This window comes from Mobula hypostoma, chromosome 6 (genome assembly GCF_963921235.1).
Source record: "Mobula hypostoma chromosome 6, sMobHyp1.1, whole genome shotgun sequence".
NCBI lineage: Eukaryota > Metazoa > Chordata > Chondrichthyes > Myliobatiformes > Myliobatidae > Mobula > Mobula hypostoma.
In genome coordinates this window covers 73,498,892-73,570,980 of record NC_086102.1, presented here as the reverse complement: position 1 = coordinate 73,570,980, position 72,089 = coordinate 73,498,892, and positions in this window count along the sequence as shown.

The window sequence follows — 72,089 nt, the reverse complement described above, 5'->3', positions numbered from 1 at the left end:
GTGAGAACTGGCTCATGGACCACCCGTTTCCTCCTCCTGAAGTCAATAATCAGCTCCTTGGTTTTGCTGACATTGAGTGAGAGGTTGTTGTTGTGGCATCACTCAGCCAGATTTTCAATCTCCCTCCGTCTGCTGACCCAGCACCACCTGTGATTCAACTCACAACTGTGGTGTCATTAGCAAACTTAAATATGTACTTAGCCTCACAGTCATAAGTATAAAGTGAGTAGATCAGGGGTCTAAGCAGAATCTTGTGGTGCACCTGTGCTGATGGAGATTATGGAGTTATCTTCTCCATTTTGTAAATGTCCATTGTAATTTCCATCCATACGTTTAAAGTTCAGCTCTCCTATGATAACAATTTCCTGGTAAGGGTCTTTTTACCAGCCACCAGCAGTATATTCATTAACTATTTATCTCTTTTCAACCATTCTTGAGGTACATACCCAAAATACATGGTCTTACTTTCTAAGGGTATTTCACATTTAAAGATGTCTTGTAGGCCATTGTGTATCCCACTCCAATAGTCTTTGATAACAGGGCAATCCCAGAAAATATGATAATGATTTGCGTTTTGATTTCCACAATTTCTCCAGGAAACAGGGAGGTTACTATCATAATGGGATATCTGACAGGGTGTAATAAAATATCTTATCAAGTTTTTCCATCCAAACTCCCTCCATTTCTGTGAACCGGTACACTTCCATTGATACCTCCATATTATTGTCCATTCTTCCTCAGCTATAATTATCCCTCCTTCCTTCTCCCATTTTGTTTTAATGTATGAAGTCAAATGTGTTTTAAGATTTGACAAACCCTTATACATGCTTGAAATGATTCTACTACCATTATCTGAATTATATGCTTTTCTAAATAGCTCTATCAAACATGTACTTGCCTTGGTTACATTTTTAACCCTCCTATTAACATACTGTCGCATCTGTAGATACCGATAAAAGTCTTGTTTTTCTATTAAGTGTTTCTCTTTAAGCATTTCAAAACTGAATAGTGTTCCTTCTTTCATTTATGAGAGGTGTGTATAGGATTCGTAGTCGGAATCTGTTCCTCAGGGTAAATACATCAAATAACAAAAGATATGCTTCTAAGGTGGGGAGAGGGAGGGGATGACTAAAGTCTTTGAAGATGAAGGGCAAATTTTCTATGTAAACAATGGTAGATGCCATGAATAGGTTATGAGGTATAATAGTACAAGCAGACAATTTGGTGGAATTTAAGAGGCTTTTAGATAAATTAAAGAGAATGGAAAGATGCACAGGAGGTAGACATTTAGTATAAATTGTTATTAAGAGCAGTACAACATTGCGGGCTGAATGGCCTGTGTTCTATGTTCAATGTTTACTTAGAATGCTTTCAGCTGTTTCTAAATAACTTTGATTAGCAGGGAGAGTTGGAAACATTGGGGAGGCCTGATGGCAGCATGAGCTGTCAGAAGGCTGCCAGGCATTTGCGGGCAGGGCCCCAGACTGCACTGCCTGAGGCCTAGAGTCACTGCTCACGACCCGCCTCCTTCATTAAACAGCCCTGGTGGCAAGGCTTCGAGTATGGTGGCCGTGCAAGGTTAGTGAAGCTGTGGAGCTAGCTTGGGGTGGTGTGGTGGGGGCGTGGGTGGAATGGTGTGGCAGCAAAGAGCAGATGGGTCCAGTCTGATCCAGACCAGTGTGTGAGCACAGTATCACTTCTCAGCCTAACAATGTATTCTTTAATTCTGCTCCTTCAAGCATTTTTTATCCTTGCTTTATCACGGCTGTGAAGAAAGTTAATAACAATTCAATGTGCACCTTTTGGTTATTATTTGCGGCTTTTATCTTTGAGAATCAATATTTATTGATATTATAGTTTCATTCTGAATTATCTATCTTTTCAAATGTAAGACTGGGGCGCTTCTCATAAGCAGGCCTGTCCCCACACCACAATTCTACATGAACTTCTAGGGTTTAGAAACACATAGCACACACAAATATGTCAATCTGCAAGGTGATGATTGCTGTGATTTGTTTAAACTGTCTCCATTCATATATCAGCTGACAAAAAGACAGCAACACATTCTCATTTCTGGAGTTACTGTTAAAATATGGAGCGCGGGAACTGGGCAGAGCCGATGACTGAAGATTTTTTTTAAACATCTGGAACAGGGCTTAAATCTAGCCTCATCTAGTACTTGGCATCGGTTTTATAAGGTTTGTGATGGCATGTTATTGTATTTCCCTGGAGACTGGGTTTACTGAGTAAAATTGTCTGCAGTTTGACACTAGGTGCCAATTGCGGCCAACATGTACAAGATGTGAAATATTGGATAATCACACCGAGTAAAGTGTGGGGCACACTTCTGTGAATTAGTGGTAAAGAGCAGATGTACTTCAGGCTGTGCTACCTAGTCTGGACACAGCGCGATGATTACAAGTTAATGTTACAGTGCAGTAGCTTAGGGTGTTAAACTGCAATACACATTCTGTCAGAGACTTTCCTCTTTGTGACACACCTCTCTCCTTAAGATCTTCTCACTGATCGCTGATGCAAGGCTTGCAATGTCCTCCTGGGTGTTCTGAAAGCCGTCACTCGGACTCTCACACCATACTCGACATTCTCCTGCTCTTGACACTTGCCCGGAGACTAGGGCCGTACGTCAGAATTGTGAATAATGTTATGACTCTCAGTCTGAGGCTCTCACCTGAAGAGATTCTGCAGACGCTGAGACATTGAACAACGCACAAATTAGCTGGCATCAATAGAATGGACCAAACAGTCAACATCTTCACACTGAGACCCTTCATCAGGACTGGAAAGGAAGGGGCAGAAGCCAGAATTATAAGGTGGGGGGAAGGGAAGGAGTACAGATTGACAGGTGATGGGTGAGGGGGTAAGTGGGAGGGGGAATAAAGTAAGAAACTGGGAAGGGATAAGTGAAAGCGTTAAAGGCTCTAAGTGGTGAGGTGAGGGCCTCTGTCGGTCAGAGTCGACCATGGATATTCCATCCCAGCTGTCTAGAAACTCAAGCCTGGGCAGTACGATATGGAGAGCAAGCTGTTGCCCATGTAGTAAGTTCCCCCTCTCCAACATATCTGATGAACTCAAAGGAATGGCAGAGCTGACACAGTTTGGTAGCAGAAACATCACAGGAGTTGGCCGTCAGCATTGAACTCAACGTAGGACTGCCTTTGGGACTACAATGCCGGATTTTATCCTCGGAGTTTACTCTTGAAGCCTTCCCCATGAGTGAGTATAGACTCAAGGCAGTGGAAGTTTGAGATAACACACATCAAAGTTGCTGGTGAACGCAGCAGGCCAAGCAGCATCTGTAGGAAGAGGTGCAGTCGACGTTTCAGGCCGAGACCCTTCGTCAGGACTAACTGAAGGAAGAGTGAGTAAGGGATTTGAAAGTTGGAGGGGGAGGGGGAGATCACCTGTCCAGCTCTTGGCTCCATCTGTCCCCTTCCTGTCTTCTCCTATCATTTTGGATCACCAGCAACTTTGATGTGTGTTGCTTGAATTTCCAGCATCTGCAGAATTCCTGTTGTTTGGAAGTTTGAGATCAGAGTTTCCTTCTCCATGATGATCTGCCAGCCACTCATGGGGTTGACGAGCCCCATCTGCCCAAAAAACGAATGTAAGACCATAAGACAAAGGAGCAGAATTAGGCCATTCAGCCCATTGAGTCTGCTTCATCATTCCATTATGGCTGATTTACTGTAATATCCATCTCAACCTATTCGCCTGCCTTTTCCTTGTAACCCTTGACTCCCTGACTAATCAAGAACCTATCAACCTCTACTTTAAACATATCTAATGACTTGGCCTCCAGAGCCATCTGTAACCATGACTTTCACAGCTTCACCACCCCCGGTTAAAGAAATTCCTCCTCATCTCTGTTCTAAAAGGGTGTCTTTCTAATACGAAGCTGTGCCCTCTGGTTTTTTCTCCCCCTCTATAGGAAGCATTCTCCCCACATAGGCCCTTCAAAATTTGATAGGTTCCTTTGAGGTTTTCCCTCATTTTCTAAACTCCAGTGAGTAAAGTCCCAGAGCCATTGAATGCTCCTCATACATTCATTCATTCGGTAGGTGCCGTGTTGTTTGATGTGGGCGATCAAGGTCTTTCCGTGACCATGATTGTTCTTGGCAATTTTTTCTGGTTTTGCCATTGCTTTCTGGGTAGTGTCTTTTCAAGATGGGTGACTCAAGCCATTATCAATACTTTTCAGGGATTGTCTGCCCAGTGTCATTGATCACATAACCAGACTTAATATAGATATGCAGTAGCTGCTCATACAACCATCCACCACCTGCTCTCATGGCTTCGTGTGACCCTGTTCAGGGGGTCTAACCACTTGTTGCACCTTGCCCAAGGGTGAGCTGCAGGCTAGCAGAGGGAAGGAGCACCTTACACTCTTTGGTAGAGATGTATCTCCACCCCACTAAACCCCCCTCGTACATTAACGCTTTCATATCTGGTATCATTCTCATGAACCTCCTCTGGACTCTCTCCATTGCCAGCACATCCTTTCTTAGATAATGGACCCAAAACCGCTCACCTTGTTCTGCGTGATCTAACCAGTGCCTTATAAAGGCTCAATATTACATTCTTGTTTTCATATTCTAGCCCCTCATAAAATGAATGCTGGCATTGCCTTCCTTACCACTGACTCAACCTGCAAGTTAGCCAATAGGAGAGGACAGTGAAAGGGAAAGAAGAGGAGAGCCAGCGAGAGGTGATGGATAGTTGAGCAAAAGAGAAGGGACGAAAGGGCAATTGGAATGGGGAATGGAAAAAAAGAGAGAAGGAGGGTGGTGAGAGAAAATGCCCAAATGTAGAAAAATCAATACTCATGCCATCTGGTTGGATGGAATATGAGGTGTTTATCGCCTACCTGAGTTTGGCCTCATCATGGCCATAGAGGTGACCATGGGCAAACATGTCCAAATGGGAATGGGAAGCAGTCATGAGATGCCTCCTCTTTGCGGCAGGCAGAGCAAAGAGTTCAACAGAGCAGTCCCCCAATCTGTGATGGCCTCACTGACGTAGAGGAGACCACACTGTGACCACTAGGTACAGCACAAGCCCTAGGCAGACTTGGAAGCTTACCGAAAATTGGATTGCATGACTGATACATTCTGGAAGATGAGAGTTTCTATTTTAGCAGCCACCAAGATGATAACAAGTTTCCAATAATAGAGCTTAAGACTACCAAAAAGAAAACCGAACATGCTCCGATTTTAATAGTAAACACAAGACATTCTGCTAATGCTGGAAATCTTGAGGAACAGATTTGAAATGCCAGAGGAACTCAGCAAATCAGGCAGCATCTGTGGAGGGAAAAAACAGTTGACACTTCAGTTCAAGACCCTTCATAATAAGAAGACTTGCAATCCGTAACTGTGACTGATTATTCCCCTCCACAGATGCTGCCTGACTTGTTGAGTTCCTCCAGCATTTTGTGTCTACTGTTCTTATCTAGTATTGTGAGAGTAGTCGTTTGTAAACGTATCCGTGTATTTCCTTGTTAATGGGTGTACGACCACATTTTAAATTTACAGAACAGGTTTACATTTTATTTTTCCTATCTATGGTGCCTTCTTCTCCTCGATATGTTGACTCATACTGAGTATACTTTCAGTAGGGTTAATGGGTTGTCAATCTATTGATAAGGATAAATGGTCAAATGTTCTCTAGGTACTGGATAAGCAAAGAGGTGAAGTTCAACCCTTCAGCAGGGATGTGAAATCGGAAAAGGGTAGAGCTGGATACATCACTGAAATGTGTACTTTAGCTTCAAATCAACAACCTGATCTCTGCCCCACTTTTCCTCCATTCCGTCTTCTATCGTTGAAAGCAAACACTCCATTTGTCTTCTTAACTGTTTGCTGTACTTTCTCACTTGCTTTCAGTGGCCGGTGTGCAATGACACCCAAGCCTTGCATCATTCATGACCTTAGGAGGATGATGGTGTCTAATGGTGACTTATTTGGTTGCATCTTTGGAAACAGCTCTATTTCTATCTTTGATACCTCTTTTTCTCCCTTTCAAGGTTCTTTTGAAGACCCTGACCTAGAGTTACACGCTGACTTCGGTTCTTCGCAGGAATGGAACCCGCGTTCAGGACCGGCCGCTTTTCGATATGCCAAGGACGTGGCCAGGAAGACTGGCATGCCTTCAGGGTGCCGTATTTTTGTGGCCCTGGAGGTGGGCTGATTCAAAACCGGTACTGCTGCTTGATGTGCCGTGGAAGTACAGGGAAGATCGAAAGCAGCGAGCAGGCTGCTGCCTGTGTGCACAGGGACACGAGTTCTTTGGGCACAGAGCTCAGAAAAAGTGACACAACAGACTTTTAACACCATAAATCAGCGAGTTGCTTTGTTATGTCTCCCCTCTCGCTGTGAAATGGGAAATCTGTTTATCCCTTATTAGGGAGAGAGAGAGACTGTGGTATGTCAAATACCGGGTGAACGAGTAGTCTTTGGGGTACTGCAAGTCTGTGTCTTCACTGATGCTTTGCTGCATTCTTGAGTGCTTGGTGGGCAGTGCCAATGCTTTTTTGCTGGTGGGGGGGTTGTTGCTTTGCTGCTACTTGTGCATGGGAGGGGGGAGTTGGGTGGGGGCTTTGGGGTTCTAATATTTAATTGTCATTCATTCCTTGGGATACTCCTCTGTCTTCATGGATGGTTGCGAAGGAAAAGAATTGTATATTGTATATATTTCTCTGACATTAAATGTACTTATTGAAACCAATTTTCTCATCTCCCAGTCTATCACTATTCAGGTGATAATTTGTCTATCAGCTGTTGGAGCCAAAGTGGATAAACACATATTTATTCACATTAACTGTACCTCCCATGCATATGCCAACATATTCAAGTTGCCATAATCGCGTTGGAGCTTCATTACATCCTGTCTGCCTCTTAAATTGCTTCTTACCTGCCTCTAATTACAAGGGCCATAAGGAACAGGTAATGATTGCTGACTCTGACAACAACCCCGCAACAATCAAAAAGATGCGATATGTCTGACATAGAGAATATGTGGCCTTAGGGACATCACTCCTCAACATCATCACACTAAGTTACCATACAACAAGCATCTTCCTGGCGGGGGGCGGGGGGAGAGAGAACATTCTGTTAAACTTGCTTAAATAAGTAGTCAAATGATTAAATCTGAACAAAATCAAAAGCAATTCAATTTTGCTGTTCAGTAAATGATCAGCCAAAGACAATGAACAATTCATTTGCTTTCATGCAAATATCCATCAATACTGAATTTGCCAGAAATAATTAAGACCATTTCATTGTCACTCTGATTTTACTCTCAATATATCAAGATAATTGACATTTCCAATGTACAAAATCCATCAAAATCCAATAACCCAAAACGAGACATTGCCTGCACATGCTGAGCAAAATTTTCTCAGGAAGTCCTGTTACTGGCTGAGAGCCTCTTGCTCAGCATAGATCACATATCTGACAGGTCAATAATGGATTTGGATTTTGTCTTCAATTCCTATTTATTGCCAAAATCAATTTTGATTTACACAGAATTCCTTTGGTTGCCTTGCATTATGCTTGCATAATATTTTATATCAAGTAAATCAGATGTGATATTTTCTATTCACATCAGACGCCACTGTTGACATATCTGTCGTGATCATATTTCAGCTCTTGCTCTGTCACCTTTCATTGGTCCCTCTTTCCAGCGATGACTGATTCTACAACTACAGTCCTGCAGTTACAAAGCACAAAGTAAATTTACTATCAAAGTACATACTGTCTATGTCATCATATACAACCCTGAGATTCTTTTTCTTGCAGGCATACACAGTAATTTCAAGAAACACTATAGAGTCAATGAAAGACAAACAACCAATGTGCTAAAGGACAACAAACTGTGCATGTAGGAAAGAGAGAAGAAAATGATAATAAATTGATAAGCAATAAGCAATAAATATTGAGAACATAAAAGGAAGAGTCCTCGAAAGTGAGTCCATAGGTTGTGAGAACAGTTCAGTGATGGGGCAAGTGAAGTTGAGTGATGTTATCCCATCTGGTTCAACAGCCTGATGGTTGAGGGATAATAACTGTTTCTGAACGTGGTGGTGTAGGTCCTGAGCTCCTGTGCCTTCTTCCTGATAGCAGTCCGAGGTGGTCGGGGTCCTTGATGATGGATACTGCTTTCATACAACGATCCGTGCAGATGTGCTCAATGGTGGGGAGGGCTTTATCTGCAATGGACTGGGCCGTATCCAGTATTTTTTGTAGGAGTTTCTATTCAAGAGCATTGATGTTTCCAAACCATACCAGTCCATGATCCAGCCAGTCAATAAACTCTCCTGTTGTGTTTTCTTTGTAATTGCAGTTATGTGCCGGGCCTTGGACAGAACCCCTGAAATGTTAACACCCAGGAATTTAAAGTTGCTGACCTTCTTTATCTCTGATCCCCCGATGAGGACTGGTCCATGGATCTCTGGTTTTCTCCTCTGGTAGTCAATGGTCAGCACTTTGATCTTGCTGACACTGAGTGAGAGGTTGTTGCTGTGGTACCGCTCAGCCAGATTTTCAATCTTCCTTCCGCCTTTGATTTAGCCAATGGCAGCGGTGCCTTCAGCAAGCTTGAATATGGCATTGGAGTTGTGCTTAGCCTCACAGTCATAAGAGTAAAGTGAGCAGAGCAGGGGACTAGGTACACAGCCTTCTGGTGCATCCGTGCTGATGGAGATTCTGGTGGATATTTTGTTATTAATCTGAACTGACTGGTGTCTACAAGTGAGGAAATCAAGGATCCAATTGCACAAATAGGCACCAAGACTAAGGTCTTTAAGCTTATTAATCATTAGTTTTGAGAGGATGATAGTGTTGAACATAGAACTGTAGTTGATGAAGAGCATCCTGATTTACGCATCTTTGTTGTCCAGGTGTTCCAGGGTTGAGCGATGAGCCAATGAAATGGCATCTGCCATTGACCTGTTCTGCTTGCAGGCAAATCAGAGCGGATCCAAGTCACTTCTCAGGCTGGAGTTTATATCCTTCATATCAACTCCTACCTGAGAAGCAACCTGAATTATTTTGAAGGTCCAAGATGGTGCGGGTGAACCACGGAGACTCGTTGCGGGCTGCTTACAAAACCTGTAAATATACTCTTTCTGAATTACATCCACTGCCATCTGCAGGCTGTAATTTCCCTCTAAGCAGTGCACTTTTGCTGTTACTTTCTCAGTCTCTGCTATTCTATCAAAAATGCTAATGTCTTGTTCCAATCTTCATCTATGCTCATATACTTCAGAAACGATGGAGTCCAACAATCTGCTGTCGGAGCCCAAATCAGCTCTGTTCAGTCCTTGACTTTGATCAGGGTTTATTCATCCAAGAACTTGCTCCCTCTGGAGTCAACTCTCTGTTACTCTCCTGCCCAGTTCTTGTTGACATCCTGATTCGCACAAAGGCCAATCCATCTATTATCCCTGTAATCAATATCTATGTTGTCTCTCAAATACCAACGCCTTGTAGTTATAATACGTACTGAACTCCACTGGTCTCACCCCTGCAACACCTTTGCCCCATACACAGTCTTTCAGATATCCAGAAACTCTTTATTCCAGTAATTCACTTTTCATGTACATCACCACCTTCCTTCATGTCTCCATTGACAGCTGCTTTTCCTAGAACTGTGGTCCACTCTTCAAATGTGAGACCATAAGACCATAAGGCATAGGAGCAGAATTAGGCCATTCAGCCTATTGAGTCTCCCCTGCCATTCCATCATGGCTGATCCCGGATCCTACTTAACCCCATCCTTTGACCTCTGTTCCTAGAGTCTTTCTCTTTTTTAGCCTACAATCTATGCATGATCACAAACCTGGCTTGGTTCTTCTAGCATATTAAAACTATATAAATATCTGGAATTTCCCAGTGACAAGGAAGAACAGGGAAGTGTTTGCCACATTCTTTTCTCTTTCAATATTTTTATTACTTTGTACATATAAGAATACAGAGTACAGGAAAAAAAATGTCAATATATTGAGCTAAATCGCGTATAAGGACTCCTATATTCGTACAAGTCAATTCGTTCGTCACATTGAAAAATTATAATTTTATTATATAAAAAGATCTAATCCATTACCAAGACTGAAGCTGATTAGTAGAAAAAGAAGAAAAAAGATTGTTAGTCATCATCTGTGCTTTAACAGCAAATCAAAGGTTTTTAAAATAATTCAGAAAAGGTCCCCACAATGTTTGAAAGTCTTGACTAGATTCAAAAATTGAACATCGAATCTTCTCTAAATTTAAACATGATATCACATCACGTAACCATTGGGTGTGAATAGGAAGGGTCACATCTTTCCATTTAAGCAAAAACAACCTTCTGGCCATTAGAGACATAAAAGCCAAAATGTGCAAATCAAATGGCTCAAAATAATATCCTTTCCTCCAACAATACCAAATAAAGCAATCAAAGGATTAGGCTTGAAATTTACTTTAAAAAGTATTGAAAAGGTTTGAAATATTTCTTTCCAATGTTTTCCAAGACTCAGACATGTCCAAAACATATGAGTGAGTGAAGCTTCTCCATTATTACATTTATCACAATATGGAGGTATATCTAAATAAAAACAAGACAACTTATCCTTAGTAATATGAGCCCTAGGAACCACTTTCAATTGAAGGAGAGAGTGACAGGCACATAACGATGGAGTGTTGACCAATTTAAAAATTTGATTCCAAGTTTCCTCAGAAATTGAAGTCTGTAAATCTTTTTCCCAAAGATTTTTAATTTTACCTAAAGGAACACTTCTCATTCCCAACAGCATATTATAAATATTAGATATAGATCCATTATAAAAAGGTTTCAGATTAAAAATTACATCTAGTAGATTTTTATCAGGACTTTTAGGAAATGTACTTATTTCAGACCGTAAAAAATCTCTGATTTGTAGATATTGAAAAAAATGAGTTTTGGGTAAACTATATTTATTTGACAATTGTTCAAATGAAAAAAGACTTCCCTCTATAAACAAGTCCTGAAAGCATTTAATACCTAATCTATCCTATTCTTTAAAAGCCACATCTATCAGAGAGGGTTTAAAAAATAATTAGAAGAAATGGGACTCAAAAGAGAAAATCTCAATAAGCCAAAATATTTTCGGAATTGTATCCAAATCCTCATAGTATGTTTAACTACCAGATTATCAGTTAACTTACTCAAAGACAAAGGAAGTAAGGATACAAGAAGAGAAATAATAGAGAAGTTATTAACAGAATTAGCTTCTAAGAAAGCCCGCATCGGGCAATCCTCATGATTTATATAATATAACCAAAATGTAAAATTTCTTATATTAACTGCCCAATAATAAAATCTAAAATTTGGTAAGGCTAATCCTCCATTCTTCTTATCTTTCTGAAGATGAATTTTATTTAATCTAGAATGCATATTCTTCCATATATAAGAAGATGTAATAGAGTCAAGAGAATCAAAATAGGATTTAGGAATGAAAACCAGCAATGCCCGTAAAAGATATATAAATTTAGGTAATATATTTATTTTAATAGAGTTAATTCGGCCAATTCATGATAACGAAAGAGGCAACCAATTTAATAGTATTCTTTTTACATGATTCAATATAGTAAGAACATTTACTTTAAATAGACACTTATAATTTTTAGTAATTGTTACACCTAAATAAGTAAATTGGTTTCTTACAATTTTAAAAGCAAGGTTAGAATTTGTTGGTATCAAATTGTTCAAAGGGAAAAGTTCACTTTTGTATAGGTTTAATTTATAACCTGAAAACTGGCTAAAACAGGAGAGTAAAGAAAGCACATGGGGTAATGAAGTCTCAGCATTAGAAATAAATAGCAGTGAATCATCAGCATACAACGAGACTTTATGAATAGTGTCTCTCCTTAAAATACCAGTGATATCATTAGATTCTCGATAAGCAATGGCTAAGGGGTCTAAGGCCAGACCAAAAAGCAAAAGGCTCAACGGACAACCTTGTCTAGTGCCATGTTGAAGCTTAAATGGTTTGGAGTTATGAAAATTATTGATAACTCTAGCAGAAGGGGCTAAATAACGTAATTTAATCCATTGAATGAAAACAGGTCCAAAATTAATTTTTTCTAAAGTTTTAAATAAATAATTCCATTCAACTCTGTCGAAAGCTTTCTCAGCAACTAGGGATACCACACATTCCGATACCATGTTAGAAGGAGAATAAATAACATTTAATAACTGGCGAATATTAAAGTGAGAATATCGATTTTTGATTAATCCGGTTTGGTTATCAGAAATGACAGATGGAAAAATATTTTCAATCCTATGGGCCAAAACTTTAGATAAGATCTTAGCATCAACATTAAGTAAAGAAATTGGTCTATAAGTAGAGCATTCAGTTGGATCCTTATTCCTCTTAAGAATGAGCAAAACTTCCTTTTCTTAAAGTTCATGGAAGCAATTGATTCTTTCAAGTCACTAGAGGATGCATGTATCTTTGCTGTCCAGATGTTCCAGGGTTGAGTGAAGAGCCAATGAAATGGCATCTGTTATTGACCTGTTCTGCCGGTAGGCAAATTGGAGTGGGTCCAAGTCACTTCTCAGGCAGGAGTTTATATACTTCGTATCAACTCCTACCTGAGAAGCAACTTGAATCATTTTGAAGGTCCAGGATGGTGCGGGTCAACCACGGAGACTTGTTGTTGGTTGTTCTCAAAACTTGTAAACATACCTCGTCTGAATTACACCCACTGCCACTTGTGGTAATGTGAGATTTAAGCCCTCTAACAGACATCATTCTGAAGAATCCATATCCACCACATCTGCTGCCAAGAATTTCTTTCTCATTTTTCAGGATGTCGGTTTCTCTGGAACAGCAGCATTTGTTAATTTGTTAATTGAAAAGCCGGTGCTGATCCATCTTTGTGAGTCACTTCAGTCCAGTTGGTGAAGGCATCCTCACAGTGATGTTGAGCAAGGAAGTCCAGAATTCAGACCCTACAACAGTGAGGGACCAGTGACATGTCTCCAAGTCAGGATGGTGCTTAACTTGTAACGGAACCTCGCTATGATCTTGCACCTTACCGCTTACCATAGCTGCACTCTCTCTGTAGCTGTTACACTTTATTCCCCATTGTTATTGTTTTACCTTGTTCCTCCTCGATGCCCTGTGTGAACAGTATGCACGAGGAGCTTTTCACTGTACCTTGGTACACATTATGACAATAAGCCAGTTCCAATTCCCTTTCCTAGGTAATGGTGTTCCCGGTTAACTGCTGACCTTATCCTCCATGGCATCCGAGCAGGTTTAGGAAGTGCCACTGGAATATCGGGTAAGTCACTTCTGTAGATGTTGCACAGTGCGGCCACTGTATCCTCATCATGGGCAGAATGAATATTCAGCGTTAGAACACCACAGCACAGAAACAGGCCCTTCAGCCCATCTAGTCTATGCCGAGCTGCTATTCTCCCAAATCCCATTGACCTACACCTGGACCATAGCCCTCCATACCCCTCCCATCCATGTACTTATCTCAACTTCTCTTAAACGTTGAAGTTGAACCCATAACCACCATTTCCGCTGGTAGTTCATTCCACACTCTCCTGACCCCTGAGTTAAACAATTCACGATTCACCCTTAACCCATGACCTCTAGTTTCACCCTTAATCCATGACCTCTAGTTTCACCCTTAACCTATGATGTCTAGTTCTGGTCTCAACCAAGCTCAGTGGAAAAAGCCTGCTTGCAGTTCCCCTGCCACTACCACTCACTATTTTATCTACTGCTCTCAAATCACCCCTCATGTTCCTAAACTCCTAAAGTCCAAACCGATTTAAGCTTTCCCTATAACTCAGGTCCTCAAGTCCAGGCAACATGAGGGGTCCCGGCCAGTCGAACAGGCTATTTTGTCCTTGTCGGTGTCCAACAACTGGAGACTTGTTGGTTCAGCACTTATCCAGGTACCTGGGCATTATTACATCATTATAGATGATGGAAGGGGTTGGGTGCCAGGTGGTGAGTGATTTACCTCAGGAACTCCAGCACTCAGCTTCGCTTTTTGACCCAGTATTTGTGGTTGATTCAACTGAGTCTCTAGTCAGTGGAGACCCTCAGGATGGTAATGGTGGGGTCTCTGTAGGCAATGACATTGGGTGACAAGGTAGGTGATTAGACCTTTTCTTATCGGAGATGTACGTGGTATTCCCCTATTACGCAAGAAAATAATCTAAACTTCTACAATATAGGTCTCAAATTAAACAGCTCAGAAAAAGAAAAAAGTGCTGTTGAGTTACAAGCGAAAAGGTGAAAAACTAAATTAGGATGGTACTTCTGCAGATTATCTATCACATGTTCTTGAAAGACCCTGACTGTCTAAGCATCCTTGGGGATTCAGCAACCTGACAAAGTATCAGTAATGGGACTTGGTAAAAACCACTTACTGCTAAAGTGCTGACACAGGAGAAATACTAATTTGACCTTCAACCTGAATTTATTACTCTAAAATATAATTGAAAGGATTCCAAGTTTTCATTCACCTAACAAACAATTGTGAAAACATGGGGTCCAATGGCACATGGGCAATCATCTTCTGTGTCAGACGTTAATTTATTAAACCACACACTGTATAATGTGAGTGACAAATGTAAAACTCAAAGCTAGAGAATGGAAATTGTCTGATGGTAAAAGATGATAGTTGTTTGTTTATGCAGCCAGCACATTGAGAATTATAAAGGCTATTTTAAATATGCTAGGAATTAAGACCATAAGACATAGGAGCAGAATTAGGCCATTCGGCCCAATGAGTCTGCTCCACTATTCGATCACGGCTGTTTTATTATCCCTCTCAAACCCATTCTCCTGCCTTGTCCCCATAACCTTGGATGCCCCAATTAATCAGGAATCTATCAACCTCTACTTTAAATATACCCAATGAACTGGTCTGCACAGCTGTCTGTGGCAATGAATTGCACAGATTCAGCACCCTCTGGCTGAAGAATTTTTTTCGCATCTCTGTTCTGAATAAATGTCCCTTAATTCTGAGGCTATGCCCTCTGGTCCTAGACCCCCACACTATTGGAAACATCCTCTCCGTTTCCACTCTATCTAGACCTTTCAATATTCAATAGGTTTCAATGAGATCCTCCCTCATTCTTCTAAACTCCAGTGAGAACAGGCCCAGAGCCATCAAACTCTCTTCATAGATCAACCCTTTCATTCCTAGGATCATTCTCATAAACCTCCTCTAGACCCTCTCCAATGTCAGCACATCGTTTCTTAGATAAGGAGCCCATTGCTGCTCACAATACTCCAAGTGAGGCCTCACCAGTGCCTTAGCATTACACCCCTGCTTTTGTATTCTAGTCCTCTTGAAATAAATGCTAACATCGCATTTTGCCTTCCTTATCACTAACTCAGCAGGCAAATTGACCTATAGGGAATCCAGCATGAGGACTCCCATGTCCCTTTGCACTTCGGATTTTTGAATTTTCTCCCTATCTGGTAAAAACACAGTTTCATTACTTCTGACAAAGAGCATGATCAAGCATTTCTCTAGCTTACCTTCATATTTCATCTTTTCTCTCTTTATGGCTTTTTAAGTTGCTTTTGGTTGGTTTTTAAAAGCTTCCCAATCCTTTACCTTCTTATCAATGCTCCCTCTAATTTTTTTTTACAGCTGCGTGTATGAAACGGTGCTCTGGGCATGAAATAATTATATAGGCAGTGTAATGGTTGATCTGCACAGCTGTAAAAGAAATGAAAACAACTGAAAAAACCATAAAGAGAGAAAAGTTGAAATATGAAGGTAAGCTAGTCTATAATATAAAAGAGAATACAATTCTTTTCCAGATATATAAAGAATAAATGAGATGAGAGTGGATATCAGGCCGCTGGAGAATGACACTGGAGAGGTAGTAATGGGGGACAAGGAAACGGTAGACAAACTGAATAAATATTTTGCATCATTCTTCACTGTGGAAGACACTAGCAATATGACAGAAATTCGAGGCTGTCAGGGGGCAGAAGTGAGTGTGGATTCTATTACTAAGGAGAAGATGATTGGGAAGCTGAAAGCTCTGAAGTAGATAAGTCCCCTTGACCATATGGACTATACACCAGGGTTTTGAAACTGGTGGCTGAAAAGATTGTGGAGGCATAGGTAATGACCTTTCAAGACTCATTAGATTCAGGAATGGATCTGTGGACTAGAATTTTTCACATTAAACAAACACAAACCACAACTTACAATACACCACAAGTAAACAATGTTAGGCTGTCTAAACAACAGGCAGGCACAGTGGCAAAAATAAAGTGTTTTGACTCAGTGGCATTTGCATTTAGTGGGCCAGTGGTTTATTAACAATGAGCTACTGACCATTCTGTGTTTATTGTTACAATTTGTAACAGTGTGGAAACTTGAAACACTGACAATTTAAATGCATTGAAAATCTAAAATGTTTTAAAGTAAAGGATGTGGTATGCTTACTATTTAGAAGATTTATTTAGAATAATTATTTAACACATAAATAATTACAGTATATTTCACAATTCTATTGACATAGATTTCAAAATTATCTTAACATTATAGAAAAGAAAATTCCAGATGCACAACAACAAAGGCTATGTGTGTGGGAGCATTTCAGATACTGGGTACTCACGCACCTGCACAGTTTACAGGGAACAGTGCTTCCTATGAACTTTTACAATATTATATGCCATCTCTTTTGATTTTATGCTGTCTTTGACTTCCTTTCTCAGCCACAGTTGTCTCATCCTCCCTTTAGATTACTTCTTCATCTTTGGGATGTATCTATCCTGTACCTTCCGAATTTCCCCCAGAAGCACTGGCCTTTGCTGTTCTGCTATCATCCCTGATAGTGTTCACTTCCAATTACTTTGGCCAGCTCCTTTCTCATGCCTCTGTAATTTTCTTCACTTCACTGTGATACTGATGCAATACACCTGAATTTAGCTTTTCCTTGTCAAACTGAAGGTTTACTTCTATCATATTATGATCACTGTCTCCTAAAAGTTCCATTACCTTAAGCTCCTTAATCAAAGCTGGTTCATTGCAGAACACCCAATCCAGATTTCCCTTTCCCTTAGTGGACTCAACCGCAAGCTGCTTGAGAAAGTCATCTCATGGGCACTCTACAAATTCCCTCTCTTGGGATCCCACACCAACCTGATTTTCAATATCTACTTGCAAATTGAAATCCTCCATGACTGTCACAATATTGCCCTTCTTTCATGTCTGTACTGTCTCCCATCATATATTATAGCCCACATCCTGGCTACTGTTGGGAGGCCTATATATTTCTCCCATTAGAGTCTTTTTATTCTTGCAGTTACTTAACTCTACCCACAAGGATTCAACATCTCCTGATCCTATATCACCTCTTTCTAAGGATTTGAGTTCATTCTTTACCAACAGAGCCATGCCATGCCATGCCTTCTGCCTAACTGCCTGTCTTTTTGATACAATGTATATCTTTTGATAGGAACATAAAAAATTAGAAAACCTATAGCACGGGGTTCCAGTGACATCATCATCTAGAATGGCAGCTTAAATCAACAGCTCCTCCGGAAAAACACATATTTTCCCCATTAATCCATGAAGTACAAGATCTTCCGAAAATATCTGAATTGATAAGGGGGACAAGAATGGAGAAAAAGATGGAGATAAAAAAAGCATCACTGCGGAGCCTATGGAAGAGAGAGATGCAACACGTGGCTCTCCTACTCGTGCACGTGGTGGCGAAGCTGACGCTGGGCCTCGTTCAGGCGAAGCGGCAAATATGATAAGGATTTTGGAAGAAGTAAGGGAAGTCCAAAAAGATATAAAATAGCATCTCAATGATATCAATCCAGAGCTCAGCAACGTCAATCAGAAAATAGCGATGGCAGAGACTTGAATTTAGAAGGTGGAAGATCTTGTGCAAAACGTGGAACAGATACTAAGTAAGACAATAAAAATATTAAATCAACAGGAAGGTAAATCGCTTGACCAGGAGGGAAGACGTGACGGAAAAATACCAGGATTTATAATGTTCCCGAAGGAGCAGAGGGATTGTCAATGACGGAATTTGTAGAAAAGTTGCTGCGGCACGTGCTGGAGATTCTCCCCCCGACTAGATTAGATTAGATTATGAGGACACTCAGTCCCCATTTATTGTCATTTAGAAATGCATGCATGCATTAAGAAATGATACAATGTTCCTCTAGAGTGACAGCACAGAAAAAAAGGACAAACCAAGGACTAGCCCTGACAAGACCACATAATTATAACATATAGTTACAGCAGTGCGAAGCAATACCATAAATTGATAAAGAACAGACCATGGGAATGGTAAAAAAAGTCTCAAAGTTCCGATCGACTCCCGATAGCAGGCAGCAGAAGGGAGAAACTCTCTCTGCCATAAACCTCCAGGCACTGACAACTGTCGATGTATTGGAAGCACTCAACCCCAGCTGACTCTGAGTCCGTCCGAAAACTTCGAACCTCCGACCAGCCCTTTGATACCGAGCACCGAGTACTATCTCTGCCAAGCGCCTCGACCCCGTCCCAGCCGCCGAGCAACAAGCAAAGTCAAGGATTCGGGGCCTTCCCCTCCAGAGATTCAGAATCACACAGTAACAGCAGCGGCGAAAAAGGCATCTCAGAAGTTTCCCCAGATGTTCCTCCGTTCTCTCACGTCTGTCTCCATCAAATCAGGATCGTGCACGGCACCCTACTTGACAAATAACAGATATCATTCACCGGAGTGGCCGCTGCAAGCTGCGTCGCGCCACCATCTTCTCCTCCTCCTCTATGGAGATTGAAATTGAAAGGGCGCATCGTGCTCTCATCCTGAGGCCTCCCGGAGACAGGGAAAGTAAGCCGTGCTCAATAGTACTTAGGTTCCTTCAATTCAAGAGCAAGGCGGAGATTCTACGAAGGGCCTGGGATAAGAAGAGGGTGTTTTGGAATGGAAAGTTAATATGCTTCGATCATGATTAATCCCCAGCGATCCTACAGAAATGGAAGGAATATTCCAAAGTGAAACAAATATTAAAGCAAGAAAAGATTGAATTCCAAACACCGTACCCTGCTAAACTGAGAGTATTTTACAAAGGAGAGATACAACTATATTAGACAGTGGAAGAGGCGACTACAGACATGAACAACAGAGGATTGCCCATTAGCGTGGTCAAACCAAGGAAAAGTCTAGCTGATCAGTTATCCCGATCTGCTTGAGAAATAGTAAGAGAACCGAGAAGGCAGGGGCCGGGAGGAGAACGAGAGAAGGATATTAGAAAGAGACTGTGAGTTCTCTGAAGACAGCCCTCACCTCCTCCAGAAGAGCCATAATGTTCGGCTAACTTTAAAAGTGCTGATAAACTAAACGGAAGCAAAAATAGACAATGATATACCTATCTCAAGTAATACGTATTATAATGTGGATTTTATAATACTCAATTTTTTTTGTTCATTCATTCACTCCTTTTTCCCCACCTAAATGAGAATATATATATGGGAGGAATACACAGGGAAATCATTTCTGTGTAATGGACATAGACTTTTTTACTTACTTTCATAGGTACTGCAGCGGGGGCCCTCAGGTAGGAGGGGTTATTCCCCACAGTTAGATGTTTCCTCTAACTCAACCCAGGGTTATCTAGAAACACCAGCCTTGGAATCACACCTTCATTAACTTTTTTTTTATTTTTCACATTTCTTGGTTCTTAGTTGTTCAGGGAGTAGAATGATTCAGTTATATTCTGCAAATTTCAATTATATACTACTAGATAAATACACATGGCTGAGGACAAAGTAAAACTAATTTCTTTTAATGTCAATGGGCTGTTAAATCCAATCAAACTAAGTAAAATTCTATCAAAAATGAAAAAAGAACAAGCCCATGTAGTATATTTACAGGAAACTCACTTAAGTGATAATGAGCATGGAAAATTAAAGAGAATGGGCTTCACCATTTGTTTTTCTCCTCATACAAATCAGGACATAGAAAAGGAGTTGCTATTCTCATCTCAAGCAAGCTAAATTTTGAAAAAGTATTCGAAATGGGAGATAAGGAGGGCAGATATATTCTGGTAAGGGGGAATATAGACAGAAATCCAGTTTCTTTATTGAATATATTCGCACCCTCAGGAAGTGATATTAATTTCTTCCAGAAAATTGCTAATATTATGGCAACAGAAACAGAAGGTCTCTTGATATATGGGGGAAACTTAAATTTACGATTACGACCAAAGTTAGACTCTTCCGATAGATAAACTTATGAAACAAAGTCCTTACATAAGAAGGTTAATACTCTTTTTGAGGATGTTTGTCTAATTGATATATGGAGGGAACTTTTCCCCGATAGAAGGGATTACACTCATTATTCTGCCCCCCATTCTGTATATACAAGAATAGACTATTTCATAACATTTGGAAAAGACAAAGACAAAATAAACATCTGTGGAATTGGGACAATAGATGTAAGTGACCATGCACCTATATATTTATCTGTTGATTTTGACCTACAACCAAAGAATACTATTTGGAAACTAAATTCAAGTCTACTCAATGATTCCTATTTTAAGGAACAAATTAAAAAAGAAATTGGTCTTTACTTAGAATTCAATGATAATGGAGAGGTTGCAACTCCCATTCTATAGGATACTATGAAGACTGTCTTAAGAGGGAAAATTATAGTGATATCTTCATTTAAGAAAAAAATAAGGAATAAAACATTAGAGAAATTGCAAAATAAGCTGAAGGAACTAAAAAAAAACACAAATTGAGTTTGGCACAAGATACACTAGAGGAAATTTTAAAAAAGTGGAAATGAAATTAATAGCTTGGCTACACAAGAAATTAGAAATAATTTAATGTTTCTGAAACAGAGACACTATGAAAGTGGATCTAAATCTATGAAAAACTGGCGTGGAAACTGAAAAAAAAATAGCAGAAAATACAATTCATAGAATTAGGGATCCAAGAACAAAAGGGATAAAAAATAAGCTAAGTGAAATTCAAGAAGCTTTTGAAATGTTTTACAAAACTCTATATTCCAAAGCTCCAGGGGGAAGCATTACCCAAATTGACACCTTCCTGAATTCTTTAGAGTTACCCACTTTAAGCAAAGAACAAAATAGAACGATGACTGCTGACATAACTGAAGCTGAACTAAAAACTACAATTAGTAGGCTTAAATTAAGCAAGTCACCAGGATCAGATGGATATACAGCAGAGTGGTATAAGAAATTTAGAAATGAGTTAATTCCTGTTTTGCTCCCCACACTGAACTGGGCTCTAAGAAAGGCTCAAATGCCACCCAGCTGGAAGGAGGCGATAATCTCAGCCATACCAGAAGAAAGCAAGGATAAAATGGAATGTGGGTCATTTAGACCAATATCTGTTCTTAATGTGGATTATACATTATTTACCTCCATCATGGCTAAACGATTAGAAGAGTTTCTACCCACACTGATACACAATGATCAGACAGGTTTTATACAACAATGCCAAACATAAGACAATATATGAAGGACACTTCACATTATGGATCACATAAAAAAATGGAATTGAAGCAATAGTGATAAGTGTGGACGCTGAAAAGGCATTTGATTTGGTTAGTTGGAATTTTCTATACAGAGCTTTACATAGATTTGATCTACATGACACAATTATTAAAACTATACCTGCACTATACGACAATCCTACTGCCAGGATTAAAATCAATGGATATTTATCTAATAGTTTTACCCTAGAAAGGGGCACGAGACAGGTTGTGCATGGTCACCGCTACTCTTCGCAATATATCTGGAACCATTAGCTCAATACATCAGACAAAATGAAGATATCAGGGGAATTACTATGAAAGGGACAGAGCATAAATTGGCCTGGTACGCCGATGACATTTTGATCTATCTTGGGCAACCAACATACTCTTTACCTAAATTGATGCAATCCTTTGAACGATGTGGCCAGTTATCAGGATACAAGATCAACATAGATAAAACCCAACTACTTTCATATAGCTATAGCCTACCAAGAGAAATTGAAAGTAGATATCCTTGGACATGGCAATCAGAGTCTTTCAAATATTTGGTCATCATTATGCCAAAAGATTTGGCAAAATTATCAGAATGCAATTATCAGCCTAAATAGAAAAAAAATAAGTAAGATATAACAAGATGGAACCTAATTGCTTTTCTTGGTCTCAGTTCAAGGATTATATCTATTAAAATGAATATACTGCCCAGACTACTATATCTCTTTCAGACCCTACCAATAGAGATTAACCAAATTCAATTCAATGAATGGAACAAGATGCTATTAAGATATATATGGCAAGGTAAAAGGCCTAGAGTTTGTCTCGAAACTTTGCAATTAGCCAAGAAAAAGGGGGGATGGGGCCTACCTTCTCTTAGAGATTACTATTTTGCCGCACAGTTGAGAGCTGTGATATGCTGGTGCAATCCATCATATGACGCTCAGTGGAAAAACATTGAGGAGAGGATACTTTCCATCCCCATAAAGGCAATTTTGGCTGATAACAACCTACAAAGTTACATAAATACTATTGATAACCCATGGGTGAAATGGACTCTTAAAATATGGAAAACTATTATAAAAGAATATAAACTAGAGAGAGACATTGCAATTCTTAAATGGTGTGCATATGACTCGGATTTTACGCCGAACAAACTGGATGCTAGATTTAAGGACTGGACAGCTAAAGGAATAACAGCTATTTGCAATATAATGAAAGAAGGAAAACTGTTCAGTTTTGAAATGCTCAAAGAGAAACACTTATTAGAAAACCAAGACTTTATCGATATTTACAGATGCGACAGTATGTTAATAGGACGGTTAAAAGACCCTTACCAGGAAATGATTATCACAGGAGAGCCCAACTTTAAGTGTATGGATGGAAATTACAATGAACATTTACAAATTGGACAAGATAACAGCATCTGTTAATTATAAGTTGGAACAATTTGATTCATACTGGGAAAAATGGTTGAACGACATAACACCTCACAGGCCTGATTTTATTCTCACAGGTCAGTGAATATGTTGTAAAAAAAAGATCACTCCCTACTTTGTACATAGTTTACTTCTTCTGATTGTTCTATCTTTCATCTCCTTTCTGTAAGTGTATACCTCAGATAAATATTATGTGGAGATTTGTGACAAATATGACTATATGATATATATGTACAATATCTGAAATACATCTTATGGAAAGTTCCGTTTGATGATGAACTTCAATAAAAAATAAATTACAAAAAAAAACCTACAGCACAATACAGGCTTTTTGGCCCACAAAGCTGTGCCGAACATGTCCCTACCTTAGAAATTATCTAGGCTTACCCATAGCCCTCTATTTTTCTGAGTTCCAAGTACCTGTCCAGGAGTCTCTGAAAAGGCCCTATCTAATCCGCCTCCACTACCGTCGCCGGCAGCCCATTCCACGCACTCACCACTCTCTGCGTAAAAAAACCTATCCCTGACATCTCCTCTGTACCTACTTCCAAGCACCTTAAAACTATGCACTCTCGTGCTAGCTATTTCAGCCCTGGGGAAAAGCTTCTGATTATCTACACGATCAATGCCTCTCATTATCTTATACACCTCTATCAGGTCACCTCTCATCCTCCATTGCTCCAAGGAGAAAAGGCCGAGTTCACTCAACCTATTCTCATAAGGCATGCTCCCCAATCTAGGCAAAATACTTGTAAATCTCCTCTGCATCCTTTCTATGGTTTCCACATCCTTCCTATAGTGTGGCGACCAGAACTGAGCACAGTACTCCAAGTGGGGTCTGACCAGGGACCTCTCGGCTCCTAAACTCAATCTCACGATTGATGAAGGCCAATACTCCGTATGCCTTCTTAACCACAGAGTCAACCTGCATAGCTGCTTTGATTGTCCTATGGACTCGGACCCCAAAGTCTCTCTGATCCTCCACGTTGCCAAGAGTCTTACCAGTAATACTATATTCTGTCATCATATTTGACTTACCAAAATGAACCACCTCACACTTATCTGGGTTGAACTCCATCTGCAACTTTTCAGCCCAGTGTTGCATCCTATCGATATCCCGCTGTAACCTCTGACAGCCCTCCACACTATCCACAGCACACCCAAACTTTGTGTCATGAGCAAATTTACTAACCCATCCCTCCACTTCTACATCCAGGTCATTTATAAAAATCACGAAGAGTATGGGTCTCAGAACAGATCTCTGAGGTACACCACTGGTTACTGACCTGTATACAGAATATGACCCGTCTACAACCACCCTTTGCCTTCTGTGGACAAATCAATCTGGATCCACAAAGCAATGTCCCCTTGGATCCCATGCCACCTGACTTTCTCAATAAGACTTGCATGTGCTACTTTATCAAATGCCTTGCCAAAATCCATATACACTATATCTACTGCTCTACCTTCATCTATGTGTTTAGTCACATCCTCAAAAAATTCAATTAGGCTCATAAGGCACAACCTGCCTTTGCCAAAGCCCTGATGACTATTCCTAATCATATTATGCCTCTCCAAATGTTCATAAATCCTGCGTCTCAGGGTCTTCTCCATCAACTTACCAATCACAGAAGTAAGATGTTACACTCCCAATTATAATCTTTTTTCAGCCACGTCTTAGAGATGCCCACAACATCATACCTGCCAGTCTCTAACTGTACTACAAGATCATCCACCTTATTTCATACACTGCTTGCATTCAAATATAATGCCTTCACTCCTGTATCTCTCACCTTTTCTGCTTTTGACCTCTTTTCACATTAACTCATCCCCTGGCAGCAATTTTACCCTATCACCTGCTGTCCACACCACACACTGCATCTAGCTGTATACCAATGTCCCCATAGTCAACCTTATCCTTCTTCCAAATTCGTTTAAACACTCCTCCACAGCTGTAGCAAACCTGCCTGGAAGGATATCGGTTCCCCTTCATGTCAGGTGTAACCCATCCCTTTTGTACAGGTCAGACCTTCCTCAGAATGATCCCAATGATGCAGAAATCTGAACCCCTGCCCCCTGCACCAATTCTTCAGCCACACATTCACCTGCCAAGTCATCCTATTCTTACCAGCACTGGCATGTGGCACAGGCAGCAATCCAGAGATTACCACCCAGGAGGTCCTGCTTTTCAACTTTCTGCCTAACTCCCTACATTTTCTCTTCAGGACCTCCTCCCTTTTCCTACTTATGTCTTTGGTGCCAACACGTACCATGACTTCCAGCTGATCACCCACCCCCTTTGGAATGCCATGGCCCCAATCCTTCACCCCAGCACCTGGGAACCAACACACATTTGGGGTGTTTCTTTCATGTTCACAGAATCTGTTTTCTGCTTCTCTAACTAGGGAATCCCCTATTATTACTGCACTACTCTTCTTCCCCTTTACCTTCTGAGCCACAGATCTGCTCACTGAGGCTTCTCCGTGATGAATCATCTCCCACAACAGAATCCAAAGTGCTATACATTATTGAGGGGAACAGCCAGAGGGAAATTCTGCACTGACTGCCTATCCCCTTTCCCTTTCCTTACAGTCTCCCAGGTACCCACCTCCTGCAACTTAATGATGACCACCTCCCTGTAGCTCCCATCTATTACCTCCTTATTCTCCCGAATGAGTCAAAGGTCATCCAGCTGCAGCTCCAGTTCCTTAACTTGGTCTCTGAGGAGCTGCAACTCAGTGCACTTCATGCGGATGCAGCTACCACGGAAACTGGAAGTCCCCCTGAGTTATTACATCTCACACAAAGAGCATACCACTAACTCTGAACATTCTCAGGGCACCAGCTATGTACTAAAAGAAAAAGAAAATTTACTAGGAACTTACTCACTTACTTAGAACCTCTGCCTGTGCTTGCTGACTGCTGCTCTCACCAAAGTCTGCTGAGCCCAAGGCTGACCACTCTAACACTGGATCTCTCCCACAATGGCCGCTCTGCTTATGCCTCCCTTCTTTTTATGGGCCCCACACTGATTGCAGCTCACAGAAAGCACAAGAGATCTTTTTAAACTTTGCACTGTATCGCCAACGAGCGACCTCTCGTGTTGATTGCAGCCCACTGAAAAAATATTCATTTTGGAGCAGTGAAACTTACTTTAAGTCTGTGTGTGTTTTACATAATCCCCAACCTGCAACAGTTGACAAGATTCTGGAAGTTATTGCAAATTGGAAGATGCTAAATTGTGGCAATCCCTTTCAATAATAATGTCAGCTTCTCTATTACGGAGAAATCCAATTTGGTAATGTACAACACAATCTATAACAAATATCAAATACCTGTTGAGGTTTCCATGGACTGAAGTTAAATCTTTAATTTAAATTGCTTGTTCTCTCACTTTGCTTACTTTCTCACTTAAGACTTTAAAACCAGTAGTCAAGGGGGTTAAAGAATTATATAACCAAAATGCATCGCATAACAGTGATAAGATGGAATGGAGCCCTGCTGAAGGGAAGCACAAACTACAAATGCTCTTGCACTATGCTACCTTCCCAGCTTTACACATTGGAAACCAATCCACACACAGAATTATCCAAGTTATGACATTCCGGAAGTGAGACTGGACACTTCCTATTACGATTTGTACATAGGACACATTTTCCAAGTAGGATGCATACATAACAATGTCAATTCTCACTGGGAACTCTGCCAGGAACAATTAGGTTATGTTGATCTAAATTGGATCAGTTGTTAGACAGTCACAGGAGAAGGAGATATTCATAGCACTATTTGCTTTGCCGTGTGATTTAAAGGGACATTTGCACCTATTATTCCAACTTCTGGAGGGTAGTCCGGAAGCTGATTGCTGATTCTTAAGTGTGGTCCTATCAACCACAGACAATTTAAGTGTGGTACCTCTCCATTTCAACATTAATGTGTGTTTCTGTAGCAGTCCCAAGCTGTTTGAGTTACAGCTGCAGCCGAGGCCTTGGAGAGAACAGTTTTGCTAGGATAGAAATGGTTCAGTTAAAAATCACAAATTAAGACCTAGCAAATAGGAATTTTTTTTTTAAAGAAGTTTTTTTTTTAACCACCAATGTTGCTGGAGATAGCCTGTGGATAAAAGCTGAAGGGATGTTCTTTCTCCTGTAAGTAAATACTGTTTTCCTCTTTTTCAACTATCAGGCCCTTGCCCTATACAATTCATCATTGAAAAATCAAAAGTTATAAACCACATCACTATGATTTGGATAGAATTCATTTTCCGACAAATAATTGCAATTCCCTTCCTTCCACAGATGCTGCTCAAACTGGTGAGTTCTTCCAGCAAATTGTTTATTATTGCAGGTCACTGTACATGTGACAGTAGTAAACTAATTGCCAATTACCAGTCCCCCAGTTACACAGTTTTTGCCACTCTCCGCTCTCCTACTTGTTCCATCTGCCAATCGTCCCTCTCTTTCCAGCTTTCTTTCTCGCCTTCCTTGCTTGTCAGATTCCCGCATCTGCACCTTTCCTGTCCCCACTTATCACTTCGAAGCCTCTGTTTACCTCCAGCCTCCCCTGCCCCCAGCTGGCGTCCTTTGCCCCCCTATCTGCTTCCTGTTATCACCCACCTGCATTTCTCTCCAAACTCCACCCCCCTCATTATCTGGCTCCCTTTGGCCCTCCTCACCTGGATCTGAACATCACCTGCCTGCCCGTACCTCAACCTCCTCACGCATATTCTCATAGTGATTATTTCTCCTCAAAACTCTTAGTTCTGATGCCAGGCCCTTGATCCAAAACCTTAATCTTCTTTCTTTCTCTACAGATGCTGCCTGATTAGCCGAGTTCCTCCTGCAGTTTGTTCATTGCTTCAAAGTGCAATATCGGCAGTCTCTTGTGTTTCTAGCCTCAGCTCTCAGCTATTTTGTGCACGTTGGCATTACTTCAGCCTTGATAGCATACTTAAATCTTCACAACAGCATTACTATCTATAATAAGGTTTAAATAATTTGAAATTCTGTTTGAGGACAACTAATTCAGAATGGCACAAAATAGTTAAAATAAATGCATATTTTCAATTTTAGATACCTCCTTCTCTGCAACTTAAAAAATGGCTGATTTTGAAACCTGCCCAATACTGACCAATCGTCATGGATCTGAAAGACTGTCCCTCTGTGATCTCTGCTGCCGTCTGACTTTACAACCATATGCTCTCCCAGACTCACTGCCATGGCCACATAGCCTTCTTGGCTTCACCGATCACCTTCCAGTGACCTCCTTCACCCTTCCCCCCACCTTCTCATTCTGGCATCTTCCCCCTTCCTTTCCAGTCCTGATGAAGAGTGTCGGCCCGAAACGTGGACTGTTTACTCACTTCCGTAGATGCTGCCTGACCTGCGGAGTTCACCCAGTACCTTGTGCGTGTTACTCTTGTTCAACTGATCTGAGTATTTACAGCAGTTTGTTTTCATCCAAATTTTTAAAACTTATTAGTTTAACCAATCATACTTTAATCATTTTACTTGGTACAACACCTGATGATAGATTGAATTATATTATATAAATCTATAAGATGAGAGTAGCTATTGTAAATTATTGGGCATTTATGAGCTCTGTAATTAAAATTTCAGTCTGATGACGAGCAGGGGGATAGTTATCCATAATTATGTAGGCCCAGCTGATTACAGCTATTGTACCGATGGTCATATAGTTTATACCATTATACACGTCAATTATTAACTTGCTATTCCTTCTAGATTTGATTCCGGGGGATATCGAATTGTCTAAGTAGACAAGTTATATCCTCTTGAGACACAATATAGAACCAAGAGCCACTGTTCAAAACAGAAGGGGTTATATATTTAAGGTAAAAATGAGGTGGTTCTTTTTCTCTGTCTCTTAGAAGACCATGAGTCTTTGGAACTTTTTTCCTTAAGAGGCAATTGAACAAAAAGTTTTTGAATACTGTTTAAGGTAGGAGTAAATAGATTTGTTATGAACAAGGGGATGAAAAAACAGGAGTGTAGACTGGAAGATAAAGCTGAGATTATAGTCAGATGACCTATGATTTTGCTGAATGGTAGAACTAATTTAAAGGGCCGAATGGTCTACTTCTACTCCAAATTTGCTTTTAAATACTGATAAGATTATATTGCTTAACAAAGAAACATATTCTATTAAATCGCTTCTTGAAAAGAGAGATACTTTCTGATATCCCAATTGATCCATTGTCATGTATGATACTTTACAATTGCTTCTTGAGTCTGTGGGGTTTATAATGTCATTGCAATAGACTCTGCTCAGAATTTAACACTTACACTCCAGTGCAAAGTTTTCTCAAAGCAACAGTTTAAAGAATGAAATTATAGTTATACTTTTCAAGAGGATAAAGTGAGGGAAGGAATCACATTCTGGATTTGCAAATTTAGATATGTCATAAAAATAAAGAATGGAGTCTTAATAATATGACTGATTCAAATTTGCTTGTTTCAGTCATAAAGATGCAAATTAGAACATAGAACATAGAACAGTATGGCACAGAAACAGGCCTTTCAGCCCACAATGTTGTGCTGAACCAACTAAAAAGCAAATCAAAACACCCAAACACTAATCTTTCCTACCTCCACCATGTCTGCATCCTTCCATCTTCCTTACATCCATGTGCTTATCCAAACATCTCTTAGAAGCCTCTAATGTATTTGTCTCTACCGCCAGTGCATTCCAGACATTCAAGACTCTCTGAGTTAAACACTTATCCCTCACATTCCCCTTGAACCTACCCCCTCCCACCTTCAATGCATGCTCTCTGGTCTTAGACGTGTCAACCCTGGGAAACAGATACTCTCTGTCCACTCTAATTACACCTCTCATAATCTTGTAAACCTCTATCAGATCTCCCCTCAGCCTCCGACATTCCAGAGAAAACAACCCAATCTTACCCAGCCTCTCCTGATAGCACGATAGGCAGAGGCTGATAGATTCTCGATTTGTCAGGACATGAAGGGACACGGGGAGAAGGCAGGAGATTGGGGCTGAGAGGAAATTTGGATCAACAAGATGAAATGGCAGGCCACGATGGGCCAAATGACCTAAGTCTGCTACTATATCTTATAGTCTTATGCCCGATATACTACGCAACATCCTGGTAAACCCCAAACATGAGGAAATCTGCAGATGCTGGAAATTCAAACAAAACACACAAAATGCTGGTGGAACGCAGCAGGCCAGGCAGCATCTATAGGAAGAAGTACTGTTGACGTTTTGGGACGAAGGGTCTTGAAAGGGCCAGAGACATTGACTGTGCTTCTTCCTATAGATGCTGCCTGGCCTGCTACGTTCCACCAGCATTTTGTGTGTGTTCCTGGTAAACCTCTTCTGCACCATCTCCAAACCCTCGGCATCCTTCCAGAACTGTACTCAATACTCCAGATGTGGCCTAACCAGAGTTTTATAAAGTTGCAACATAACCTCCTGATTTTTGAACTCAATGCCTCGACTAATAGGAGCAAGCATTCCATAACCCTTCTTAACCACCTTATCGACCTGTGTAGCCACTTTCAAGGAGCTATGAACTTGGATCCCAAAATCTCCTTGCTCAGCAACACTGTTAATGATCTTGCCCTTAACAGTGTACTGTCTGCTTCCATTTTCCCTACCAAAGTGCAACACCTCACATTTATCTGGGTTAAACTCCATCTGCCATTTCTCAGCCCATATCTGCCACTGATCTATATCGTGCTGTATTCTTTACCAGTCTTTTACACTATCCACAACTCCACCAACCTTGGTATCATCCGCAAATTTACCCATCTACATTTTCACCCAGGTCATTTATATACATCACAAATAGCAGAGGACCCAGCACCGGTCCCTGCAGACACCACTAATTACAGACCTCCAGCTCGAGTAAGTCCCTTCAACCACTACCCTCTGACTTCCATGCTGAAGCCAGTTTTGAATCCCAACGGCCAAGCTGTTCAATTTCTGAGAAACTTCTGACTTACCAAACCACGTGCAAAATAATTCTTTGCATTGTTAATTTGCACTCAACATATATGCACATTGATATCTTGGTATATATACAAATAAGTTAAATGAAGATTGTTTTTAGATTTTGGCCTCCGTATTAATCTTCACACTGAGTGCCCTCTTTGCATTGCTTTGGGAAGCATTAGTCATTACATGGGCGAAACCTTTCACCAATTTGGAGCAACTCAGAACAAATGTCTGGTCCGCATGTTTACAATTTGCAGGTCCTGTTTACGGTTACTGTTCTATAGATTTGGTAAGGATGTCTGCAGAAAAAGAACCTCAGGGTTGTATGTGGTGACATATACCTATTCTGATAATAAATTTTACTTTGAACTTTGAACTTCAACTGGAGCCAAAGCTACATTTAGAGCCTTGCTTCCTGTCAAAGTCTGTGAGGTTTTATGAGAAATTTTCAAATATCTTTGTATAGACAAATTTTAAGAACTCTTAAAATTCTAAGTAAATAATGATAATTATTTTGACATAACTAAAATGAAGTATGTAGATTTTGATATTTATTGGTGTCTTGGAATAGCTAAACGTGTTCTTCACCGAGTCTGCATTACCCATCCAACTGAATGGGGTCTGCTTGATTTTGGATTATAGATGCAGATTCTCAAGAATAATTTTTGAGATTCCCAATAATGACTATTGATTATTGGCTGCCTCAATGACTATCGCCCAGTAACACTCACATCTACAGTGATGAAATGCTTTGAGAGGTTGGTCATGACTAGACTGAAATCCTGCCTCAGCAAGGACCTGGACCCATTGCAATTTTCCTATCGCCACAATAGGTCAAAGGCAGATGCAATCTAGATGGCTCTTCACATGGCTTTAAACTACCTGGGCAACATAAACACCTATATCAGGATGTTGTTCATCAACTATAGCTCAGCATTTAACACCATTATTCCCACAATATTGATTGAAAGTTGCAGAACCTGGGCCTCTGTACCTCCCTCTGCAATTGGATCTTCGACTTCCTAACAGGAAGACCACAATCTGTGCAGATCGGTGATAACATATCTTCCTCACTGACAATCAACACTGGTGCACCTCAGGGGTGTGTGCTTAACCCACTACTCTACTCTGTCTATACCCATGAATGCGTGGCTAGGCATAGCTCAAATACCAAATATAAGTTTGCTGACGATACAACCATTGTTAGTAGAATCTCAGGTGGTGACGAGAGGGCGTACAGGAGTGAGATATGCCAACTAGTGGAATGGTACCTCAGCAACAACCTGGCACTCAACTTCAGTAGGGCGAAAGAGCTGATTGTGGACTTCAGTAAGGGTAAGATGAAGGAATACATACCAATCCTCATAAAGGGATCAGAAGTGGAGAGAGTGAGCAGCTTCAAGTTCCTGGGTGTCAAGATCTCTGAGGATCTAACCTGGTCCCAGCATATCGATGCAGTTATTAAGAAGGCAAGACAGCAACTATACTTCATTAGGAGTTTGAAGAGATTTGACATGTCAAAAAAAGCACTCAAAAAATTCTATATTTGTACTGTGGAGATCATTCTGACAGGATGCATCACTATCTGGTATGGAGGGGACTACTGCACAGGACGGGAAGAAGCTGCAGAGGGTCATAAATTTAGTCAGCTCCATCTTGGGTAGTAGCCTACAAAGTACCCAGGACATCTTCAGGGAGTGATGCCTCAGAAAGGCAGCGTCCATTATCAAGGACCTCTAGCACCCAGGGCATGCCCTTTTCTCACTGTTACCATCAGGTAGGAGATACCGAAGCCTGAAGGCACAAACTCAGCGATTCAGGAACAGCTTCTTCCCCTCTGCCTAAATGGACATTGAACCCATGAACACTACCTCACTTTCTAAAACATGTATTATTTCTATTTTTGAATGATTTTTAATCTATTCAATATACATATACTGTAATTGACTTACTTATTTAATTATTACTATTATTTTCTTCTTCTTTATTATGTATTGCATTGAACTGCTGCTGCTACATTAACAAATTACACAACACATGCAGGTGATAATAAACCAGATTCTGATTCCCAATATGATCAGACTCTACCAATGGAGTCCATCTGGGATTACAGTCAAGTGACAGATGTGCCACCACTTATGATGGTTGCATAATTCTGGAATGAAAATAGTCTGATACCAGCAGTTCCTTTTGAAACAACCAACCACACCAAGTTTTTTTTATAAGCAAAGGCATTGTGAGAGTAAACAGAACCTATTAAGGAGGATATTCTTCACTTTAAAAGTTTTCAGATGTGCTAACGTTTAGCCAATAACATGCCTCTGGTCACCAATGCCCTTAAAATATTGGGATCTGTAAAATAAAAAAGTAAAGATTTCCAGAATTAGTTCCTCACAGTGGATGTTAAAAATATTTTTTCACATCAGCATGTTTCTTATTTTCAAATATCTTGAGCATAAAGACTTCCATGGATATTTTTCTTTTGTTAAATTCCAAAGATAGAACATCTTAGCATGTAAAAAGAACTAATTTCCATTCCATGGGTGGAGAGCACAAAAGGATGACAATCAGAGAAGTTGTTTGGTATTAAAGACCAAACAACTCCTGGAATTCAAGATAAACTGCTGGAGGAGAGTGAGCTGAGAGGTACTGGGTAGAATACAGATGAGAGGATTTTTGTCCGTGAATACTGCTGGAGAGGTTAATTGATAAAATACTAATATGTTGCATTAATCCAGAGAGATAGATTATGCATGACGTTACAATACAGAGAGACAATTCACACATGAATATTAGGGGAAATAAACATAAATCATTTCATGAAGTTAGTATACTGTTTCAACCAGCAAAAGACACTGATATACAACATCAAATTGAACACAAGCTTACCTAGAGTCAACATTTTGATTGTTTATAAATTGCATTGAGCTTTTCAGTATTCAGAACATAACCAGAACTTCACCCACAGTGCCGTGCCTGGTTTCTATACTGACAAATAATCCACTGTTAGGTGTCATTATTTTAACATGCACCACAGGCAAATTTTCAGAAGAACAGATTAGAATCAGAATCAGGCTTAATATCACCAGCATATATTATGAAATGTCTTGTTATGTGGCAGCAGTACATTGCAATACGTAATAAACATTGTGAATTATATACAGTCAAGTTAAATAAGTAATAGCAGAGAGGTAGTGAGGCTCATGGGTTCAATATCCATTCAGAAATCTGATGGCTGAGGGGAAGAAGTTGATCCTGAATCGCTAAGTTTACGCCTTCAGCCTCCTGTACATCCCCTCTGCTGATACCAATGAGAAGAGGGCATGGCCTGGGTGATGGGGCTCCTTAATGATGGATGCCAACTTTTTGAGGCATCTCACCTTGAAGATGTCCTGGATGCTGGGGAGGCTGGTGCCCGTGATGGGGCTAACTGAATTTACAGCTTTCTGCAGCTTACTTTGATCCTGTGCAGTGACCTGCACGCACCCCTCTCCTCATATCAGATGGTGATGCAGCCGTTTAGAATTTGCATAGAAGAAGAAGAAGAATAGCCCTTAACTCAGCAGTGGAGTTATCGGGGCACTGTCATGATGGTGTTTCTGTAGCAAGCTATTCTTGTTTTTATGAGGCCGAGTTGCTAGCTCAGCGCTCAACCCAACTTGGATTCGAACTCAGGAACCTTTGCTCCGGAGTCCGGCGCTGATATTATTGCACCACCAAGTAGGACAATTTGCATAGCAATGTTCTATTTGCATAGAAATTTTAGCATAAAATGTAAAGAAAATGATTACAGTCCTCTTCCTAGATGTTTTAATATCTGAGAGAGACTACATTATATTCTGGGTGGTCCAGAGTTCCCTCTGAACTGAAACTAGAGAGGATGCAGGATCATTGAGACTCACCATTAATAAACTTTAACCTTTTGCTGTTGCTATTGAATTTTGTACAGGCTTTCACTTCATCACGTTTAACTCCAGTTATTACAACCTCATGGACATTGTTTTTGCAACAACCTTTATCTAACAATAGTTAATTAATGAAACAAGGAGGATAGGCAAGGTATTAAATGATAAAATATTGCCAAAGATCTGGTGAGGGGAGTATCTGAATGAACTGATTTTGCAAGAATCTTTTCAATTCCTCCCAGAGACATTGAGATGAAAGTGGTATGTACTGGTATTCTGCTTTTAGATAAAGTGATCAGTAACTGATGGGGAATTGATGGAATTACACACTGATTTTACTATTTTAATTGCATCCTGATCCAGCTACATCACACAAGATATTCTGAGTCCTCTGAAAGGCTGTTTGCAGGGAATGTGTATATTCAGCAAAATGGTTCTCCTCAGCATTTTATTGCTCAAAGTGTAGCCTTTTAACTAGATGATTATGAACTCTGAACATCTGAAATTTATTGCTTATTAATACAGAAGACATAGCTTTCCTAGAGTGGAAGCTACACACAAACTCAGCCAGTATGCCCACATAAATGCTTCCTGAAATTATGCTGTTTGGTGACAACGTAAGCAGAAGTTGTTAATCTGGCTCCACAGACTCGCTGTGCACCTCTGTCAATACTCTCAACAGACTTTCCAGTCTCATGCCCTCCCCTCCCCTCCCTGACTAAAGAATCTCAGCACAATCCAGATTAGTCTTTCTAAAGTGGACAAGGTACAATGGTAAAGTGCAAAGACAGTTGCTCCTTTCCAGAACATTGTCATCATAGGCCAGTATCACCCTGACATGCAAACAGATTTGGAGACCAATAAGTGAATCATCTTGCAAACACGAGGAAATCTGCAGATGCTGGAATTTCAAGCAACACACATAAGAGTTGCTGGTGAACGCAGCAGACCAGGCAGCATCTCTAGGAAGAGGTACAGTCGACGTTTCAGGCCGAGACCCTTCGTCAGGACTAACTGAAGGAAGAGTTAGTAAGTGAATCATCTTGCTTGACTTGCAAAGTATATACACACAGCTTTTCTTTTAGCTAGATTTATTTATCAGTTAATGTTTTGCTATTTCTACATCTTCAGTAGAGAAAGCTTACTGGGCAACTTGTTTGTCCATTTCCACAGAACTATCTATGGCTACGGATGTGATCTCCAGTTAATTAGCACAGATCAATTAATTCTTACTGTCTTGAAACATTCGGGCGATTCAAATGTGTGGTCAGTCAGGGTAATAGCCAACTGTATAGTGTCAAAATGATAATATATCCATTCCAAACAAACTACAGACTGCCCAAGATTACAAATACCTGATCTTTGTACATAAGAACGATTATTGGGAGATGCCTGGGATGGTTTTGCAAGTTGCTGTAGGGCTGCAAACATCTTCTGCAGTTCACTGGGATCTCAATTCACTGAATGGTGGAGTTAAATGTCCTGTTTAACTACACATTATCTTCGATTGACCAATGCTTTTATTTAAATATATTGCTGGGCGGCCACGTTACCAACGTGAGCACATCGGGAATGGAACTGTGTGGTAACCTGTATTGCGCAGCACTTACTCTAAAAACAATCCAAAAGCAGAGGACACAAAGTAGATTTCCAACTTTTTAAAACATTTATTTTAGAAAATAAAGTTTAACGAGGACAGGTTTGCCCCCCGCCCCAACCTGCAATTTTAAAGGAGATGTGCTGGGCAAGATTTTGTTTTACGCAGAGTGGTGCTAGAACATGCAGTGAGGGGTAGTGGTGGAAGCAGATACGACAGTGGTGCTCAAGACACTTCTCGACACATACCAAATCCTCATAGAGGGATCAGAAGTGGAAAGAGTGAGCAGCTTCAAGCTCCTTGGTGAATGCTGAAGCAAAGTGTTCATTAAGGACTTCCCCTACCTCCTCTGACTCCAGGCACGTTTCCTCTTCTGTCCCTGATTGGTTCTCCCTCACTTTAGTCATGCTCCTGTTTTTCACATATGTGTAGAATGCCTTGTGGGTTTCCATAATCCTGCTTGCCAAAGCTATCTCATGCCCCTTTCTAGCTCTGCGTTAAAATCCATTCTTCAGCTCCTTCCAGGCTACCTTATAACTGTCTAGAGCCCTGTCTGATCCTTGCTTCCTAAACCTTAAGTAAGTTTCTTTCTTCCTCTTGATTAGATATTCCACATCTCTTGCCAACCACAGTTCCTTCAGCCTACCACCCTTTCCCTGCCTCGGTAGAAAAAACCCATCTTGAACTCATACAAGTGCTCCCTACACAATCTCTATACTACCAGTGTGCATTTCCCTGAGTTCACCTGTTCCCAATTTATGCTTGCTAGTTCAGAATCAGAATCAGGTTTAATATCACTGACGATCAACACTGGTGCACCTCAGGGGTGTGTGCTTAGCCCACTGATCTACTCTCTGTATATGCATGACTGTGTGGCTAGACATAGCCCAAACCCATCTACAAATTTGCTGATGATACAACCATTGTTGGTAGAATCTCAGGTGGTGACGAGAGGGTGTACAGGAGTGAGATATGCCAACTAGTGGAATGGTGCCACAGCAACAACCTGGCACTTAATGTCAGTAAGACGAAAGAGCTGATTGTGGACTTCAGGAAGGGTAAGATGAAGGAACACATACCAATCCTCATAGACGGATCAGAAGTGGAGAGAGTGAGCAGCTTCAAGTTCCTGGGTGTCAAGATCTCTGAGGATCTAACCTGGTCCCAGCATATCGATGCAGTTATTAAGAAGGCAAGACAGCAACTATACTTCATTAGGAGTCTGAAGAGATTTGGCATGTCAACAAATACACTCAAAAACTTCTATAGTTGTATGGTGGAGAACATTCTGACAGGCTGCATCACTGTCTGGTATGGAGGGGCTACTGCACAGCACCAGAAGAAGCTGCAGAACTTTGTAAATCTAGTCAGCTCCATCTTGGGCACTAGTCTACTAAGTATCCAGGACCTCAGAAAGGAAGTGTCCATTATTAAGCACCTCCAGCACCCAGAACATGCACTTTTCTCACTGTTACCATCAGGTAGGAGATACAGAAGCCTGAAGGCACACACTCAGCAATTCAGGAACAGCTTCTTCCCCTCTGCCATCCAATTCCTAAATGGACATTGAATCTTCCGACACTACCTCACTTTTTTAAACATATATTATTTCTATTTTTGCATGTTTTAAAAAATCTATTCAATATATGCAATTGATTTACTTGTTTATTTATTTTTTTAATTTTATTATTTTTTCTCTCTGTTAGATTATGTATTGCATTGAACTGCTGCTGCTAAGTTAACAAATTTCATGTCACGTGCTGGTGATGATAAGCCTGATTCTCATTCTGATTCTGTATATGCAGGGAACAGAGGAATAGCGATCGTGTACAGCAGATGAGATTTAGTTTAATTTGGCATCATGTTCAATGCAGACATTATGGTCCAAAAGGCTTGTTCCTATGCTGCAACATTCTGCGTTCGAAAACAGAATCTACGTAAACTTCTCCCAGTGGAAGGGTAAAAAGTGTTGAATGGAGGATGGTTACATATAAATCAGATGCAGAAAGCCTCAGTCACCTACAGTTGTATGGCCAACAAACATGTCTGATAGGCGAATTGCCCAAACTCCCATTTGCCCTTTGCAATCTTTCAAGTGATTCTTTTTCAAAATCTGGTCGATGAATAGCCAAGATCACCCTAATTATGATACAAATAAGTTTTGGAGCAAAGAGTGCAGGTGCACAAAAGTTGAAAATCCACCTAATTAAGGAAGCAGCACACACAAAATGCTGGAGGAACTTGGCAGGTCAGGCAGCATCTATGGAGGGGAATAAGCAGTTGATGGCTCAGACTGAGGCCCTTCACAGGACTGGAAAGGAAGGGGACAGCAGCCAGAGTAAGATGGTGGAGAGAGGAGAAGGAGTATAAACTGGCAGGAGATACTGTAAGTTGGACCAGGAGAAGGGGAAGGTACGAGGGTGGGGAATGGGGATAAAGTAAGGATGTGGGGCAGGGAGGTGATAACTGGAAGAGGTAAAGGACTGAAGAAGGAATCTAATAGGAGAGGACAGTGGACCTTGGAAGTAAAGGAAAGAGGAACAGAGCTAGAGGGAGGTGATGAGCATGTGAGAAGAGAAGGGGTAAGAGAGAGCCAGAATGGGGAATGGAGAAAGAGAGGAGGGGGTGGGAGAAATTACGGGAATTTGGAGAAACAATGTTCTAGCCACCAGGTTGGAAGCTACCTAGATGGAACATGAGGTATTGCTCCTCCAACCTGAGTTTGGCCTCATCATGGCATTAGAAGAGGCTATGGACAAATATGTCAGAATGTGAATGGGAAGTCGAATTGAAATGGGCATAATGTGCTTGACAATATGATTCCTCAATCTGCATCGGGTCTCATTGATGTAGAGGAGGCTGTGCCAAGAGCATCAGATACAAAGGATGACTCTGATAGACTCACAAGTAAAGCGTTATCTCACATGGAAGTACTGTTTAGGGCCAAGGATGGTGGTGAGGGAGGAAGTGTAGCAGCAGGTATAGCACTTGTCCCTGTTAAAGAGGCTGCCCAGAATCTTCAGATATTTTACAAGCTGCGGAAGAGCAGAGAGAATGTTTATGATTGGGTGCTGGTCAAATTTGTCAAGGCAACAATTACTTTAAAGCCAGCAGTTGGTGACAGAAAAAATGAAACAAATCCTTCTTATTTAATTCTTTTTTTCCTATTAATTTTAACCTTGGCAAGCTTGCTTTCTCGGTTTTCCTGTTCTGATGAAAGTTCCTTAAATGAAACATTGACCCCTTTTTCTGAAATCTGATTTGTTCTTTGCCTTGGTAAATGCTTCCAGTATTTTCTGTTTTTATTCCTAATTTCCAAAATTTTTTGTTTTCTTTTTCTATTTCTATTCAGTTCAGTGGCATTTCTCTTTCAGGAATGCTCATCTTGAAGAAAATTTTCTCTCGACTAAGCCTTCAATTTGTCTCTTTTATAATACTTACCCTTGAGGATTTCTGACTTTCCTTTCTTTGATAATGTGTTGACGAAAATTAGGTTCATAGTCACGTCTCTTTCCATTACAAGTGCCTCCTGCTCCTATTTGTATCACGTGGATTCCATCTGAAATTTCACCTTCATATTTCAGATTCAATCAAGATCATAAGTATGTTCAAAAAGTCATGTTTAATCCCACACATGCTCTCAATTTCTCTCTATTTCTGCATGAACTTATTTCTTCAAAGCTGTCCATGTCTAGTCTTCCAGTGTTTCAGCCAAAAAGAACTCTCCTCCTTTCTTTCAGTTAAAGTTTGCAAACTTCAGCAGAACTTGAATTCAAAAATAATATAGCCTGGATCCATCTTTCCTTTTCTTTCCTCTGCCTTCATCTCCCTCACCAGATCTACCTCTTTTCTTGATTTCTCTATCCCTCTTGATCGTCCCCTTGCCAATCCCAAATGATTCATCCTCAGAAGCATCACCTTCACCACACCTCACTCCCATGCACACCCCCTTGTTGGAGAATTCTGAGTCTTGCTGTGACAAAAGACCTAGGCGAGGATGGTCAGGACCCAAGTGTCTGAGTATCTGAGACTAGAATCGAGACACGATACAAGACTGAAATCAAGGCAGAGTTCTAAACTAGATGCTAGACAAGTATCCAAAGTTGAGCTGATGATTGAGCACCGAAACTCAGGTGAGCTGCTCTTTAAATATTGAAATGATGGGACCAAAACATGGCTGGCGTTAGTGGGGCGAGCCTGAATCTTTAAAGGAGACGCACCAGCTATCCATATTTTGGAGAGTTAGAGCGTCAAATCTCTGGTGGCTGGCGTGGTTGGGTGCGTGTCATAACAGGATCCTATCCCCTACAGCCGACTCCTAATGGCCTTGGCTGCTTGGAGACGATGATGGTAGCCATGGATGAGAGCTGGAACAAGATGTCCCCTTCAGGAACGTGGCATCATTCCTTGGGTCTGAATCCCTCCCAGTCCATGAGGAACTGCTGAACACCCCAAACAGTTTGTGAATCTAGAATTCTTTTTACAGTAAAGACCTGTTCTCCATCGACAAACCTGGGTGACAGTGGGATTTGGGGTGCAGGGGCTGAAGGATTGGTGTTTACAGGTTTTAATTTGGAAATGTGGAAGGTGGGATTGATATTGAGGGTCTGGGGAGCTGGTTTACTTTCTTGAGAACCTTGAAGTGTCCAATGAACTTGGGTGCCAACTTCCCAGTACCACCCAGGGAGGCAAATCATAAGTAGACAGCCAGACCTGTTGCCCAGGCTGCAAAGATGGCCCCTGTCTTCTCTTGCGGTTAGCCCTTATTTCAGCCTTCTGGGTAGAGGCCAACAAAATCTCCCTTTCCCTTGTCTATTTTTTGGACGAGGTCTTCAGCCCCAGGAACGCCAACCTTGAACTTCTGATCAGGGACGAGTCCTAGAGAATACTCAAATTGACATTTGAATGGGGACATCCCACACACAGAATGCTGTAACGTGTTCTGGACGACCCCTGTCCACATCAAACGGTTGCACCACTTGTCTGGTTTTTCTGAGGCCGGGCACGTTAGAGTTTGTTCCATATCCTGGTTCACCCGCTCTGTCTGCCCGTTGGATTGTGGGTGAAACCCAGAGGAAAGACCCGCTGTAGCCCTGATCAGTGTACAGAATGACCTCTAAAAACCTGATGCGATTTGTGGACCCCAATCTGACACAATGTCCACTGGAAATCCATGGATCCTGAAGACTTGATGCAGAACAATCCCAACCATCTCCACTGCTGATGGTAGTTTGTCCAATCCAATGAATTTGCAGGCTTTTGAAAAATGATCAACAATTACCATGATGACAGTCTTCTCCTTGGAAGGAGGAAGTCCCTGGAGATGTGAGCTTATGGTCTGTCCAGAACAGGTAAAGTGTGAAGGAACCTTGAGGTTTGGTGTGGGGCTCCTTGTTCCGATAGCACACCTTGCATGCCTGCAGGTATTGTCAGATATCTCTTACCATTCCAGGCCACCAGTATCTTCTCTTTGTGAACTCGAGGGTCCTGGCAATCACTGGGTGAGTACTCACCTTTGATGTGTGTCTCCATTGAAGTACCTGAGGCCTGACGGAATTTGAGATGAATAAACGACCCAGAGGACTATTCCTGGGAATCTCCCCTTGTGCCTGGGCCTTGCAAACAAGAGCGTCGATTCCCCAACGAATTGGCGCTACCACCTTAGTTTGGGGCAAAATGGTGGTAGGCTGTTTCTCTCTTTTGGGTTCATCAAACTAACAGAACAAGGCATCCAGTTTCTGATTCTTTAACCCCGGTTGATAGGTTAGGATGAAATTGAAGCGGTTAAAGAAAACAGACTATCTGGCATGCCTGGAATTGAGTCTTTTGGCTTCCTGAAAACAAGCTGGGTTCTTAAGGTCCGTCCATTCAATAAAATGGTTCTTGGCTCCCTCCAGCCAGAGATGTCATTCCTCCAAAGACTACTTGACTGTGATCAGCTTTCTATTTCCAATGTTGCAGTTCACCTCTGCCAGGGATAGCCATCTGGAGAGGACGCACACGGGTGCAGTTTATTGTCTAAAGGTGTCCATTGAGACAAAATTGCACCCACTCCAACGTCCAAGGCATCCAGCTCCATGATGATGGGAAGGTAAGGAGAAACCAAATTGGGAACTGTCGTGAACTACTGTTTAAGTTCTGCAAAAGCAGCCTCTGCTTCAGAAGTCCAAACAAAAGAGACTGTGGATCTTTTAGCTAGTGTTTTCAGCAGAGCCATCTCTGAGCTGAAGTTCCTGGTGAACTTTCTGTGAAAGTTGGCAGATCCCAGGAATCATTGGATTTGTTTCACATTGGATGGTTGTGGCCAATCTTCGAATGCATGGCTCTTGGTAGGGACCATCTTGAGATTGCCGTTAACATAGAACATAGAACAGTACAGCACAGTACAGGCTGTTCGGCCCAAAATGTTTTGCCGACCCTTTAAACCCTGCCTCCCATATAACCCCCACCTTAAATTCCTCTGTATACCCGTCTAGTAGTCTCTTAAATTTCACTAGTGTATCTGCCTCCACCACTGACTCAGGCAGTGCATTCCACGCACCAACCACTTTCTGAGTAAAAAACCTTCCTCTAATATCCCCCTTGAAATTCCCACCCCTTACCTTAAAGCCATGTCCTCTTGTATTGAGTGGTGGTGCCCTGGGGAAGAGGTGCTGGCTATCCACTCTATCTATTCCTCTTATTATCTTGTACACCTCTATCATGTCTCCTCTCATCCCCCTTCTCTCCAAAGAGTAAAGCCCTAGCTCCCTTAGTCTCTGATCATAATGCATATTCTCTAAACCAGGCAGCATCCTGGTAAATCTCCTCTGTACCCTTTCCAATGCTTCCACATCCTTCCTATAGTGAGGCAACCAGAACTGAATACAGTACTCCAAGTGTGGCCTAACCAGAGTTTTATAGAGCTGCATCATTACATCGCGACTCTTAAACTCTATCCCTCGACTTATAAAAGCTGACACTCCATAAGCTTTCTTAACTACCCTATCTACCTGTGAGGCAACTTTCAGGGATCTGTGGACATGTACCCCCAGATCCCTCTGCTCCTCCACACTACCAAGTATCCTGCCATTTACTTTGTACTCTGAAATGGAGTTTGTTCTTCCAAAGTGTACCACCTCACACTTCTCCAGGTTGAACTCTATCTGCCACTTCTCAGCCCACTTCCGCATCCTATCAATGTCTCTCTGCAATCTTCGACAATCCTCTACACTATCCACAATACCACCAACCTTTGTGTCATCTGCAAACTTGCCAACCCACCCTTCTACCCCCACATCCAGGTTGTTAATAAAAATCACGAAAAGTAGAGGTCCCAGTACAGATCCTTATGGGACACCACTAGTCACAACCCTCCAATCTGAATGTACTCCCTTCACCATGATGCTCTGCTTTCTGCAGGCAAGCCAATTCTGAATCCACCTGGCCAAACTTCCCTGGATCCCATGCCATCTGACTTTCTGAATAAGCCTACCATGTGGAACCTTGTCAAATGCCTTACTAAAATCCATGTAGATCACATCCACTGCACTACTCTCATCTATATGCCTGGTCACCTCCTCAAAGAACTCTATCAGGCTTGTTAGACACGACCTGCCCTTCACAAAACCATGCTGACTGTCCCTGATCAGACCATGATTCTCTAAATGCCCATAGATCCTATCTCTAAGAATCTTTTCCTCAGCTTTCCCACCACAGACATAAGAATCACTGGTCGATAATTACCCGGACTATTCTTACTACCTTTTTTGAACAAGGGGATAACATTCACCTCCCTCCAGTCCTCTGGTACCATTCCCGTGGACAACGAGGACATAAATATCCTAGCCAGAGGCTCAGCAATCTCTTCCCTTGCCTCGTGGAGCAGCCTGGGGAATATTCAATCAGGCCGCAGGGACTTATCTGTCCTAATATATTTTAACAACTCCAACACCTCCTTTCCCTTAATATCAACATGCTCCAAAACATCAAACTCACTCATATTGTCCTGACAGTCATCAAGTTCTCTCTCATTGGTGAATACCGAAGAGAAGTATTCATTGAGGACCTCGCTCACTTCCACAGCCTCCAGGCACATCTTCTCACCTTTATCTCTAATCGGTCCTATCTTCACTCCTATCATCCTTTTGTTCTTCACATAATTGAAGAATGCCTTGGGGTTTTCCTTTACCCTACTCGCCAAGGCCTTCTCACACCCCTTTCTTGCTCTTCTCAGCCCCTTCTTAAGTTCCTTTCTTGCTACCCTATATTCCTCAATAGACCCATCTGATCCTTGCTTCCTAAACCTCATGTATGCTGCCTCCTTCCACCTGACTAGATTTTCCACCTCACTAGTCACCCATGGTTCCTTCACCCTACCATTCTTTATCTTCCTCACCGGGACAAACTTATCCCTAACATCCTGCAAGAGATCCCTAAACATTGACCACATGTCCATAGTACATTTCCCTGCAAAAACATCATCCCAATTCACACCTGCAAGTTCTAGCCTTATAGCCTCATAATTTACCCTTCCCCAATTAAAAATTTTCCTGTCCTCTCTGATTCTATCCTTTTCCATGATTATGCTAAAGACCAGGGAGCGGTGGTATAGAGATGATAAAACCCAGAAATGAAATGGTTGTTACGTGAAATTCAGATTTCCACAGCTTGACATAAAGACCATGATCTAGAAGCCTCTTCAAGATACTCTGATGTGTGTGACATGCTCCTCCATGGACTTCAAGAAAATTTTGATGTTATCTAAGTAGTTTGAAGGTATGCTTGTGGGGAGCATCCCAAAGCACATCATTTATAAAGGCCTGGAAAACAGCTAGTATGTTAGTAGGGCCAAATGGCATGACTAAGGACTCAGGTAGCCCTGGTGCGTTGAACGCTTTCTTCTACTTGTCACTGTCCCTTATGTGGACCAGATTGTACATGCTCCACAAGTCTAGCCACTTGGAGAATCTTGAAGGTAGTGTCCATGAATGGAAGGGGGTAACGATCTTTGGCCATTATGCAACTTGGCCCTCTATAATCAATGCATAACCACAGGCTCCCCTCCTTTTCCTGTACAAAGACAAAGCCTGCGCTGGCTGGTGAGGTGGAGGGCTGAATGCATCCCATGGCAAGGGCCTTCTTTATAGACTCCTCCATAGCGCTTCTCTCTGGGTCTGAGAATGTGTATAATCTACCCCCGGAGGACAAGTACCAGACAGTAGATCTATACTACAGTTGTAGGGGCGGTGTGGTGGAAAAGTAGAAGCCTTTCCTTTGCTGAAGACCTCTTCCAAATCCTTGTAAATGAAATGAATTTCAATGAGCTTGGGTGCTGCAACTGCCCTTGAACTTCCCTCTGAGGATGACTTCTGAGGTTCCTTAGGTAGTGGGGATGATTCAGCAGACCTCAGAGTCTCCTCCATAGGCTCACTAGAGTCTTTAGTTGAAACAGAGACTAAGTCAGAGTCCAAATCTTCATCCATATCCTCAGACAATGACATCGAGGCAGTACAAATGGTCTTTGTGTTCCTGGGACTCTTAGGAGCCTTTCCCTTAGATAGGACCTGGTGACTGGATTCCTTAGGTTTGGCTGCTGGAGCTCCAAACTGCTTGGTCCTTGGATTACTCCTGAACAAGAGTCACTCTCTCTCTCTAATTCCAGCACACCACCAGCTAGAAGGACAGGACTCTCACGGCCCTTTTGACTGGAGCCAGATTTTCTGCGCTTGGAGGCAGGACTTGGTCTCCTGAAGGCTTGAGGTTGCCCCAAACAAAAGTCTGCCTCCTCGTCAGCCATTGGTCGTGGGAGAGTCTGGGGGTCAGAACACCAAGCCGAAAACATACCCTCTTGCAATGACTGGACCGTGCAAAGACCCTCCCTACCTTCCAGTTCATGGAAGGGTTATGCTGGGACAACCAAGTGTGCCTGAGGATCAATGGTAGGTGAGGAGAATTGATGATATAGAAACAAGTGTCATTCTGCATGTTCCCCTATCATCATCTGGAAAACTGATAACAGCTGTGGGATCTGCCTGGAACCAAGCGGATGGCCGTCCAGGGCTGCTACGGGCGTGGGCTGGCTCAACTCCTACTGATGCATGTAGAACCGATGGGTACTCCCCAGTCCCGGAGTCCACAGTGGCATACACCTCTCACTGGCTCTTACCCCAGGGATCTCCCCTTTCACCATGACACCAGAATCAGCAGAGTCTGCTACCAACACAGTCCTCCTGATACAGGATGGTCTTAGTGGTGATGGAGGCAGCTTCGGACATTCGACTCCCAGCTGACCTGCCTCCCTGCAGAAATAACAGCAACCTGCACTCTGACACCGGGATCTCTCACCAACGGAGAGCCTTGAGCAGCCAGCTTGCATGGGCTTGACAGGATCCTGAGCAGGGAATGGGCTGGTCATTGTCCGAGGCTGGGAAGTTACACTGCAATGCATTGAGGCCGGGTTTGGTCTAGCCCTCCTTGATCTCTTGAGGTAGTTCCACTCTCACTCTGTCATGTGATTATCGAGGTGGATGGACCGGTCAATCAGAGTTTCTAAGTCCTCTATTGTCTCTCCCAAGGCACCTCGGAGTCTGTGGCAGTACAGAGTGGCCAAGGCCTCCCAGTTCCAGCCAATCTCCTTGGCCAAAGTCTGAAACTCAATACCATAGTCGGCTGCTGGCCAACTACTGTGACACACCTTCATCAGATAGTCTGAGGCTTTGTTTGGCTCCAGCAGGATGATGGAATACCTGCTTCATTGCATCCATAAGCTCCTCCAAATCCAAGCCAATCTCCAACCTTCGCTCCCAATGTGCGGTGGCCCAGGCCAGGGCTCTCCTGGTCTGGAGAGAGATCATGAAGGCCTTTCTGCATTCCGTAGGGAACTGGGATGGCTGGAGTTCAAACACCAATGAACACCAAATGAGGAAGCCGAGGCTTGAGCCCAGGTCACTGCTGAATCTCACTGGGGTCAGAAGATGGACTGACTCTGCAGAGCGATCGACAGCCTCACCTGAACAACTCTGGTTTCCTCCTTGTCACAGATGGCACATGGCGACCTGGTGGTCTTGTATCTCCAGGCTCTGTCTAGAAATGTTCTCACTGTGGCTAGCCAAAGCTGACAACTGGCTCTGATGCCCCATTGGGTCCATGTTAGGCTCAGCTCTACTGTGACAAGAGCCCAAGGCAAGGATGGTTAGGAGCTAAGTGCTGGAGTGCCCAAGACTGGAATTGAGACACGATACGAGACTGAAATGAAGACAGGGTTCTAAACTAGACACTAGACAAGAACCCAAAGTTGAGCTGACGATTGATCACTGAACCTCAGTTCAGGTGCTCTTTGAATATTAAAATACTGGTCCTAAAACATGGCCGCCAATTCATGGGGCATGCCTGAGTCTTTAAAGAGGCCATCCATCTATCCATATTCCGGAGAGTTAGAGCATCTAAACCCCTGGGGCTGGCGCGTTCGGGTGCTTGTCTTACACTTGCAGGATGTTGAACTCCTTGTCCACTAACTTTGTCTCTGTGCCTTTGTTGTTGAACAGGAGTCTTCTCCCAGAAGTGGACTGTTCATTCATCTCCAGAACTCACAGCCCAGTTGGACCCATACTCTTTCTAGATCTATTCATTTGGACTCTTTCTAGATCTATTCATTGTTAAAGGCTGATGCAACAATGACTATCTTAATTTTTCCTCGGCTCTGAATGCACCCTAGTCTAAACTTGCAGTGCTCAATTCATTAAAGACCACCTGTGACATCACCATGAAATCTGCTGACCAACTGCTTTTGTAGGTTGTTTTAATTTACTTCTAATTTTCAGAAGCTAAATGTCGGCTCTAAAGACATGTGCTTCCCACACAACCACATCCCCACCCTGAGCAACAGGCCGTTGCGTCACACACTACCTCGGAGATCATCCTCTCAGTCCTCAGCCTCATAGTTCACCTACCACTCACAGGGACGGCAACTACCTCATCAGTCATTGTCTCAGCCTGCTCTTACTACACATAACCTATTTACTCCTAGCTTGATTCCAGATTTTGCCCCTTATCTATTCTCTTCTCAGATGCATTATAATGACCCTGCCACCCTCTATTGGAATATCTGCACTATGACTGTCAGACTCCTCTGTACCGCTGCCCTGTGCCATGATGGTTCTCGAAGAAGGCCAACAAGTCTACCTTAGTATGTAGAGTCCACATTAGCCAACAATGTAGATGTACACATCTACCTACCCCCATTAGTACAACGCATAAAACACTGGAGAAACTCAGCAGGTCAGGAAGCATCTACAGAAATAAGTACATAGTTGGCATTTTGGGCCGAAACCCTTCTTCAGAACGGAGAAGGATGATGCCCTTTAGTAATTACCTAGCATTCTATATTAATTGCCTCAATTACTCCACCTCATGTCAAGTTCCACACTTACTAATAATAGGGCAAATTGTGCAGGCACTTGGGGAGAGATTGAAGGAGTGTCATCGGTTGACTGACTCATTCAAGTAGGCGGCAAAGGCACAGAGGGCCAGAAACCTCCTTCAAAGATTCACGAAAGACAATCTAAACGGGCTTTAACTTGCCTTGCTTTTCAGACAGTCTCATGCCTCGTTGTACTTCTTTCTCTATTCAGTTGAACATATCATGAAAATAAAAATTTCATGATATGTTCAACTGAATAGAGAACAAGTACAATGCCCCTGTGCATGCTGCCTGGCTCCATCCTGTGGTGTGCTGTCTTGTCCTGCTGCAGAAACATTATTTTGTGATACAAGATGGAAAAGTTCGTTCTATGACATGCAGGTCACCACGCTGTATTCAGAATTTGAGAGCAAACGAACATACAACCTGAAGGCGGGCTTGGTTGGAAATTGTGTTTACTCTGTGTTGGAATTATGAAAGGCGAGACAGAAAGGCAAGGGGAAAACTTTGATCTGAGGAGAGATACTTGTCAAACATATGAATAAGTGCTTCTTAGATTGAAAGCAATGTCTTGATTCAGAATATGTACTTATCTGTAAAACAAGTGAACCAACATAGTACTCAGGTAAAAGGCTGCAGGTAGCAGAATTAATTTCTCTTGTTTAATCACCTAATCATTCATACAGACACCAGGCTGAAAACCTCTTTAGTTCATAGGAAATGTGAGACACACTAATTAATGCAACAAGTCACACAAACAGAGAAAATGATGGAACAGGAAAAATAGTTGTCTAAGATCTACACAGCCAGTAAGTAAAAAATCTCAAATTTCACAACTTACAAAACAAGTTATTATCATGTAATAGATCCTACCATCATTCTATCCATTGTCAAACTAACAAACCAATAATCTGTAAGATACCACAAGTGTATTCTACTGTGTTTTGTCTTTAGTAATTTTCTCTTTGTCATTGGCAAAAGTTTGTCATATGTACAAGTACCTTCATGCACAGGTACAGTGAAAAAGTTACTTGCAGTCGCATCACAGGCACATAGCAATAGAGACAAATTCACAAATAAGACATTGATTTTAAACATAAATGATACAAAATTATACAAGAAAGAGCAGGATTTGAACAAAAGAAAGACAAGTCCTTGTCGGGCAAAGTGGTCGTAGCATTGCTACACCGAAGTACTGATTTTGGTTGTGCAGGAATTGACTCCTACAATGCTGTTGCACAAATGGTTATGTCTAGCAGGTGTGCTCATTATTCATGCAGGACCCGAGACAATTCAGCCACTCAGCCACTTCTGATCTTGTCCCCACCCACTATTGCCACTTGAATTTTCCAGAGCTGAGAGGTCAGGGTTGTCGAAAGTGGTTGGTTCTCCCTGCTGCAGTTTAAGAGCAGTGGGAACTGTTACATGAAAGCAGCACAAATAAAGAAATAAATCCTGGTGTGAATAGATTTATTACAAACTGTACACTCGATAAGTAAGATAGCATTGATATTCCTGTCTATTTTGAAGGATTCTCTTTCAAGCCAGGTGTATCCTTGCTTATAAGCCTTGCTTGCCTCTGCATCCTAACTTTTCCTTTTGATGGAATACGATGGCCTTGAGCATGGGACAACTTAAAGAAAATGAGGTTAAGTCTGCTTCAAACAAACTAACCCATCATTCAAGTTTGGGTTTGTTGTTTTAGGGAAAACTTTCAAGGAGTTAACTATCAACATCATGGAATTTGATTCGGGATGTGAAAGCTTTCATTGGAAATAAGACCATAAAACTATAAGATATTGGAGCAGAATTAGGCCTTTTGGCCCATTTCATCATGGCTGATCCAATTTTCCTATCAGCCCCAATCTCCTGTCTTCTCCCTATCATGGACCATTCAGGAATCTATCAACCTCTGCCTTATGTATAAAGACGTGGCTTCCACAGCCGCCTGTGATAAAGAATTCCACGGAATCAACACTCTCTGATGAAAGAAATTCCTCCTCATCTCCATTCTAAAAGAACGCCCCTCTATTCTGAAGCTGTGTGCTCTGGTCGTAGACTCTCCCACCATGGGAAAAATCCTGTCCACATCCACTCTATCAAGGCCTTTCACCATTCAAAAATTTTCAGTGAGATTGTACCCCATTCTTCTGAATTCTAGTGAATACAGGCCCAGAGCCATCAAACACTGTTCATATGACAAGCCATTCAATCCTAGAAACATTTTCATGAACATCCTTCCAACTCTCTCCAGTTCCAGCACATCCTTTCTAAGATAGCGAGTCCAAAACTGTTCACAATACTCCATGTCAGAGTTCACTAGAACTTTATAAAGTCTCAACATTATGTCCTTGCTTTTACAATATATTATAGTCCTCATACCAAGGCAGACATCCTGATAAATATTCTTCATTTTGCATACCCTCAACCTTCCTTAAATTAGCTTGTTTAACTATTAGGCCATTTCAAGTAGTCATCAGGTGAGGCATTTGCTGCAGATGCTTGCATTGTTGGTGGCACCAACTTCCAAGTGAGTCTTTTAAAATGTAGAGGCCCGAAGGAATCATGAGACTCCAAAGGAGACATGAGAGCCTGGATCAACAGGGTCAGAGGTCCGTGCAAGTCCATAAGTCAAGATCCAAAGGTGAAAAACTTGTTTGGCGTCTCGGACTGAGGTTCGAAGCTGAAGGCCCAGTGTCTGTGAGTCTGAGAATCTGTGGACAACAACTGGAGACCTGGGGGTTGCCTGTCCTGGGGTTGGAGCCCTGACTTTATGTGTGAGAAGGAGGGTGGGTGTGAGAGATGGGAGAGGGCGTGTTTCGTACTTGCTTTGCTGCTGTTGTCCTGATTTGCTGTAGTATTTCCTTGTGTGGTTCTGTGGAGCATCGTGAGCGTGCTCTGCTGGCACTGGAATGTGTGGTTACACTTGCGGACTGCCCTCAGCACATCGTTGGGTGTGTTGGATGTTAACGCAAAGGACATGTATCACTGTATGTTTCGATGCCCGCGTGATAGCTAACTCCGAATCTGAATTTGAACCTGACGTTACGTTCAACTTACATACATAAAAGTTGCTGGTGAACGCAGCAGGCCAAGCAGCATCTATCAGAGAAAATGTTCAGCAAGGCACAGCAAGGCTTCAGCTGGAATTTGGGTGAAGCTCTTCGCTGGTCAGCCATGATAACCATTTGACAGGAGGTAGGGCCAGCAGCAGAGCTTTGTAATTGTTTTTAAAGTGCTCTGATATATAGAGCCGTTTAAAACCCATTAAGATAACTCTAAACAGTTTAACGTTAAAAGTAATAATAAAGGCAATAAAGTACTATGAAATAAAGTATAACATAATCTTGCCTTGTTCCTCCTGATCTCCCAGTCAGAAATTCCATTCAAATGAATGGGATCCCTGACTCAGAGTGGTGCAGTCACACAGCACAGAAAGCAACACCATGTGGATCATCAAATATCCATCTGCAATAATTCTATTTATCTGCACTTCACCTGTAGCCTTCTGTACCTCGTCGATTCCAAGGCTCAGTGATGCTGCCTGGCCTGCATCTGCACATTTATGACTTTTCCCAGTGCTCCAACACGTACATCTCAGATGTGTGCCTTTCAGATTCTCACCATTGAGAATGTCCACGTCCAGATCCCATTGAAAACTCTTGTCCTCCACCTTAAAACTATACGCTCTTGTTTTAGACACCCCTGCTGTGGGGAAGGATTTCATACTGACTACCCTACTTAGGACCCAGGTCTGGGCCTGGTTGGATCAGTCAGGTGGAGCCCAGCTTCTGCAGTTCCACTGTGGGTATGGGCAAACCTGAAATTTCGTTATCCAAGAGCAGATCAATGCTAGTGATTCCCTTTAGCCTGATGCTTAATCACCTGTCAGCATGTAGCCAGTGCATTCCTGCTCAGCAAGCAAACGGGGCGCAACGTGAGCAAACGGGACAATGTGAGCGTATGGACACAATGTGAGCGACACCCGGTTCAGATACGGCCCACGTGCGGAGTGAGAGACACTGAAGCAGGTCGATAGTTCACAAACTTTAATACAAACAGTGTCAAAGGGAAAATAAACAATAAACGCTAGGCCAAATAGGGACATTAACTGGAACACTTAAATGGGAAACAAAGCCTACACTGCGGCTGAAAAGAAAATCTAAATATTAAATGAATATCGCTAGTCTTCAGAGTCAGTTAAATTGAAAGTCCAATTTCTCAGGGAAGGTCAAAAGCAAACAGGCAGCGAAGCGTTGCTGTGCTCTGTCCAAGTCTCGACAAGCACTATGATGACAAGTATGGAGTTAAATACTATCATGATTAAATAACAATTAGCTGACACATGCAAATTCACAAGCACAATTGCTGTATCTACTGCGCTGCCGAATCTGTGGTTGTGGCATGAGTGTACGGGACAATGTGAGTAAATGGACACAATGTGGGTGAATGGGACAATGTGGGTGAATGGGACAATGTGGGTGAATGGACACAATGTGGGTGAATGGGACAATGTGGCTGAATGGGACAATGTTGGTGAATGGGACAATGTGGGTGAATGGGACAATGTGGCTGAATGGGACAATGTTGGTGAATTGGACAATGTGGGTGAATTGGACAATGTGGGTGAATGGGACAATGTGGGTGAATGGGACAATGTGGCTGAATGGGACAATATGGGTGAATGGGACAATGTGGGTGAACGGGACAATGTGGCTGAATGGGACAATATGGGTGAATGGGACAATGTGGGTGAATGGGACAATGTTGGTGAATGGGACAATGTGGCTGAATGGGACAATGTGGGTGAATGGGACAATGTTGGTGAATTGGACAATGTGGGTGAATGGGACAATGTGAGTGAATGGACACAATGTGGGTGAATGGGACAATGTTGGTGAATTGGACAATGTGGGTGAATGGGACAATGTGAGTGAATGGGACAATATGGGTGAATGGGACAATGTGGGTGAATGGGACAATGTTGGTGAATGGGACAATATGGGTGAATGGGACAATGTGGGTGAATGGGACAATGTTGGTGAATGGGACAATGTGGCTGAATGGGACAATGTTAGTGAATGGGACAATGTTGGTGAATGGGACAATATGGGTGAATGGGACAATGTGGGTGAATGGGACAATATGGGTGAATGGGACAATGTGGGTGAATGGGACAATGTTAGTGAATGGGACAATGTTGGTGAATGGGACAATGTTGGTGAATGGGAGAATGTGGGTGAATGGGACAATGTGGGTGAATGGGACAATATGGGTGAATGGGACAATGTTGGTGAATGGGACAATGTTGATGAATGGGACAATGTGGATGAATGGGACGATGTTGGTGAATGGGACAGTGTTGGTGAATGGGATAGTGTTGGTGAATGGGACAGTGTTGGTGAATGGGACAATGTGGGTGAATGGGAGACAATGTGGGTGAATGGGAGACAATGTGGGTGCATGGGACACAATGTGAGTGAACGGGACAATGTTAATGAATGTTGCTGTCACAACCACAAATTCGGCAGCACATCAGATTCGGTAATTGCACTCGTGACTATGCATGTGGCAGCTAATTATTATCTCATTGTGATGGTATTTAACTCCATTCATTCCGTTGCAGTATTTGTCGAGATTTGGACACAGCAACGCTTCGCTGCTCCCTGCGGTCGGCCTGAGATATTTGACTTTCGAGTCAACTGACTCTGAAGACTAACAGTTTTCATTTTATTCTTAGTTGTTCTTTTCAGCCGCAGTGTAGGCTTCGTTTTCCATTTGAGAGTTTTAGTTAACGACCCTGTTTGGCCTTGCGCTTATTGTTTTCTTTTCCCTTTAACTCTGTTCGCATTAAAGTCTGTGAACTATAGACCTGCTTCAGTTTTTCTCACTCCGTACTTGGGCCATGTTGGAACTGGTGACAGCAAGTCCCGACCACGCAAAGGTGGACCCAGGGGAGAGAGAGCAGCTGACCTTGGCCATGAGTTTCATTGGTCAGAGTGATTTGTCGAGGCAACAATGTTCCGTTGGAATTCCTGTGTATGAACTTCCGTCTCTATCTCCAGTGTGACAGAAGGATCTTGCCAAGTAATGGACCCAGCACAGTTTGAACAGTGACGTTATGACATTGGCGTCTTGAGGAGAGGCTGCCTTTATTCTGAGTGCATGTCCTGACTCTACATTCCGACAGTCCCGAGTCTACATACCGAGCTTCTCTAGTCTGCATTGAGTTTCTCCGGTATCCATTCCAAGCTTTTCAATGTCACAAGAACCCAAGTTCCCAGCTCTGTGGTCCCGAGACTCGGGTCTGCATAACAAATGAGTGCTTCAAGCAGGCTTATCCATTGATTCAACCAATCATCATCCAAGTCAATAGTGTAAATTTTGGAGGAGCCCTACTCCAATTCTGATCCCTGGCAGGAGTGTGCAAATACACAAGTAAAATAAATCAAGAGAATTTTTAACCTCTTGATGAAAGTCAAGGTACAGCTGGGAAAATTGAACTTTCACGTAGCAAATTAAACAGATTGACAGAGAACCAGCTGGCTTAGCGATGAAAGAAACCTGAATATGCTGCCTTCATCTGTAAAATTGAGAGGTTATCCCAATTGTCTCTGGAAAAGAATTGTGAAAGATAAGACACTGAACAAGATTTGAAAAGGTTCCTTCTCTAGATTTCAAGTTTCATGGTTTCACGTTTTCCCAAAAATTTTCTCTATGTTCCCAAGGTTTTTAATTTTCCGATTGAATAAGCCTTGGAAACAATGTGTTTAGGGTTTTCAATATCTTCCCTATCTCGAGGACTCCCAAGCCTCCCTCTCAGCCCCACCTGAGGTTTCTTGATCTCAGCCTGTTGGGGTTCCCAGGCCTCTCAGGACCCCCAGTCTCTCAGTCTATTGCGGTTCCCAGGCCTCTCAAGATCCCCGGTCTCTCAGTCTGTTGGGGTTCCCAGGCCTCTCAGGATCCTGGTCTCTCAGCCTGTTGGGGCTCCCATGACCCTCAGGGTTCCCCAGTCTCTCAGCCTCTCTGGATCCCCAAGGCTACCTCACTCTCGAGTTGCCCATGCCCCCCTCTCAAGTTCCCCAGATCTCTTATCAGGTCTTCTATCAGGTGCCAGCTATAGAGAGGAGGGTTCTTTAGTGACTTCAGGCCTGTGCAGGGCATCAGAGAGTTTTTGAGCTTTGAGGTTTTTAGAGCACCTGAATTGGTTAATTGTTGTTTAATAGTTATTAATGGTTTTAGAGTTTCTTGTGTTTCTCTCAAGCAACTCGCTCTTTGTAATGTGGGTTCCTGGTACTTTCTGTTTATGTTTAAGTTTATTTTGATAAGTTCAGATTCTGTGTCAGTTTTATTCTTGAAGCAGATGCTGGATTAGCTCCAATCCGAGGGTTCTTATTTTGAGAATGATTTGTCTCACGGTGTCACTTGGTCAAGCAACCTCTGTATAAACTCATGGCTCTGTCTCTACATGGAAGTCTTTGGCTCCGATGTTGGCAGTGCACATCATGGCACTTACCTACCTGCATGTGGATGATAGGGCGTGACGTGGGTAACAGGCCATGATGCTAATGGATTTGTAGCTAAATTTGCCGATGATACAAAGATAGGTGGAGGAGCAGGTAGTGTTGAGGAAACAGAGAGCCTGCAGAGAGACTTAGATAGTTTAGGGCAGGGGTCCCCAATCTTTTTTGCACCGTGGACCGGTTTAACATTGACAATATTCTTGCAGACCGGCCGACCGGGTTGGGGGGTGGGGGGTAATCATGACCGGAATATAGGTGATAAGTCAATTATAAGTCACTTATCAGTGGCTAATACACTCAATTTCATTTCTAAAATGGTTTATCTAACAAATTTAATATTAAACACACAGCGCATATTTTCCTCGCATGAATATAGTGATAAGGGAGTTTCTTATGTCCAGTCTATTCCGCAATTTAGTTCTCATTGCATTCATTGCAGAAAACTCTGCTTCACAGAGATATGATGTTGGAAATGGAAGCAACGCTTCCAGGACTTTCGTTGATATCTCAGGATATTCAGCCTTGACTTTGATCCAGAATGCCGGCAGAGATGTTATGTCAAACATACTTTGCAGCCCACCGTCATTTGCAAGCTCGAGGAGTTGATCTTCTTCTCGCGCTGACATGGATGATTCACTGGGGACATTCACAAATGGGTCACGGACCGATTCCTTTGCACGTCTTGGGTCATTTGTGGTTAGGAAGTAACGCTCGAATTCTGTCGACAGCGAAGATAGGTGATCGCGCACCAGCTATGAGAAGGACGGTGCAGCCTCAGTCTTTCCCAAAATCCCAGCTAATGTTGGGAACATGTCAAATATGCCCCTGTCCACTCGCCGTCCCTACAGTTCCAGTTCGGCTTTGAAGGAAGACACTTTATCTGCCAACTTGAAGACAGTTCATTGAGCAGGCTGAAGATGTCACACAGATAAGCGAGTTTTGCTATCCACGCCTCGTCACTGAAGTGTGCTGCCAGTGGTGACTTTTTTCCTGAAAGAAATCTCTGTAGCTGCTCTCTTATCTCAAAAACCCTGGCCAGGGCTCTCCCCCTTGATAGCCACCTGACTTCAGTGTCTAAGAGAAGACGCTTGTGCTCCGCATCCATTTCCTCACAAAGCTGCTCAAACAGATGTGAGTTAAGGGCTTTTGCTTTGATGTGATTGATAACTTCAACAACGTCACTCAATACGCTGTTAAGATCAGGTGACATTTTCCGGCTAGCCAGCAATTCCCTGTGTGTGACACAGTGTGTAGACTGGCATTCAGGAGCAACCTCTTTGACTCGGATAGTGAAACCAGACTCGTTAAGCTGTTCCAACAGCTGTGCTTCGATGTCCTCCGCTATATCGTCGATTCTCCTTGAAACCGTGGTAGCTGAAAGAGAAACCTGTGCCATCTTGTTAGCTGCAGCTTCTCCCAACAGTTCACGGCACATGTCCTTGGCAGCAGGCAGAATCAATTCTTCGCCAACAGTGAAAGGCTTCTTAGCCTTACCAACACGCTGGCCACTAAGTACGATGCTATTAGAGCAGCAGCATTTGTGGAGGTGGTGTCTCTCAGCACTTGCTTCTGTCCCGCTTGCTCACGTCTTTTTCCGCTCAAAAAATTCAACAGGTTTGTTTTTAAGTGCGGGGTGCTTGGATTCAAGGTTCCAAAGCAGTTTTGAGGGCTTCATTGCCTCACTAGACAGCTTGTCTCCACATATCACACACAGGGGGCTTGGAGCGTGCGAGTCACCGGTCACAATAAAGCCATATTTTACGTACGACTTGTCGTATTTTCTGTTGAAGGAAGCTTTCTTTTTTGTAGTCTTGGCCTCAGCTGTCTCTGCATTATCATCATCGTTAGGCCTTTTATGTCCCCTACCATCTCTTCCAAAGAAAGTCTCAAGCGACGTTTGTTTTTTACTCATCGGGTAGTTGCAGGTTAATGACCAACTGATGTCCTTGTGTGGGTAATGACCTCACGTGCTTTCAAGTTCAACAGTGGGTGTGACAGGGAATGAGGAAAGGTGCAGCTGACTCATGTCGTTTCATATTGCCAAATCATATCGTTTCCTTGTGGCCCGGTAGCCCATGCTTTGCGGCCCGATGGTTGGGGACCACTGGTTTAGGGGAATGAGCAAAGAAGTGGCAAATGAAATACAATGTTAGAAAGTGTATGGTCATGCCCTTTGGTGGAAGAAATAAATGGGCAGACTATTATTTAGATGGGGAGAGAATTCAAAATGCAGAGATGCAAAGGGACTTGGGAGTCCTTGTGCAAGATACCCTAAAGGTTAACCTTCAAGTTGAGTTGGTGGTGAAGAAGGCAAATGCAATGTTGGCATTAATTTCTAGAGGTATGGAATATAAGAGCAGGGATGTAATGTTGAGGCTCTATAAGGCACTCATGAGACCACACTTGGAGTATTGTGTGCAGTTTTGGGCTCCTTATTTTAGAACGGATATACTGACATTGGAGAGGTTTCAGAGAAGATTCACAAGAATGATTCCAGGGATGAAAGGGTTACCAAATGAGGAATGTCTGGCAGCTCTTGGGCGGTATTCCCTGGGGTTCAGGAGAATGAGGGGGGCTCTCATAGAAACATTCAGAATGTTAAAAGGTCTGAACAGATTAGGTATGGCAAAGTTATTTCCTATGGTAGGGAATCCTAGGACAAGAGGGTACAACTTCAGGATTAAGGCACGTCCTTTTAGAACTGAGATGTGGAGAAGTTACTTTAGACAGAGGGTGGTAAATCTGTGGAATATGTTTCCACAAGCAGCTGTGGAGGCCAAGTCATTGGGTGTATTTAAGGCAGCGATAGATAGGTTCTTGATTAGCCAGGGCATCAAAAGGGTATGGGGTGTAAGCAGGGGAGTGGGGATGAATGAAAGAATTGGATTAGCCCATGATTGAATGGCGGAGCAGACTCAATGGGCCAAATGGCCTACTTCTATATCTTATGGTCTTATCTTAACGTAGGTGAAGGAGACACAATGTGGTCTGTGCCTGCACTGGTCCTCTCATTACATTGGTGGGACTTTTTAAAATCTTCTCAGCAGGATGCTTTAGTCTCTTTAAGATTTGGCACAAGTAAAGTCTCAAAAATTAGTGGGTGGTGAATGTCCCAGTTGCAAGTCATGCTCAAACGTCATCAGTGGCTCCAGCTGAAGGCAGAGGAAAGTGCCGGAAGTAGCAGAGAACTGAAGTGGATCAGGAGCTCAAAGAAATTAGTACTGGACAAACTGATCAGACTTCAGGATGATAAATTCTCAGGAGCTGATTGACTGCATCCCAGGAGGCAAAATGAATATAATAGTTATGATCTCCTAAGATTCCATGGATTCCAGAACAGTTCTCACACATTGGGAAGGAATAGCGTGTCAGGAACCAGGTGTAAATAGAATCAGATTTGTTATCACTGATCTATATGGTGTGAAAGTTGTTGTGGCAGCAGCACAGTGCAAAGATTTGCAAGTTACTACAAATTAAAAAAAATAATAAATGATGCAATAACCAGGAAGTGTTCATGGACCGTTCAGAAGGTCCTTAGTGATCAACATCCTTCCTGAGGCACGTCTTGAAGATGTCCTCAATGGCGTGTAGCATTCTCAAAATAAGAAGGTGGCTTTTCAGAACAGAAATGAGTATTAATTGTTTTACCCAAAAAGTGGAGACTTTTTGGGTATTCATCACCCAAGAGGACTGCAGAGGCCTAGCAGCTGGTTATTTTCATAACAAATATCTATAGATTTTTAGACATTAAGGGAATAGGTAGATGCTGGATCAGACCTGGATAATAGTGGAGATGAAAAATCAGTCTTGGTGGAGCAGGCACGAGGAACTGAACAGCCTATTCCTCTTTCTTTTGTGTATAAAGTTATTGAACCCTTTTTCATGAGCATAGCCGAGCAGGTGGCTTGACATTAATATCTTTGCTTGCACGTATTTTCTCTGGAGATGACACATGTGAAGCTGCAACTGAAAATGAGATCAAATTAATTTCTAGGCTATTATCTTCCTACATCTATTATTTGCATCATTTAAAGTACATCCCTTTATTTGTTCTTTCACTCTTTGAATAAGCCCTCCCAAGTCTTCTACAGTTATATCATTATCCCTTGTACACACGGCACAGTTGAATTTAATGCCCTATCAGGCACTTAAGTGCTTTGTGATCACAAAATATTCTATCTTTTCAGGATCATGACTGTGTTTTAGAAAAGAAGTCTTCTTACTGAAATTTTCCTTGTAGAGTGAGTCAAAAAGCAATTCTACATTTGTTCCATCAATACTCATTCAAGAGAATTCCCATCACTGATCAGTGAATGGATAACTAAATTCACCCAGCAGTTATGGGAGCTTCATATTACAATGAAATAAATACATCTTTCAGCTGCACTTAGCCACAAAATAAGAAAAAAAACAACTAATTTTACAGAGTATGCCTTTATCATCATTGCTGAGATTTTTCTTATTTCTTGGTCATTCACACACAGCTCACATTGAAGATTTAATGTGTAACAGGAATCAGGTTTTCAGCTCTCGAGCTTTAACACTATGATGCTCCCCAAGTATATCTTCCCCACAACCTCGCAGACCAAGACAGTGAACTTCAGTTGGAGAGTACAGGAAATGGCCCCAGTTGGCCCACGCAGACTATGTCAACTTTTGTGCTCCACTCAAGTTTGTTCCCATCTTTTCTCATCTAAATCTACCAGTGTGACTCTCTCTTTCTTTCCCACTCAAATGCTAGTCCATGCTCAGAGTCAGTTACAATAGCAACATTTTAACTGCATTTGGACAGGTACATGGATGGGAAGATTTAGACCGATGAGGGCCAAATGTGGGCAAATAGGACTAACTTGGGCAGGTATCTCTGTCAGTATGAATAAGATGAGTTGAAGGGCTTGTTCCATGCTGCATAACTTTGGCTCCTCTAAATGAAAACATACTGTTTACACTCACCACTCCCAGTGGCAACAAGTTCTATATTCTCACTTCACTGTGAGACAGACATATCTTCTCAATTTCCTCTTAGATATCTTGCTAACCACCTTATATCCATGATATCAGGTATGACCTTCCCTCCAAGTGGAAGCATTCTCCCTACATCCACTTCATTCAAGTTCTGCTTTAGAGCACCTAGACAAGCACAAGACATTCATCGGGCTACAGTTTATCAGTTGTAGCTCAGCATTCAACACCATCATTTCCTCGGTACCAATAACCAAGCTTCAAAACCTGGGCCTCTGTACCTCCCTCTGCAACTGGGTCTTAGTCTTTCTTCTAGGAAGGCCACAGTCAGAGTGGATTGGAAATAACACCTCGTCCTTGCTGACAATCCACACAGGCACACTTCAGGATGTGTGCTTCACCCTTTGCTTTACTCTCTCTACACTTACAAGTGTCTGTTTAAGCACAGCTCATATACCATATATAAACAAATAACACATATGGATAGTCTTCGTGTCATTGGGGTTGGTGTTTTGTTTCTATAACATGGAGGTCTCACAACCTGTATAACTTTGACTCCCCTAAATGAATCCATACTGTTTACACTCACCACTCCCAGTGGCCGCAAGTTCCATATTCTCACTTCACTGTGAGACAGACATTTCTTCAGTCTGAAGATCATCTTCAAACTGATCTTCAATTATAATCAGGCTTCTTGGAGAATCTGTGTGATCCTCAAATTAGCAAGAGCCAAGGAAGGAGGAAAACAGGAATGCAAATTTGGTCCTCTCTGGTAAGTTGGCATCTTCTTTGACCAGTTAGTCAACCTGTAAAGTTATGAAGTTTGATAAACAATAAAGTGGAGTGGCAAAAATGAGAATAAGTTCTTCACTAGGATATTTTATAATTTTTTTTGAGTGCATAAATTTTCATTGATCTCTATAGTAGTTTCCACTCTACCAAACAGACAAAATAATAGACTATTGACAGGCAGATTTTCAGTGCAATTCATAGTAACTTCTCGGTAATTGCAGTGTTACTTCTTTGAGCTAATGTGGGCAATTGACTTGCTTTTAACATAACTTTTTTTGACTAAATACATTTCTTAGAATCCTCTCAAAATGTGGATGAAGCTTCATCAATTTCCATCAATGCACACAACTCAGCAGCTCAGGCTGCTTCTGTGGGTGGAGTAAAGAGCTGATATTTCAGCATCAGCGAAGGAGCTGAGCCTGACAATCAGCTCTTTTTTTCTCTCTCTCTGTAGGAGCTGCCTGACCTGCTGAGTTCCTCCAGCATCTTGTGTGTGCTAGTCTGCGCGTGGCTAAGTGGTTAGGGTGTTGGACTAGCGACCTGAAGGTCGTGGGTTCGAGTCTCGACCGAGGTAGCGTGTGCGTCTTTGAGCAAGGCACTTAACCACACAATGCTCCAGTCTACCCAGCTGAGAATGGGTACCAGCAAAAATGCTGGGGGTTAACCTCGCGATAGACAGGCGTCCTATCTGGGAGGGGGGGTAGTCCCGTACTCTCAGTCATTTCACGCCATGGAAACCGGCATAAGCACCGGCCTGATGGGCCACAAGGCTCCTGACAGACTTTAATCTAAATCTAAGTCTGGGTTTCCAGCATCTGTGTTTATCATATTCCATCAATACAATATGATGGACAGACTTTATATGAAAACCTTTGAAGCCTTTAGAAAAGAAGTGAGAATGTGGATCTTTAAGAACTGTGTGTAGGATTTGGTCTGATATTTGATACATTGCCAAACCAAGCACTGCTGTTAAAGATTGTTCGCTCAATAGCTCTACCCTTGTTATTTGTTTCAGTTGGCAGCAGGGCTAAAAGAAACTGTGAGCACCATATTGATAAGGAACTCAGATTGCTGCTGGGTGAGACAGTGGAAAGGAATAAAGAAGAGAGTTGTTTTGGTAGGTCGGCAGTGATGGCAGGTGCTTGGCATAAATATGTTGGTGAACCAAAGAAATAAAATGAGTTACATGCATTTACATCCCCATCCATTGGATAAGTGGAAGTGCTTCTGAGTGTGACAAGATCCTTGAGGTCCAGGGGAAGACAGAATCAAAAAATCAATGGCAGAAGTTAAAAGAAGAAGAAGATATCATTGGTGGTGGAAGAGGCAGTGGTGACTACATTCTAACCACAAGCTGCAGACAAGGTCTCTTTATGAGGTCAGTACTAAGCTCTTGAAAGGGCACTTTGACCTAGGGCATTCAGAGGTCTTTAAGCAGCAACATTTTGGCATGTGCAATCTGCCACAGAGGAAAGCGTTAGTAAATATGCAGTAAGGTCAAAGACACGAGCAAGAAATGGTGCAATTTCCAGGTTTCTCTAGCTTGTGGTATGGGATTGTTTGGTGCGTGTACTGGATGATAGGAAAATTTAGATGAAATTATTTAATATGGAGGACTTGCTTTCCCAAGAGATCCTGCAGGATGGGTACTGGTGAGGACATGTGAACAAGGCAGTCGGAAAGGGATTTGAAGGCAATGAGTGGAGTGCAGGAAAGTAACTGATCAGCCATGATCGTTTTAACAGTGGAGCAAACATGAGGTGCCAGATGGCTGACTCCTGCTTCTATTTCTTATGTCCTTATCATATTTACTGCCACTGAGTCAATTTTGGATACCATTTCTTTCTCAGCCTTCGGTCCCATAGTCTCATACATTTACGACCACCCTTCCATGGGGACCTTGTTAAGGCCTTAATAAAGTCCATGTAGACTACTTCAACTGCACAGTCCTGGTTAACTTCTCCACAAAGGAGTCAACCAAGTTAGTCAGACAGGAACTTTTCTTAACTAATCCATGCTAACTTCCCTGATCTTAGCCTTGTACTAGATGGATGTCAGGAGAAGCGTCCCACATCAGAAGGTACCCAACAACTACCTTGCTCTTGTAGCCATAGAATTTATTGCAGATCCTGCAGGGTTTCCGAAAAGTCAATGCTACCCATTCTGACATATTGTGCTGGAAGCAACTCCAAGTTGTACAGAAATGATTATTATCTCACTTTCTTCTAAAACATTTGGCATTAAAATATATATGTATTGATACACATTCACATTTATACACATAGACAGAAATCTTGAATACTATTGAAAATAAAATATTAAAATCAAATGTTTCGAATTAGTTGCAGGGGTTGGGTGTCCAATAAACAAACAGTCCAATTATTATTAATAATTGCATATTTAACAGACATAATTAGAATAGGACCATAACATGAACAACCTACCTTTTCATTTATATACTACACCAGTACAAAATAACCATCCATGTTAATATGTTCACAAGTCCGATTGCTTTAATATGCTGCCCTTGTGTGTAAGTTATTGTCCATACTTTATCCAGCCAATTAACTTGTGTCATTTTGGATGCTATTCTCATGCATCATGAAGTAGTAAAAAGCCAAATTCAACTTCCAATATACCGAGCTCAATAGAACCTTGAGCAAGCATCAGAACTTTTCTGTTGTAGGTGCTGATGGAGCTAGTAGTGATACGAAAAGTCCTGTTTCCACAATGGCGCAGGAAGACTTTAAAACCAGACAAAGATAGTCAGGCCAGATATTTACAAACCTATGTACTAGAAGTCAAGATCTGAAGGTCGAAAAAGAGTTCAACAAACAAGTTCAAGGACTGATGGACAAGGTCGATGAGTACCAGAAATCAAAGCCCAAGCAGTATCAGGAAGTAATTCAATGAACTGATGCATGTGGTCAAGGCCAGTGAATACAATATTAAAGGCCATATCCCACCAAATAAGCACTGGCCTCAGTTACTGTTTGCTATTCTGCTCAACCGCCAGCCCTCACCTATCAAAATCAGTTCTCATTCCAAAAGAATCACCTCATCTCCACGGGCAAAATTTGTAGAGAGATGTTGTGAATATATAAAGTTGTGATAGCAGGTGATTTTAACTCCCCACATAGTGACTGGACTCCCATACTGAAAAGGGATTGGATGGGGACTGCCACATATGTTCAGAGCATATCGATGCAACAAAGATTTACAGGCCAAATTGAGGCAGCAAAATCCGGTGTAAACATGCAGCAGAACCCGTTGTTCAGACGGAGATTTAAGCATCAGAACAGACTGAAAAGGTCAGTGTGTCAGGGCCCAAGGTGAGGTATGGGCTGGTGTAGATCATTGCTCAAAGCAGCAGAACCCATTGTTCAGACAGAGATTTAAGCACCTGGGCCAGATTGAAAGGATCAGGGTATCGGGGCCTGAGGTGAGGTATGGGCCAAAGTAGATCGCTGCTACACGACGTTTACTTAGCTCTGCGCTAAACTATCAGACTCCCTTTGCGGACTTCAGTTTAGAAACGCTATTTGCTTGTCATTACTGTTTGCATGATGCTTTTTTTCATTGCTCTCTGGTGTTCGATGGTCTTTTTATGGGCTTGATGTGGTTTTTATTCTCTGCACATTGGGTGTGAGGCAGTCTTTTTAATATACATATATGGGGTTTGCCTTTAGGTTTCTTTGTTTCATGGCTGCCTGTTAGGAGCCAGAGCTCAAGGTTGTATAATGGACACATACTTTGATAATAACTGTACTTTGAACTTTGAACTTGAAAGTTTCTTTAGTCAATATGTAAAAGCCCCATAGAGAGAACGTGATACCGGATCTCCTCCTAGGACATGAGACAGGACAGGTGACAGATGTGCTTGTAGGGGAACACTGTGGATCTTATGATCGAGATTCTATTAGTTTTGAGACAATTATGGAGAAGCAGAGGACTGGTCCTTGGGTTGTGATTCTAAATTGGAGTAGGGCCAAGTTTGATGGATTTAGAAGGGATCTGGCAAGTGTGGAGTGGAACGGGTTGCTTCCTGGCAAAGTGCTGTTTGGTAAGTGGGAGGCTTGCGAATTAAACAAATTGAGAGCACAGAACATGTATCTTCCTGTTAGAATAGAAGCCAAGGCTAGCAGGTTCCGGGAACCTCGGTTTACGATGGACAGCGAGGCCCTGGTTAAGAAGAAGAAGGAGCAGCATATCAGGTACAGGCAGTAAGGAACAAAAGAGGCACTTGAGCAGTATAAGAAATGCAAGCGGGCATTTAATAGGAAAGTCAGGAGGGCTAAAAGAATGCATGAAGTTGCTCTAGCAGCCAAATTGAAGGATAATCTCAAGGGCTTCTAAAGATATATTAGCAGTGATAGGATAGCAAGGGACGAAATTGGTTCACCTGACATTCAACATGCTCATCTATGCATGGAGCCAAATGAGATGGGGGAAAGATTGCATTGAACTGTTCTCCAATCTTGGCAATTTACTTGCAAACATTTTATGACCACGTAAGGAGACATTGTCAGGGTGCTGTTGATTGTGGTGTGACCTCTGAATGCTAGGACTTTATATACTTTTTAATCAGCTGATTGGACGTCACTTTGGAAACTCAATAGTGATGTGGAGAGGAAAACGCATTGCTGGTTGGCTGTGTGCCGAACTTTGTGCTTTGTGGTCTGGAATTTTGCCTACATCAGCTGATAAATAGAATCAAGGTCTTCTTGTTTGTTTACAGAAAACCACGCTTCCGGGAGTTCTCTTGTATTCCGCGTATTTGCTTGTGCCATGACTTTCACTGATGCCCAGTCAAATTTTTGCTCTTCTAGATCTTCATGGGTAGAGATTAGGGAGAGTTAGTCATATCACAAACGAGAAAACCTACAGATGCTGGAAATCCGAGCAACACACATAATACGGAGAAGGAACTCAGCAGGCCAGGCAGCATCTATGGAAAAGAGTAAACAGTCGATGTTTTGGGCCGAGACCCTTCATCAGGACAGCGAACTGGATTTAGTGGCAGCAAGGATTATTGTGTCTCTGACATCATTCAGACAGTTCCCCAAAACTGTTTCTTCCTCTTTCAAATATGATTCTACTACTAAGCTGCGTGTGATTGGAACCTGTGGTTTGCATTTTGATAGTGTGTTTTTGGTCTGACTGAGCTTTGCTGTCTCTGAGTGAGGTTTAGAGTGGAGTGTGTGGCCTAAAGGTCAAGAGGCCTGGAGGCAAGCCCATGATTGACTCGATTTCTCACTGATCTCACCAATTCAAGGCATCGAGCAAGATTGAAATCAATGAGGATGAGAGTGGAAGGCGAGCTGGTGACCAGCAGCATCTGCCTGCGTTTGACTGGTCTCTCTTGCCCTCTGACTAACTGCTGCCGGAGGAAAGTGCTGGAGTCTTGGGTCTCGGGCAACGTTTAATTGGTGTGGTTTGTGGATTGGACTCCATTTAAAGTCACTGCATTTCATGTTTATATGTATTTCTGACTACTCCTTTTCTTAATTGCTATTTTGATCAGTGCAGACTGCCTCTGTGGCCTGCAGTCAAAGAATGATGCAGCGCTAAACTGAACTGAACATTCCTAGAGAGTTTCAAGGACTCTGCAGTTTGATATATAATATTCTGTGTGCTTTTCACTCGTTTTTGCTATTTGCATGAATTTCTGGGGTTTTTTTGCGCGCGAAGGGTGTTTGATGTTTTCCTTGAACGGGTTCTGTGATGTTTCCTTGTTTCGTGGCTGCCTGTGGGAAGACTAATCTCAGGGTTCTATACCGTCTACATACTTCGATGAGTAATGTATTTGAATCCTTGACTGGAGGCCTGTGATGAGCGGTCTGCTGCAGAAATTGGAGCTGGGCCTATCGGTATCAGTGAGCTGGATGATAAAGTGGTAAATACGGTCAGCAACCGAGAGTAGGGGTGTGTGGACAGCAGGGAAGGCTATCAAAGCTTCAATCTAGACCTGCAGAAAAAGGGACTGGAAAATGGCAGATGGAATTTCTAACAATCAGGTATAAGGTGTTGTGCTTCAGGAGGACAGACTGGGGTGGGTCTTAATGAACAGCAGGGCACTGGAGAGTGCAGTAGAACAGAGGGATTTGGGAACCATAATTCCTTGAAAGTGATGTTACAGGTGGATAAGGTCATAAAGAGAACTTTTGCCACGTTGGCTTTCATAAATCAGAGTATCGATTACAGGAGTTGGGATGTTACGTTGAAGTGTGTAAGACTTTGGTGAGGCCAAGTTTGGTGTGTTGTCTGCAGGTCTGGTGACTGACCTACAGGAAAGATGTCAATCAGATTGAAGGGGTAAAAAGAAAATTCATAAGGGTGTGCCAGGACTGGAGAACCTGAGTTGTAGGGAGAAGTTGAATAGGTTAGGAGTTTATTCTCTGGAGCGTTGGAGAATGAGGGAAAATTTGACAGAGGTATACAAAATTATGAGGGGTATCAATATGGTAAATGCAAGCAGGCTTTTTCCACTGAGGTTGGGTGAGATGAGAACAAAGGTCATTGGTTAAGGGTGAAAGGTGAAATATCTAAGGGGAACCTGAGGGGGCTCTTCGTCAGTTAGTGTGTGGTGTGAGCTGCCAGTACAAGTAGTGGATGTGGGTTCAATTGCAACATTTAAGCAAGGTTTGGATAAGTACATGGATGGGCGGGGTCTGGAGGAATATGGTCCACCTGTGCATCAATTGGACTAGGCAGAGTAACAGTTTGGCACATACTAGATGGGCCAAAGGGCCAGCTTCTTTACTTTGGTGCTGTATGATTCTATTATACATCGACTGTCTGAAGTTGTATGCATTGAGCTCAGTCTTCATAAGTGTGGAAATTCTGCCTACATGCTGTGAAAATAGAAAAAAAACATGATGTACATATATTACATATTTTCAAGGTACACTTTGTATATTACTTTTCACTCTTTGCCAATTACCTTCCCTCCCCATCCTGCCAAAATTCACCGAATCCTTTCGGATATGTAACTCCACAGAGTCGAGTTTCCCTCCAGTGCCCAGTCAAGTTCTTGAAGAGTAGGTGTTAAGAACATCGAAAAAGCTATGAATTATGTGCTGTATCCCAACCAAATCAACCATTTTTCTCGCAACATCCATGATTATTCCTTTCAGGAGTAACCACTACTAATTAACTGCATCATATTGGACAACTTTCTTCCTTCTCAACCACTGGACAACAATCTGACCCCCAATTCACCCTACGCTTGTTAAAATCACTAACTTTGCACAATCAGAAGTTTTTACACATCCCTTGCATAAATAATGGAAGGAAACGTAGTGTGGGCTTGACCAAAAATCAGAGCCATGGCAAGAATTCAGCAGTAACAGATAACTTTAATACTAGACCACAAAATAATAAGCCACAAACAAAGAGAGAACAGAAACTAAACAGAACAGGCAACTGGCCACTTTGTTAAGTGAATAAGTACTGTGGATGAGGACTGGGGTTAAATGGGTTGCAGGTGACAAGTCTGAAATGAGTGGCAGGTGAATCCTATTAGCTGGGTGGAGACAGGGAGGAGCTTTCAGGAGCAGGCCTGACATAAACCTTAGAGAATAAAACTTGGGTATTAATAATGAGGAACAGATTTTCCTAGAAACTAATTTTGGATTTGTCTTCATGATGTATAACATTAAAAATGCTTCCCAAAAACCATCAGATAGTCAATGGCAGATAACAGCAACTCCTCTGCTTGCATCTTCAGAAACAGCTCTATTTCTATCTTTAATATCTCTGTTTTGCCATTTCAGAGTTCTTTTGAAGACCCTGACTTGGAATTACATGCTGACTTTGGTTCTTTGCAGAAATGGGACCTGCTCTCGGGGTCTCACAACTGGCTGTTATTCAATATACCAAGGATGCGACTGAGAAGATTAGCTTGCCTTTGGAGTTTCACGATTTCGTGGCTCTGGAGGCGGGGTCAATGCCTCTGCAGGAAAGTGGTGTGTCGTGGGAGACGGAAGATCTCTGGTTATGTGCCCAGAGACCCAAGATCTTTGGGCACAGAGCTTGGAAAAAGCAACACAACTGACTTTTAACATCATAAATCAGTGAGTTATGTCTCCCCTCTTGCTGTGAAAAGGAGACATCTGTTTTTCCCTTATTCGGGAGAGGGAGAGCCTGTGGCATGTCAAATTACTCAGTGGACGTGTAGTCTTTGGGGTACTGCAAGTCTGTGTCCTTATTGATGCTTTGCTGCACACTTGAATGAATGATGGGGGGCTCTGATGCTTTATTTGCTGGTGGGGAAGGGGGGGTCATTGCTTTACTGCTGCTTACGTGGGAGGGGGGAGCTGGGTGGGGTTTTGGGGTTCCAGCATTTAACTGTCATTTATTCTTTAGGTCACTCTTCTGTTTTTGTGGATGTTTGCTAAGGAAAAGAATTTCAGGATGTATTTTCTCTGACATTAAATGTACCCTTGAAACCTTTGAGAGTCTATGAGCTGTAGGAAAGGAGGCAGGTAAAACATTCTCCATCATTTGGGAAATAGTTCTAAATAGATTAATGAGGCTAAAGGCAAACTGTTCTCTTGGAATTGATGACCTGCATCCTGGGTCTTAAAGTGACTGGTTGTAGAGATGATGATACCATTGTTTGTAATCTACCAAAACTCTCCAGATTCTGAAGAGGTCCCCAAAGAATTGGAAAATCACAAGTGAAATGAATTTTTGAAGAAGGGAGTCAGAAGGTAGGAAGCTCTCAGCTGGTTAACCCAAAATCTGTCATTGAGAAATGCTAGAATACATTATTAATGGATAATAAATAGCAAGACAAGAAGAGGAATGTAAGACAATCCAAGCAGAGTCAACAGGGTTTTATGAAAATGAGTTCAACCAATCTTCTAGAGTCCTTTGTGAATGTAGCAGGATGGTTTCTGGGAACCACAGCTGCAGCACACTTGGATTCCAGGCAGCACGATAAGATGAAACATAAAAGGCTGCAGAAAACTGATAAATAAATGGGATGACGATAATATATTGGAATCAGAATCAGGTTTATTATCACCGGCATGTGTCATGAAAATTGTTAACTTTGCAGCAACAGTTCAATGCAATACATAATAGAGAAGAAAAATAATAATAATAAATAAGTCAATCAATTACAGTACATGTATATTGAATAGATTAAAAACTGTGCAAAAAAGCAGAAATGATGTATATTTAAAAAGTGAGGAAGTGTTCACGGGTTCAATGTCCATTTAGGAATCGGATGGCAGAGGGGAAGAAGCTGTTCCTGAATCGCTGAGTGTGTGCCTTCAGGTTTCTGTACCTCCTTCCTGATGGTAACTTGAAGAGATAGGGGCTAGCAAACAGAAGAAAGAGAGTCAGGATAAATGTTTTTCTGTCACGTCGGCAAACAGTAGTTAATGTGTTCACAGGGATCAGTCGTGGGGCCTCAACAATTTACAATCTATAGTAATGATTTAAGTGAAGTGACTGAGTGCATCTGGTGATAATACGATGTTAGACTACTCGGAGGACAAAGGGATAAAATAGGATGACTGACTAGGCAGGAATTTGGGGTATAAAATGGAAAAACAAGATTATCAACTATAGAAGGAAGAGTAAAGCAGCAATTCTTTCAATGGAGAACATTAAAAAGTAATGCAATACCAAGTGTATGAAGTCCTCAGTACATGAAAGTTAAAAGCAGATGCAACATTTTACTGAAAGAGTCATTGAGTATAAAAACACAGGTGTTTCAATGCAGCTTTTCGGGTGTCTGTGACATCACACCTGGAGTACAGTTTAAGGAAGTGTATACTTCAATTACAGATAATGTCGGGAAGGTTCACCGGTTCACTTGGGTGAATTCTGAGATGAAGTGGTTGACCAGGTTAGGCCCATGACCTTAGCTTAGAAGAATAAGAGACAGTCTATCTGAAATGTGTAAGATTCTGAGGGAGCTGACAACCTGAATGTTGAGAGGAAGTT